Below are 56617 nucleotides of genomic sequence, written 5' to 3'. Positions count from 1 at the left end.
ATCATTATTTTGGCTATTTGCTTATTGTAGATTGCTTTAATTACATTTATAAATTTCTCCCCAAAATCCATAATCTGTAGTTGTCTTATCATGAATTGCCAATTCACATTATCGAATGCTTTCTGTGCATCCAAAACCATCAATGCCATCTGTTTTTTGGGGATGTGTTTCATAGTATTCTAATGAGTTTAATATAATTTGCATATTGTCTCTAATCTGTCTTTTGGGCAGGAACCCATTTTGATCCAAATGTATAAATTCCTTTAGGAACTTTTTAAGCCTTTCGGCCATGATTGATGCAGATATTTTATAGTCCACATTCAGCAAGGAAATCGGTCTATAGTTCTTTATTTTCTGTATTTCCATTTCTTCCTTTGGTATCAGGGTAATAAGTGCTTCCAACCATGAATGTGGTATCTTAGCTTCAGAGAAGAGTTCATTATAGAGTTCCAGCATTACATTGCCTAACAGTTCCTCCAATGTTCTATATAGTTCCGCTGGTAGCCCATCTGGTCCTGGTGTTTTGCCATTCTTTTGTTTTTTTAATTGCTTCTGTTAATTCCATCATTGTTATTTTCTCTTCTAATAGCTTTTTAAATTTCTCTGGTACTTTAGGTATCTCTGTTTTTTCCAAGAATTGTTTTATCCTATCATCTGAAACTGCTTGTTGCTTATATAAATTCCCATAATATTCCCAAGCTATTTTTTTCTTTTCTTCATTCCGGTGTTGTAAAGTCCCTTCAGCATCTTCCAGTTGTTTAATCCATCTCTTCTCTTTCTCCTTTTTAATTTTATATATCAACCATCTCCCTGGTTTGTTTGCATGTTCAAAAAAGGTTTGTTTAGCTGCTTTTATTTTCACTGTCACTTCTTCATTTTCTATTAAGTTCATTTTATGCTTGTTCAACTCCATTAATTTTTTTATCTTTTTGTTTTCTGTATCTTTCTGTAATTCTTTCTCAAGCGTCTTATATTCTTCCTCCAATTTTTCCCTAATTTGTCTTTTCTGTTTATTCTTTTCCCCCATATAAGATATAGCAAGTCCTCTCATGTACGCTTTCGCCGTATCCCAGACATTTTGAAGTGAGGTATCTTCTGTTTTGTTTTCCTTGAAGAAGAAAGTCATTTCTTTTTCCATATATTGCTGGAAGTCTTTTTCATTCAATACAGTTTGATTTAATGTCTATCTTGTTCTCTTTTTTTGTGTGTCCTTTCCATATAATTGTGACTGGGTTGTGGTCCACCCATGTGTTTGTTTCTATGTTTATATTTTGTGTACTTGTGAATAAGTCTGTTGATGTCCATATCATATCTATTCTCGACCAGGACAGGTGTCTGTTAGAATAGAATGTATATTGCTTCTTTTCCAGATATTTTTCTCTCCAAACATCTAATATATTTAATTCATCCACCATATTATGAAAAGATTTTGGAAGTGTTCTCTTTAGGGTCTTGGTTTTTTTTGTCGTATTATAATCCAGCCTGGCCTTTACGATAGCATTGAAATCTCCAATCATACATATGCTTTCGAATTCCAATTCTATTATTTTCTGGTGTAATTTTGAATAGAAATTTTCTTGGTTTTCATTTGGGGTGTAAATCGCTACCAATAAAGTTTTTTTTTACAATTCATAATTACTTCTACCATTAAAATTCGCCCTTTGAATATATAATACCACACCTCTTTTACTCTGACCTGCAAGTGAGGTATATATTTCTCCCAATTTTGGATATTCTAGTAGATTTTTATGTTGTTTCTTAATATGAATTTCTTGTAAGCAAATTATGCCCCATTTTTAATTTCCCCAATTTATTTAGTGTTCTTTTTCTTTTTATAGCCAAATTTAGTCCATTTACGTTTATCGAAATTGCTTTTATCTCTTCTGCCATGATTATTTATTTGAAGTTTTAGTTGCTCTCGTTATTCTCATCTCTCTTTGCTCGTTTGCCTCTTTTGCTCTTGTCCCTTCTCTCAACACCCTTTCCTCCTGTTCTATGCTATACTTACTACGTTGCTTCTCTGTCTCGTCTCCTTGCTGTCTGCTTACTCTTTCCCCTTTCAGCCTTTCTTCTTCTTGCTGCCCAAAGAATTGATCATAGAAAAGTTCTGCTTTCTCTAATGTGTCCAGTCTATGTCTTTGTTGTTGCCAATTTATCATTATCCTTCTCGTATTAACCACCTAAAATTTATCCCTTTTTTAATTAAGCATTTTGTCAGAAATTGATACTCCTTTCTCAGGTCTCTCACTCTTCTTGGGATCTGTTTTAACATCACTATCTCTCTTCCTTTGAATTTTATTTTAACATTTCTCAGCTTCTGTAGTATATCTGCCCTTAAAGCTTTTTTAGTAAACCTTATATGCACCTCTCTGGGGAGAGTATTTCTCATTGCATATCTAGTATGTATTCTAAATATCTCATCTATATCATTAATTATCTTTTCCTTACTTTCCTCCAATGCTTCTGCTAATATTCCCGCCATTACATCTGCTAGGTTCTCTCCCTTTTCTTCTTCAACATTTTGGAATCTTAAATAATAATCAGCTCTATCCATCTCTAAAAGCAATGATCATTTTTTTCCTGATTCCTGTCTGTTAATGTAAGTCGGTTATCAATCTCCTCTAGTCTCTTATCTGTTAATTCAATTCTTTCTTCAGCTTGTTGCAATCTTTGTTCATTTTTCTCCATCAGTTCTTTGACCTCTTTTAGGTCCTCTTCTAGTTTACCAATCCCTTCTTTGAAGTCTGTGTGTAGAGCCAGTATCATATTTTTCAATTCCATGTTGGATCTATCTTGCTGCATTGTATTGTCCAGTGACTTCTCTGCCACCGGACTCTCTGATATTAGGGCAGCTGTTTCTGGGTGTGTTGTGGTCTTCTTCATTTTCTCCAGTAGTTTGTAATCCAAATGTTGATGGGGTATTATAATCCAAATGGTCTCCCCCCCAAAAAAAGAGTACGAAAAATTTCAGTGACAAAAAAAGGTGAGAACAAGGGGAAAAGGAAAAAAAAGAGAAGGAAAAAGCCAAATATCCTTATATCTTAAAAAAAAGAAATTAATCCATACAGGTTACGCTCTTTGTTCGTTTCAAAATCTCTGTGCCTTAGTCCAGAAGAAGAGAAAATCAAAAATATGGTCTCCAAAGTAAAAAAACAATCCACCATTCCGCAAACTAAAAAACAGACTCTGTAAACTTCTTATCAGTGAGTCCAGCAGCTGTCATTCAAGGTCACTTACTCTCCCTTATTTTTTTCCTAAGCTTCAAGAGTTTTCTCAGCCAAGATATTTGATTCATTGTCTTCTTTTGCCTTCCATTGTTATCCACCGCTGCAGTTCTGGAAGAGGAGCTTCCTCCTCCCCACTTCTCCACGGCTTCAAATTCTTCTTATCTCCCCACCCCCAGTTTCCAGCATTTAAGGTTTCTCAGTCATCTCACCCAAGAAGTCCTCCAAACTTACTTTCAAGATCTTCCAAGTGGCTGCCCCGGCTTGTGATGGCTCGCAATGGCTGTCTGACAGCTGCTGGTCTGGGAAGCTTCCGTCGGCTCTCCAGGAGGTTGTGATCCCTCCTGTGCTGCCAAAACTGTGCCTCCCTTCTTCACCATCCCTACAGGATGGCTCTGATCTGTCTGAAACTCAGACAGACCCCCCCCCAAACAGTTGAAAGTGACAATCCTTCGGGAGCTTCCAAAGGATGTGTCGTCCCGCCGCTGCGCTGGCCCTACCCCCTGCATTAAATCCCAAGCCATCGTTGTTGGCTACACAAGAGTTGGTAGTTCATTTAGACATTTTCTCATGCAATTTGTTGATAGTCTTGTTCCCATGAAAATAGGCAACTTCCTCCTCCTCCTCCTCCTCCTCCTCTGATATATGGTATTGCAAATATTGCTGATTTCTTCTGAACATTTTTTCTGTGTGTATCCTCTATAAATTCATAAGATTAGAAATATCTTACACTATTCCTTAAAGGTATATACTCGCCCACATGTTCTTCCTCATATACTGCAGTCAAAATTTCAACCACCCTTCCTGAGAAAGGAAGGAGCGAGAAGGAAATGAAGGAAGTAGAAATATGTCTAGTGAATTTGAGGACATGTGTCAACACAGATTCTATCAATTTGGGATCTGTGTACTTGTGCTAGCCAGACTTTTAGAGAAAAAAGTCACAGAGTTCACACTTTGAGTGTGCTTCTCTGCAATCCTAGTATTTCCATTCCAGGTGTCAATGGGGCAAAATGACATGTGAGGTGAGGTCTTACACCATGTGTTGAGATTCTTTGGAGTCTTGGAATTTGGGTGTCAACTCTATAACGAACCTGGCTGCAGCCATTTCCTTCATTTTAAGTTGCCACATGATAGGAAGGGGGATGGAGGATTTCTTCTAGTCTAAACATTTTACTGTCCCATGGGAATCAATGTTATTTCTGTCAGTTAGATAGGGGCTGGGGCATATAGTTAGAAAGCCTGGCAAACTCTTCTATTCGGGAACATAGCTAATTGCATAGCACTGGGGTGGGAAGTTTAACTTTGTAATATTTTTAATTTTTGCAGGGAACTTCAGACTTGGTTTCACTTTTTTGTAATAATATTTTATTGGTTTCCCAAGACTTGGTTTCACTTTTGACAGTGCCAATACTATGTAACCAATAAACATGTTCTTTGAGGAACATCTCAAGCCCCGGAGTTCTGATTTATTTGGTCTTGTCTATCGGAACCTTGACATTGGCATTAATTCAGACTGGTAGTATATGTTCTGCCATATCTAAGATAGATCCATACCCAAAGTTGCCTGTTTTTCACATCCAAGTATGGGCTCTGGCAATGTCACACTTAGACAATTACTTTCCTCTAATTGTGTTAGCAAGCAATAAATAATGGAATAATCCATAGATTGCAATCATTTTTTAAAAAAAAATACTGATCAACAGAAAGGAAATACATGGTATGTATATGACAATAGTTTATTTTTTTCATATAAATTCTGAATTACACCTGATGATTTGAAAGGGTATAATTCTAGGTTAGTGTTATTGGATTGGAATATTAAATTATTCTCTTTTCCTACAGACAATTGGAAATAATAAGACAAATAATTTTATGTTTTTATTTGGTTTTTTTTAGCTGTTCTCTGTTGTTTAGAGCAGGCTTCAAAAGAATGATGTAGCATTTAGAGAAAAAAATACAAATCAGTAACCCAACACTAGAAGCAATAATGGAGAAGATCTCTACTGCAATCATATATTTTCCTTTGGTGCTCAGGTATGTTGGAACAAAGGACAACCAGACACTGCAGAAAAGCAACATACTAAAGGTGATAAACTTGGCTTCATTGAAAGCATCAGGCAATTTTCTCGCTAGAAAAGCCACCGTAAAGCTAATAATGGCAAGGAAGCCCATATAGCCCAAAACACAGTAGAACATGAAGACTGAACCTTCATTACACTGCAGAAAGATTTCTTCCACCCCTAAATTTGTGTCAGCATCTGGGAATGGGGGAGAGGTTGTCAGCCATATAGTGCAAATAATTCCTTGAATTAAGCTACAGCCCAACACGATGCATATGGCCAATCTTCTCCCCACCCATTTGGTTATCTTAGAACCAGGCTTAGTGGCCATGAAAGCCAGAACTACAATGATGGTCTTCGCCAACACACAGGAAATGGCCACAGAGAAGATAATACCAAAGGCAGTTTGACGAAGGAGACATGTCATCTTGCCAGGTTTTCCAAGGAATAATAAACAAGAAAGAAAAGAAAAGAGGAGAGCAATAAGGAGAGCATAGCTGAGATTCCGGTTGTTGGCTTTGACTATGGGAGTGTCCTTATGCTTAATAAAGATCCAAAGGACTCCAACTGTGACCGAAGAACAGAAAAGAGCAGAACTGGCCAAAATGATCCCCAAAGTTTCTTCATACATCAAAAATGTTGCAATTTTTGCTAGACACAAATCCTGGTTCACATTTGCATATTGATCTTCTGGACATTGAGAACAATCATTCATGTCTAGAAAATAAATTAACAATTTACAAATTGTGTTGAAAACTGAGCACTATATTCTTTCTTTGAAAAAAAAGAGTTGATGTATAACATGTGAAAATCAAATACATGGGTAGGCTTATGAATTGAATACATGGGTAGGCTTATGCTTTAAGACTCACTACTTGGTATCATTATTGAAATCATTCCATAAACTGAATGCTAGTCAATTTCCTATCCATCTGTCAAGTGGAAGCATTAATCTAGGCCATTAGTCTAAATCTTTTATTGCAAGATCCAATCTGGTTTGGTCCAGATGTTTTGTCTTCTGAGCTTTTGGACTCGTGTTGGAGCCCATCTTCAGAGACCTTCTCTCTAGCAGAGTGCACTTTGGGCTGTTTTGTGTGTGGTATTTATATGGTGTCTGTTATATGTCGATTTTTAGATGTTCATTTAAGTGTTGGTGGCTGGCTATTAAATTGTTGGCTGTTTGTTTGTGCTGCCAAGCCCTCACCTCCTAAGTCTTTTATTTAGCAAACCATTATTGCTGTTGTGACTTATAATTATATTTAAGTATATTTTCTAGGATAACATATACCAGAACTCACCTTCTTCTTTTGAAATCTTCCCACGTGGACATCTTAGGCAATCATAGCAACAAAATGGCTTCCCTTCTATCTTGCTCCTACTGGAACCTGAATGGCACCTGCTATTGCACAAAGATAGAGGTTGGACCTGTTTATGAAGGAAAGGAGAGAATGTTATCTTTGACAAATTTCTACTAAATTGTAATACGATGCTAAGGACTATCCTTGGACTTCATTCTCTTTCCTCATATATGGTTAAGTTTCTGTCTTACTTTATTCACAAGAAAGGATTATTTCAATTGGAGAAAGTACTAAGCCATACAACCATCCAGCATTATATAGCATTAAATAAGGATAAGATAGTTAGGTAGCTAAATTAGGTTAAGGTAGTTAGGTATGTTTGAAAGCTAGATAGACCATTATTACCTTTGATTTTTCTACAAAATCCAAAACTTTTGGCTCATCCTTCCTTTGAACATCTGGATGAGTCTTGCTGAATGGGAAAACAGACTCATTCAATATGACATGAAATATCAGTTCTTCAATACTCCCATAGCTCCATTCACAGATTTAACTTACATATTCACAGATTTAACTTACATATACATACAAGGATTCATCAGGTGGTCTCCAGATATGTGCAGAGAACACTTAGGAATCTTGGAGTATTTCAAATATTTTTACCTGAATCTAGTTTTTTATGGGATTTTGTTCTAAGACAACCTGAGGGACTACAGAAAGATATTTGTCTACAAGCCAAAATCAAACTGGACATACCTGGTTAAATCTCCTTGGCCATACAATATCATCTTCATCAATGGTGAACAACGCTTCTTGGGAACCAATAGGTTTAATCCTTCCAACTCTGACTCTCAGAAAAGATAGATTTGGGAATGTGATCCAATTCACAATATCAAAGCCAGTATCCAATTTTCCATTTTGGTTGAAAGAAATTTTTTGTCCAATAGTATTATTAAACGAGACTTGTCTCATAAATCGGTTAAGCTAAATGGGAAGAGAGAGAGAGACAGAGAGAGTGACAGAGAGACAACCAGAGATGATATAGTTCAAGGTGACAGACAAACTTGATCAAGGGAGTGAGGGAATAGCCAGAGAACAGAGGACTATGAGATCAACAAGACCTAAATATAAGTAATTGAAATGGAGAAAGAAAATGGATTTTTTCAGTGAATATAAATGGACTGAATTCCCCATCAAAAAGAATTTTTTTAATTTTTTTTTACAGAAATTAAACATATATATAATTTGTTTGCAAGAGACATATATTAAAAGACAATATTACAAACTGTTGGAATACCCCCAAATTGGGAAACTTTACCATGCATCAGCGCAGCAGAAAAAAGAGGTGTAACTGTATATATTAAAGAGACAATAGACTCTAAAATGATTTATTCAGATGAAGAAGGAAGAATTGTGATGGTAGAAATATTTCTACATCAAAAACAAACGTTGGTAGCAATATATGCACCAAATAATAACAGGAAGAATTTTATCAAAATCTCCATAGAAAAAATAACAGAAATGGGGTATCAAAATATTTGCCTAGTAGTAGATTTCAATCCAATAAAAGTAGCAAAACAGGAAAAAGTGGAAGAAAAAGATTACCAAGATTTTTTTAATATGACAGAGTAAATTGGGGTACAAGATGTCTGGAGGGAAATTAATCCAGGAAAATTACAATATACATTTTATTCAAATAGTCACAAATCCTGGTCCAGAATTGACACGATTTGGAAGTCATCTGAATTGAGGACAAGTATACAGGAGATTCCCAGTTGCAATGTATGGCAGTGAAAGCTGGACCATAAGAAAGGCTGAGCGCCAAAGAATTGAAGCCTTTGAACTCTGGTGCTGGAGAAGACTCCTGCGAGTTCCTTGGACTGCAAGGCGATCAAACCGGTCAGTCCTAGAGGAGATCAACCCTGACTGCTCTTTAGAAGGCCAGATCCTGAAGCTAAAACTCATGGCCACCTAATGAGAAGGAAGGACTCACTGGAGAAGAGCCTAATGCTGGGAAAGGTTGAGGGCAAGAGAAGAAGGGGACGACAGAGAATGAGGTGGCTGGATGGAGTCACTGAAGCAGGAGGCGTGAGCTTAAATGGACTCCAGAAGACGGTAGAGGACAGGAAGGCCTGGAGGACCCCATTGTCCATAGGGTCGCGATGGGTCGGACATGACTTCGCAACTAACAACAACAACAACAATACAGGAGATTGAGATAGAACCAAGTACATGGGCAGACCACAACCCCTTAAAAATGACATGGAGAGGAATACCAAAAAAAAAAAAATTAAGATGAACTTTGAATAAATCCATATTAAAAGAAAAAGAATTTATAGAATTAGCAACAAAAGAAATGGAGTTTTTCTTTAAAGAAAACAAAAAAGAAGATACAACACTACAAAACGTATGGGATACAGCCAAAGCATATTTTAGAGGTATAGCTATAACATACATGGCAATAAATAAATAAATAGAAATGACAACAATACATATTATTAAGGGAAGAATTTGAAAAAATTAGAATCAAAACTGCAAATGAATCCACAAAAGAAGATTCTGAAAAGAGAAATGGAAACAATAAAACATAAATTTGCTGGATTCAGAAAAATTGACATAGCAAATAAACTTTTTTGAAAATGCAAACAAAACAGGAAGATGGTTAGCTTACAAACTTAAAAAAAAACAAAAGAAGAAACTGATAAATAATCGACACCCTCTCAGGGTTGGCAGTGGAGTTTCCCAGGCTTATAGTTCTGGGTGACTTCAACCTGCCTTCCCTGGGAGGGTCGTCAGAGTTAGCTCGGGAGTTCATGGCTTCCATGACGGCCATGGACATGACCCAAGTAATTCAGGGCCCGACTCATGGGGTGGGTCACACCCTTGACCTGGTCTTTCTATCTGGACAATTGTTGGATGATTTGGGAGGGGGCTCACAAACTGCTGTCCCCCTGTCATGGTCCGATCATTATCTCCTGCGGCTGATCTTCCATTGTGCCACCCTCCGCTTCTGGGCTGTGGAACCGACCAGGTGGTTCCGTCCCAGGCGCCTAATGGACCCAGAACGGTTCCAGATAGCGCTTGGGTCCTTACCTGTCTCCCTCACTCACAGCCCGGTCGATGCCTTGGTGGATGCCTGGGAAAGGGCGGCCACTGAGGCACTCGACTGTGTTGTACCCTTGCAACCCCAGACTTGGCACAGATCCCGTTGGGCCCCATGGTTTTCTGTGGAGCTCCGGGAGATGAAGCATTGGAGACGGGGTCTAGAGAGCGGTTGGAGGTCCACCCGGTCTGAATCTGACAGATTGCGACTAAGAGCCTTTACAAGGTCTTACCTCGCTGCGATGAGGACGGTGAAGTCTAATTACTTCGCTGCCCTCATCGTGTCCACAGATAATCGCCCAGCCGCCCTGTTTAGGGTGACTCACTGTCTCCTTAATCGGGAGACGAGGGAGGAACCCTTACAGGGATGGGCTGAGGAGTTTAGTCATCATCTGGTGGATAAAATCGCTCAGATCCGGACTGGTTTGGACTCTGACTGGGCAGAGTCTGGAATGGAGGAATCAAGCGGTCTTGAGCATGTTACCTGGGCTGAGTTCGACCCTGTTTCCCCCGATGACGTGGACAGGATCATGAGGAGACTGAGTTCCACCACCTGTTTACTGGACCCGTGCCCTTCCTGGCTGGTCTATGTGGCCCGGGAGGAGACAGGAGGCTGGTTCCAAGCAGTAATATCTGTGTTGTGACTCAGGGCCAGCCTGTGGGTCCGACAGCCGGCTCCGACGTATCGGAGGACTCAGATGAGGGGGAGGAGGGAGACGAACCGGCTGATGATGGTTTGGAGGCTTTGCAGAGTTCTCAGCCGGGGACCTCTTCTCAGCTGCGTGAGCCCGAGAGTGCGGAGGATGATGACCCACAGCTGGCCCTGTTCAAGGACGCCCGACGCAGGAGGCAGTCGAGCAGGAACAAACAAAGAAAGGCTATGGGACTCCTCGGGAGGAGGCACAGGGAGACCACGCCCTGAGCTCTCTATAAAAGGAGTGTTTGGGGAGGGGCTGGTTGCTGAAAGCAACTTTTCCGCTTGAGAAGACAAGCTCTAGTGTTTTTGTTAACTGCGTAATTAAATCTTGGCAGATGCCTTTTAGCCTTGGACGCTCTCCAGTCTCTTCTTTCTGATAAGGGGTTTGCCTTACTACAAGGCCAGAAGGGCTGGTTCAGAACAGTTTGCTTTCAGCCTCCCACCCCTTACAACTACGATGGAGCAGCTTCTTGCCGAGAATACTCAGCTCACCCAGCAACTCACTTTGCTGGCAGCTCAAGTGGGGCAACTACAAGCCCAGGTACATGCTGCACCCCCACCCAGGAGGAAATGTCAGATAGCTATGCCGGATAAATTTGCTGGCAATCCAGAACTGTTTCCTGCCTTCCTGGGACAATGCCAGCTTTTTATCAGCGTGAGAGCAGCTGATTTCCCCACTGACCGAGATAAGGTGGGATTCGTGTTGAGCCTTCTGTCGGGAGATGCAGCTCGTTGGGGCACGCCTCTGTTGGCACAGCCTAGCCCTTTGTTGGATAACTTTGGGGGGTTTTGTGACCATATGCGCCTCATGTATGAGGACCCAATTAAGGCGCAGACGGCCACCCGACGCCTGAAAGCTTTGAGGCAGGGTCAGCGCCCCCTACAGGCCTACATCAGCGATTTCCGGCTGCTTAGCCAGGATTCCGCCTGGAATGAGGCTGCGCTCGTGGATGCCTTCCAGGATGGCTTGTCAGAGGAGATGTTGGATGAGCTGGCCCGCGTGGACATTCCCTCAGACCTGAATGGGCTGATCCATCTTTGTCTGCGGATCGATGCCCGGCTGCAGCAGCGAAAGAGTCGCCGTGCCACCCCACAGACCCCTGCCGCTCCTGTTGTGCGTGAGCCCCCAGTCCAGAGGGAGGAGCCAATGGAGCTGGGTGCCGCCAGGTCCCGTCTATCGGAGACGGAAATGGACAGACGACGATCGGGGGGGTTGTGTTTTTACTGTGGGGACCCTGGACATTTGGCTGCTTCTTGCCCGAAGAAGCGTCAGCGGGCGTCAGTGACCAAGCCTGCCCCGAGAAAGTCCCCTGCTTTGCTGTCGGGAAACGGCCCGAGCCCGATCTAGACGGTGTGAAAGATCGGGCGACCCACAACGACCACGCCGAGCGACGCCGTTCCGACGGTGCCTGTGAACCTCCACGGCATTTGATTCTGGAGGCACGTCTGATCCTCCCTGGCAAGCCAGAGGGGATTCCGGTCCATGCCTTAATTGACTCTGGGGCTACCACTAACTTTATGGATTCGGCCTTTGTGGCCAAATGGGCTGTTCCCCAGTGTCCAGTGGATCCGCCCATGCTTGTGGAGACCATTGATGGTCGAGTGCTCCTGTCCGGGCCTATTACGGCCACCACACAACCCGTGTGTATGGCCATCAGTACCCATGTGGAGGCCATTCAGTTCTACGTCACTTCGGATCTGCACTTCCCCGTGGTCTTGGGACTGGCGTGGCTCCGGGCGCATGATCCACAGATCTATTGGTCTCAGAACTTGGTCACCTTCCCAAGTTTGCAGTGCGTGGACCACACCCGCCATATCTGTGCCGGCCAGGTGGAGGGTTCCCCAGGGGTTTCCTTGCCTCCCGAACTGTCCGACTTTGCTGACGTGTTCAGCGAGTCAGAGGCGGACCAATTACCCCCGCACACGCCCTACGACTGCTCCATTGACCTAGTCCCTGATGCGCCTCTCCCAGTGGGGCGTTTGTACTCCATGTCGGAGCCCGAGTTGGCTGCATTGCGGGACTTCCTGACAAAGAATTTGGCTCGTGGTTTCATCCGGCCCTCGTCCTCGCCAGTGTCTGCGCCCGTGCTCTTCGTCAAAAAGAAGTCGGGCGAGTTATGGCTTTGCTGTGACTACCGGAAACTCAACGCCATCACGGTGCGTAACCGCTACCCGCTGCCCCTCATCCCCGAGCTCTTGGACCGACTCCGGGAGGCTAAGATCTTCACGAAACTGGACCTGCGTGGAGCTTACAACCTCGTCAGGGTTCGGCCGGGTGATGAGTGGAAGACGGCGTTTGGTACTCGCTATGGACATTTCGAGTACACGGTGATGCCGTTTGGCTTGACCAACGCCCCCGCTGTGTTTCAGCATTTTATGAACGATATCTTTCGGGATCTGTTGGACCAGTTTGTCGTGATTTACCTGGACGACATCCTGATTTACTCCCCGTCGCGTGAAGCGCATCATCAGCATCTCCGTCAGGTCCTGCAGCGCCTCCGGGAACATCGGCTGTTTGCCAAGTTGGAGAAGTGCCAGTTCTACCAGGTGACCATCGATTTCCTGGGTCACCGCATTTCTCCTGAGGGCATCGCCATGGAGCCAAGTAAAGTCGAGTCGTTGCAGAGTTGGCAACCCCCGCGTCGCGTGAAGGACGTTCAGCGACTCCTTGGATTTGCCAACTACTATCGGACATTCATCCCTGGCTTTGCTGCCTTGACAGCCCCCCTCACCCGGCTCCTGCAGAAGAAGACTCGGTTCCAGTGGAACGCCCCCGAACAACAGGCGTTCCAGGCTTTGAAGGACGCCTTCATGAAGGAGCCCATCTTGAAACATCCCGACCCGCAACGGCCGTTTGTCGTGGAGGCGGACGCCTCTGACATTGCCATTGGGGCCGTGTTACTCCAGGCGACGACGCCCAGCGGTACCCTTTTCCCTTGCGCGTATCACTCTCGGAAATTGAACCCCTCGGAGCGCAACTATACCATCTGGGAGAAGGAGCTGCTGGCCATCAAGGCGGCGTTCGAGGCTTGGAGGCATCATCTGGAGGGGGCGCGGCATCAGATCGAGGTCCGGACGGACCACAAGAATCTGGAAAGCCTGCAGACCGCTCGGAATTTGAATCAACGCCAGATCCGGTGGTCCCTCTTCTTTGCGAGGTTTGACTTCCGGGTGCGGTACATACCAAGCGGGCACAACCAGAGAGCGGATGCTCTGTCCAGAAAGCCCGAATACACCCGAGCGGAAGACAAGCTTCCGCCCAGGACAGTGATCCCCGTCGAGTCTTTTGCTGCGGTGCGGGAGCCGGTGGATATACGGGCTCGGATCCGGGAGGCGCAGCAGCAGGAGGCGTGGGTGGCTCAGCGGAAGGAAGAGGTGGGGCCAGATTCGCCTTGGTCGGTCGCGGATGGACTCCTGTATTATCGTGACCGGCTCTATGTTCCAGGAGGGCCACTCAGGGGACTCGTCCTCAGCCAGTGTCATGATAACCCGGCTGCGGGGCATTTTGGCCTGTTCAAGACTCTGAACTTGGTCTCCCGTACTTTCTGGTGGCCCCGAGTCCGACACGATGTCCAGTCTTATGTCACCTCCTGCATTCCTTGCAGGCAGGCCAAGTCAGCGACAGGGGCCCCGCCTGGTTTACTGCAGCCCTTGCCAACACCCAAGAGACCCTGGGGGGCTGTGTCCATGGACTTTCTGACGGATCTACCCCCATCCTCCGGCTTCACGACAGTGTTTGTGGTGGTGGACATGCTGACCAAGATGGCGCACTTCATCCCTTGTCGCGGCTTACCGTCAGCTCGCGCCACTAGTCGCATGTTCATCCAACAGGTGTTCCGGCTGCACGGCCTTCCCGATAGAGTCGTCTCCGATAGGGGGGCCCAGTTTACAGCCCGCTTCTGGCAGGAGTTGATGCGGGCGTTGGACATTAAGGTTTGCCTCTCGTCCGCGCATCATCCACAAACCGACGGGGGTACCGAGAAGGTCATCGGCATCTTAGAGCAGTATCTGCGCTGCTACGTTAACCTGCAGCAGGACAATTGGGTGGACTATTTGGCCATAGCCGAGTTTGCCTTTAACAACTCGCAGCACACCTCCACGCAGATGACACCATTCTTGGCCAACGTGGGTTATCACCCCCGGTTTTTCCCCCTTTCTCCCGTGGACTCATCGGAGCCGGCAGCGAACGAATTTATGGCGGAGTTACAGGCGATCCATCGGTTGGTGCGACGGCAGCTGGAGAAGGCCAAGGCCGACTACAAGAGGTTCGCCGATCGGTCGAGAAGGGATACGCCTCCACTATCGGTGGGGGATCGGGTCTGGCTGTCCACCAGGAACCTACCATCCACTCGGCCGGCGAGGAAGCTGGACCACCGTTACCTTGGACCGTTCCCAGTCGAGGCCGTCATCAATCCGGTCGCCTATCGTTTAACTCTGCCACGTTCCCTGCGCGTGCACCCCGTCTTCCATCGGTCCTTGTTGGTCCCCGAACAACCGGCCTGTCCACTTCGCCAAGCGGAACCTCCCCCATCAGGAACTCGTGATGGAGGCAGCACCCCCGAGTACGAGGTCGCCAGCATCAGGGATTCCCGCTGGCTGAAAGGTCGCTTCCAGTACCTGATCGAGTGGAAAGGGTACGGGCCGGAGGACTTCACATGGGAAGACGCGACCGCCGTTCATGCCCCTGCGTTGGTGACTGCTTTTCACGAACAGTTCCCATCCCGACCGCATCCGGATCGGCAGACCTGGGGGAAGGGCCCTGCGGTGCGGGATAGTGTTGTGACTCAGGGCCAGCCTGTGGGTCCGACAGCCGGCTCCGACGTATCGGAGGACTCAGATGAGGGGGAGGAGGGAGACGAACCGGCTGATGATGGTTTGGAGGCTTTGCAGAGTTCTCAGCCGGGGACCTCTTCTCAGCTGCGTGAGCCCGAGAGTGCGGAGGATGATGACCCACAGCTGGCCCTGTTCAAGGACGCCCGACGCAGGAGGCAGTCGAGCAGGAACAAACAAAGAAAGGCTATGGGACTCCTCGGGAGGAGTCACAGGGAGACCACGCCCTGAGCTCTCTATAAAAGGAGTGTTTGGGGAGGGGCTGGTTGCTGAAAGCAACTTTTCCGCTTGAGAAGACAAGCTCTAGTGTTTTTGTTAACTGCGTAATTAAATCTTGGCAGATGCCTTTTAGCCTTGGACGCTCTCCAGTCTCTTCTTTCTGATAAGGGGTTTGCCTTACTACAAGGCCAGAAGGGCTGGTTCAGAACAATCTGCTTCCTTGAAGGAGGGTACCTTTCCCACTGCTTTGAAGGAGGTGGTGGTGAGGCCGCTCCTCAAGAAGCCTGCCCTGGATCCGGCTGTTTTAAATAACTATCGTCCGGTCTCCAACCTTCACTTTTTGGCGAAGGTTGTTGAGAGTGTGGTGGCGCATCAGTTCCCTCTGTTCCTGGAGGAAACGGATTATCTTGACCCGTACCAATCGGGTTTCAGGCCCGGGTACAGCACGGAGACGGCATTGGTCGCACTGGTGAATGATCTCTGGCGGGCTCGGGACAGGGGATGTTCCTCTGTCCTAGTCCTTTTAGATCTCTCAGCGGCTTTCGATACCATCAACCATGGTATCCTACTGCGGCGTCTCAGGGGGTTAGGAGTGGGAGGCACTGTTCTACGGTGGTTCTCCTCCTACCTCCTGGGCCGCTCGCAGTTGGTGTTGACGGGAGGGCAGAGGTCCGCCCCAAGGTCTCTCGTTTGTGGAGTCCCCCAGGGGTCGGTTCTCTTTCCCCTCCTGTTCAACATCTATATGAAACCGCTGGGCGACCTCATTTGTGGTTTCGGGGTGGGGTATCATCAGTACGCTGATGATACCCAACTTTTTCTCTCCACCCCGAACCAACCCAGTGATGCACTCGACATGATGTCCCGTTGCCTGGAAGCGGTCCGGGTTTGGATGGGGAGAAACAGGCTTAGTCTCAATCCTGCCAAGACTGAGTGGCTGTACATACCGGCATCTCGGATAAACCAGATTGTTCCACCACTAATGATGGGGGGGTGAGGTGTTACCCCCCGTAGATAGGGCTCACAACTTGGGCGTCCTCTTGGATTCACGGCTCAATTTTGAAGACCATATAGGAGCCGTGACCAGGGGGGCTTTTGCCCAGCTTCGTCTGGTGCACCAGTTGCGGCCCTATCTGGACCGAGATGCCCTATGCACAGTCACCCATGCGCTCGTGATCTCCCAGCTAGACTACTGCAACGCTCTCTACATGGGGCTGCCCTTGAGGACCACTTGGAGGCTTCAACTGGTGCAGAATGCAGCTGCGCGAGTTGTTATGGGAGTTTCCCAATACTCCCATGTAACACCTCTTCTCCGTGAGCTGCATTGGCTTCCGGTTGCCCTCTGGGTGAAATTCAAGGTGCTGGTAATGACCTATAAAGCTCTCAATGGCTTGGGTCCGGATTATCTAAGGGAACACCTGCTGCTGGCATCAACTTCCCATTGTCCCGTGCGCTCCCACAGGGAGGGCCTTCTTAGGGTACTGCCGGTCAAGGAATGCCAGCGGGTTATCCCCAGGGGAAGGGCATTCTCTGTGGGCGCACCGGCCCTTTGGAACCATCTTCCCACAGAGCTTAGGACTGCCCCCGACCTTCACTCATTTCACAGGGATTTGAAAACTTGGCTTTTTGAGCTGTCTGGCCCAGACTGAGGGGTTTTAATTATTTATTAATGGGGTTTTAGTTTAAATTCAGGGACTTAATTTAATTTTAGTTTTAATCGATTTTAACTTTGTATGTATGTATTTTTAATTTTTCCCTGTAAACCGCCCTGAGTCCCACGGGAATAGGGCGGTATACAAGTTTAAATAATAAATAAATAAATAAATAAATAAATAAATAAATAAATAAATAAATAAATAAATAAATTTAGTAGATGGAAAAGGTTGCCTACAATTTAAGAATGAAGAAATAAAAAATAATTAAAGAATACTATAAGAAACTGTATGATATAGAAGAAATTCCAAGGGAGAAAATGATTCAATATCTTCCAAAAATTTCAGAAACTTTTAAAACTATGCTAGAGGAAAAAATAACAATGATGGAGATAACAGAGGCTATAAGAAGACAAAAAAAGAGAAAACACCAGGGCCAGATGGACTACTGGTGGAGCTATATAAATCTTTACAAGATATATTAAGTGAACTGTTGAAGGATGTGTGCAATGAACTTATGTTGGAGGCTAAACTCCCAAATACATAGACAGAAGCAAATATTACCTTAATACCAAAAGAAAATTCAGACTTGACACAGATAAAAAATTATAGACCGATATTATTATTAAATGTGGATTATAAAATTTTTACTTCAATAATAGCAGACAGACTGAAAAGATTTTTAACTGAATTTATACATTCAGACCAAAATGTTTTTTTAACCAAAGAGACAAATTAAAAATAATTTAAGAGTGATAATGGCTATATTGGAATATTATGAATTACATCCAGGGAAACAATTGGCAATAGTATTTATAGATGCCCAAAAGGCATTTGATAATGTTTCCTGGTAATTTATGATTCAGCAATTAAAAATAATGGACTTTGGACAAAACTTTATAAATATGATTAAAAACAATATGCAATAAACATTGAAAGTGGGTAAAAGAATGGATAATTCTTAGAAACAAAAAGTGGTTATATTTGGAGGGGTATGATTTATAATTGGGATGGCATGCTTTCTTATGGTACTGGAAAAATAAAATTCATAAGTACTTTCAAAATCACTATATAAGAAATGCATTATTAACAACATGGGAAAAATAAAATGTAAAATATATCTGAAAATTCCAGGGTGGCTTTCAACAAAGGAAGCATTTGTACACCCAAATTCAGTTGATTTTGGAAAAAAAATCCAGACATATAGAGATATTCTAAACTCTGAAGGGAATTTAAAATCTAAACAAGAAATGGTGGGCACATTTACAAATGCAAGTTAGATATGATAAAGATGTTAAACTGTATAGGTTTTACAAGGAGCAAACTTTGTTTGATAAGATATTATTAACTTCTGATGAGAAACTAATTAAGAAAATGTATAATTTTCTATTAACTTTGAAAATGGAAAGCAAATAAGTTAAAGAAACAATGATAAGATGGCCAAAAAGTTTTGGCTACAATATAGAATTAGAGAAATGGCAAAATTTGTGGGAAAGAAATTATAAATTGACAATGTCAACCTCTTATAAATTTATATAAAATATTTTAGAGATGGCACTTGCCGCCAGCAAGACTAGCAAAAATGTCAGATAGATGTTGAAAATGCAAACATAAGTCAGGCACTTATTAGCATGTTTGGTGGACATGTGCCAAAGCAAAGAGTTATTGGAAAAAGATACATGCTTGGCTAGAAAAGATGTTGAGAGAATACATAGATTTTAAACCTGAACTTTTAAAATTAGGTATAATGCCAGAAAAGACTGATAAACAAAACATGTATTTGACTTTGCACATTACAACAGCAGCAAGAATTATATTTGTGCAGTATTGGAAAAATGAAGAAATATCATCATTTAGGTTTCGGATTTGGATGGCTTGAAGATTTACTTTCCACAGCTTTTGTTCCAGATGTTCCAGTTTGGCTTCAGGTCCTCTACTTCTGTATTCCACCATTGATGAATAAAAGTAATGCAAAGCATGTGCCACCACATGGATGGCATTGTAGATGCTGTAGCTTTGGGCAGTCATATCCATTTCAAGCACAGATGTAGGAAGAGATAACACTTTCTCCTTTCCAGTGCAGGGAATTACATTTTCATGTTCATTCATAACTGAGATGGAGAAGGAACATTCAAAGGCACTTTCCCAGAAGAGCTTGATAAAAGTGTCTTCTTTTTCCAACATAGGGTTCCTCATCTGAACAAATTGCTGGAATCCTAACACCTCCTCTGAGTGAATTGCAAAAGACAGAGCACCATGGAGGAAGACTAGGTCACTATTCCTTAGAAAGGGAAGGGAGGTGAAATCCATCTCAGCAGTCATCACCCAGATTTTACCCTTTCTCCATAATGATGCATCTTCAGTTTTCAAATTAGTGGAAAGAAGTCTCAGAACTATAATTCCATAAATTTCACCATGAACCAGTACTACATTAACTGTGCTTTTCATAACCACCGTGTACATTTGAAGTTCCATTTCCACCAGTTCAAGAATGGTATTTGAATATTCAATGACAGGAAATGTTTCAATGAAATCTAAACAGATCCCTCTCTGGGCAAACATGGGAACCAGATCTTGTACAAACTTATCACCACTATTATTATTCACAGACAAGATCCCAATCCATGTCCATTGGAAATGCAACAGTAATTGAAAGATTCCTTTATATTGATGGTCCATACTTGGGAACATTTGTTGATAGAGAATAGCCTCTTTTTCTGTACTACTATCAGTGGAGGAACCATATATTAACTTCAAAAAAAAAAAGAAAAGAAAAGAAAAGAGAAATAACAGGAAATAGACAGAGCACTTATTCTTTTGTGTTTTCTTTTTAAAAAATAGTGTGTAGTGATATTATTTAGCCATTTAAAATATGATAGAGATATTTCTATAAATTCCTGTTTGGCTTTCCAATTTTACAGTACAACACACAATAGAAGAATGTCTCTTAGAGTACATTAGATGCTATGGATGTGAAATTCCTATTAGAATCAATCCAGTTTCTCCAATTCTATTGTCCCAATTGCCATCTTTTTCTATAACATACAGTATATTCCCTGAATTCATCCCCCATTTCTTTCTTTTCCTTCACTGGAAATCGTGAATTAGTAGATACCCCCATAAGATACTTATTTGCTTTTTATTGTTCTCAGAATGTTCTATATTTTTAATAATTGCTTTTCTTAAATCAAGCATTGATAGTGAATTAATCCTTGGGAAGGCATAGCACACTTGTTGATCTTCAGGTCTTTCAATAAATAAAAGGTCGAAAGGCTTAAGGCTATAACCTTAGACTCTTTAGTATGCTATAGCAGAATTCTCTTGTCATCAGTTTTGTTAAGATAAATCTCTTTATAACAAAAATAATTTCTTTATTCCTATGGCATAAACACACCCATTACAATAAGGAAACAATTCATTGATAGTTATTTATTTGGTCTGGGCTCCATCAAAGCTCATACCTGTGGCATCTTGTAGAGGGAAAGGATGGTAGCCATGTGTAAACACACATCAGCAGTAGGTCCTCCAATGACTGCTGTTGGTTTGTGCTGTGTTTCACAGTTGTAGTTAGGGATGAACTGGCTCTTTGTAGAGAAAAGCTCCAGTGAGGCACGATAAGTCCAACTTGTCATGAAGTAGGTATTATATATCTGTAAACCAAGAGTGTGATTGGGTAAAATATGAGAATTTCTGTTGATTTCCTTGATGGCAAATTCTAAGGCCAAGATGTGCTGGTAGATTGGAGTCATGATCCTGAAAAGGAAAATACATTTTGTTTTTTTTTACTGTGCATTCAACTGAAATGAAAGGACTTAATATGTAGGAGGATGTGATAAAATAGCATTGTGATTATTTTGAATTGAATGTGAAGTGTCATAACTGAGATTTTGCCTTTGAAAAACACTGGTTATGAAAATGGTATTCATCCCAACAAACTTCCAATATTCATCACTCTGGGTAATTATTTCAGAAATTAGAAGTCACTTATTATTGATTTTCAAAAGGATGCTGATTCATTTTACAGGAGTAGAGTCACTCCATTTTCTTCAACACCTCCAAAACAGATTCTATTGTTGATAGTCATTTGGGTATCTAATATAGCGTGATGGCTGTATAGCAAATAGGGAAGCAGAAGATGATTTAGCTCACTGTGTTATTGTTGTTAGTTGCAAAGTCATCTCCAACCCATCGCGATCCCATGGACAATGGGGTCCTCCAGGCCTTCCTGTCCTCTACCGCCTTCTGGAATCCAATTAAGCTCACGCCTACTGCTTCAGTGACTCCATCTAGCCACTTCATTCTCTGTCATCCCCTTCTTCTATTGCCCTCAATCTTTCCTAGCATTAGGCGCTTCTTCAGTGAGTCCTTCCTTCTCATTAGGTGGCCAAAGTATTTGAGTTTCAACTTATAGGATCTGGCCTTCTAAAGAGCAGTCAGGGTTGATCTCCTCTAGGACTGACCGGTTTGATCACCTTGCAGTCTAAGGGACTCGCAGGAGTCTTCTCCAGCACCATAGTTCAAAGGCCTCAATTCTTTGGCGCTCAGCCTTTCTTATGGTCCAACTTTCACAGCCATACATTGCAACTGGGTAGACCATCGCCTTGACTATACGCACTTTTGTTGACAGGGTAATGTCTCTGCTTTTTAATGTGCTGTCTAGATTTGCCATGGCTTTCCTCCCCAGGAGCAAGCGTCTTTTAATTTCTTGGCTACAGTCCCCGTCTGCAGTGATCTTGGAGCCCAGGAAAATAAAATCTGTCACTACCTCCATCTCTTCCCCATCTATTTGCCAGGAATTGAGAGGGCCGGATGCCATGCAGATTTTTAAAGAAATCTATCAAAAACTTGAATTTGAATCTAAATTTATCTGGAAAAACTTGGGTGTTTTAAAAATTGGGTAGGCAAAGAGTATTCTATTGTAATAATAGTTTTATTCGTTTGTCAAAATATAAAATACAAAGAGAAATTCAAAAAAAGTAATAAATTGTTCATCACAATGATGTCATGCACAATACCAGTAAAAACTAGCAAATTTTTTAATGCTCAAATGAAGGTAAAGTAAAAAATTATGATAATCATTGAAAAGGTAGATTTTTTTTAAAACACATGAACATTTCAGACTTCAGTAATTTATTATCTAAAAACTTGGTTGATCAACAAAGAATTCAAAGGAGAACATGATACCTTCTTTTCTGTGTATAAATTATTTTAAGATGTGGACTCTCAGGAAGTCCTATAAAAAAACCCCTCAATCAAAGCATGCATATCAAATAGAAACATACTCTACATTTTCTTGGACAACTGTCTTTAGCCCATAAGCTATCAACAATTGCAGCTAGTCTGAAATATGCTATTGAACTGGTTGCCCATTATTGTACAATATATATATTATTAAAAGGATATAATAAATGGGAAAAAAAGACTGGGAGGATCAAGATCCAGCAAAGAAAACATGATGTCAGTAATTCCAAGTAAGGCTAACATGAATATTATAAGACTTCCAAGTTCAAATTAACTTGTTTTCTCTGTATAAAATCTTACACAGTATCCTGAAAGAGATCCTTAGAGGGAGGTTTGCTGAAGTCTATCATTGTGTGGAAGACATAGATCTGAGAGAGCATGTTCATAACAATGAGGTCTCCTGACTGATATTGCTTGTGAAGAAATGGCAGAGGGTCACTGGTGCTGCATTTAGCCCTGCCGATCCTGCACACCACTTGTGGTAAAGGTACAATAACCAATACTGCAAATATCATCACCTTTAAGAACAACATTTCTTTGTAAGCCAATTTCCCTGCTCCAACATTCTCTTTCATTAAATATAATTCTATTTGAGCTAATGGCTCAGCCATCCCCCAGGATTTAGAGGTGAAGTTGAAATAATTACATAAAGCTGGGAAACTTTGAACAAAACATGTTTTTGCCCTCTTAGCAGAGATTATCTTTAGCATAGTAGCAAAAGATACAGATGTTTGTAAAAACTAAGAGCAAGAGAAGAATCTTAACTAATAAGAACTTCATAAAGTTTTACTTCAGTTTGTAGAAGGACAGACATAGTGTTCATGTCTTCCAATTGCTAAGACAAAAATAGCTTAATATTAATTTACAGATTATATCATAGTCAACATAAAGTGAAAGGGCTCCAAACCCATTTTGGAAGCACTTTGTCCCTTCTGAGAATGATTCTCTGTTAATGTCAATTACATTACATTTAAATTCAATTAAATTTAAATTAAATTAATCAATATTAAATTAATCAATATTGTGTGAAAGCCCTAATAAGCAGGCATATACATAGAATAAAGGCTACTGCTAAGCTTGTAAACCACCCTGAGTCTTCGGAGAAGGGCGGGATATAAATGGAATTAAAATAAAAAAAATAAAAAAAATAAGCAGGCATATACATAGAATGAAGGCTGTTGCTAAGCACATTGATTTGTGCTTCTTAGATTGTAAGCCGCCCTGAGTCTTTGGAGAAGGGCGGGATATAAATGGCATTAAAAAAATTACATTTAAAGTATGACACAAGACCTAGAGAACTGTTGAACAGAGTTAAAAACAGGAATGCCCTTCCACTTAAAAACTCTCTATTTGGAGCAAAATTCCAATCAAAATTGGCATCCCAAATTTTGAAATTGATTTAGATATCAGATTATTGCTTAATAGATGCAAAACTGTTGTAGGACACATTAGTCCATCCCATCATTGTTGGTTGCACAAGGTTGGTAGTTTATTTCATTTTCTTTTGCAATTTTTTAGGAATCTTCTTCCCATTAAAAGCAGCTTCATCTTCCTCCTTCTGTTCGGTATATGGTTTTTTTTGGAATAGTTGATATTGTTTGTCTTCATCTCATCTTGAAGCTTCTCACACTTCCCTACAGAAGGGAGTCAAAATGGGACAGTTAATGACAAGGGAGAATATTTCTCCTCAATATTTATCTTTTGAATCATGAAAACACAAGTATTTGTTTCATGTTCTCAAAGACAAGTTGACACAATTCTAGCTATCTATTTGGTTAGATTCCCTTTTAGACTTTTTTCCCCAACAGTTCAGGCATTGTTTAGGACACACCCCTAAGCAAGAGCTTACTTGTTTATTTATATATGAAATTTGTATGATGTCCATCTCTCTACCAAGTGACTCTGGGCAGCACGTTTAGCAAAACTCATCCATTTCCCAGGTAAACTGTTAAAAGGTACACAATGCAAAAGAGTAGATGTATGCAACGAGATGGAATTGTTTAAGCATGTGCAACATGACAAGGCAGATAGAAAAAGCATGGAATTTGCACTGTGACAGAACATACATACATACATACATACATACATACATACATACATACATACATACATAATTTTTATTTGGTCACCCATCTCAGATTGTGGTGCCATGGAACTAAGGGTAAAAAAATGGACAATTATGATTAAAAAACTTTTACATTATAAAAGAAAAAAACTTAAAAAAATAATTAAAAAGAAATATATTAGGTGAAGAATTAGGTATTAATTACCCTGGAGCCCTGTCAATACTTCAGAAATTGCCTGAGGTCCCCAAGCCTGAGGAAATAACTAAGTCTTGAGGGATTTTTGGATAGTTAAAAAGGGCTGAGGGCAGCTAACTTTGGGGGATCCCTTCCATACACCCAACTTAACTAATGCCACCCCCAACTCTCATCCCAAAGAGAATTATTACTCAGTGGGAAAACCTCTACAATCAGAAAAGTAAGGAAGAGATGTTTTCCTTTAGAACTGGCTGAGGGAAAGAAGAAGGGACTCCATAGCCCAGAGTAGTTCTGCTACTCTACTGCTACTTTCTCTCTCCCCCACTCCTCGGCCTAACCACCACCACCCCTTCTAAATTTCCATAGTCCCAATAAGCATCTCAGGTAAAGAGGTTGCCGAAATGTAATTCAGAGACTCCACTTTCTCAGAGTCTTGCGGAAGAACAGGGTAGAACAACAACGGCTAATGACCTCTTTTACCACTCTACTATAGAGAGCATCCTCTCGTACTGTATTGTGGTTTGGTATGCTGGTCTGACAGCCGTGGATAGGAAAGTATTACAGAGGGTGGTGAGCACAGCACAAGACATTGTGGGCTGTCCCCTGACACCACTGGATGACATCGCCAGGGCTTGCTGCCTTGGAAGAGTGAGGAAGATTCTCAGGGATGACTCACACCCTAGACGGTATCTCTTTACTCTTTACCGGATGGTAGGAGATATAGGAATATAGCCAGCCATACCAACAGGCTGAAGAACAGCTTCTATCCATGGGCTGTTAGGCTTTTAAATGGGACATAATTCTATACTTTTATGTACGAGGCCGGTGTGTTGTGCAATTAGCTTACATGGTGTAACAAGGGTTTGTTGTCACTGTGAGTTGTGGTGGTGGTGGGCACGAAGGGAGGCTCAGCCAATCTCAATGTATACATGGTTGTACTTCGACAATAAAAAATAAAAATAAAAGGACTGCAGAGGCAGCCAAAGGGACTCGCGTGCGGCCAGATGTAAGTAGAGTCTAAGAATTAAGAGAAGTGTTACAAGCTGGCGGCAACACACACACACACACACCGCCCGCCCCCCCAGAAGCAACCAGCGCGGCGAACAGAACCGGGCCGCTCATAATTGTTTAACGAAGCCGCCGGCCTCTCCTCCACCCTCACTTCGTCCCTTCAGCCGCTTGCGCGGTGCTCTCCGGCCGCGGTGACCGCACAAGCCGTCGGCAGCAAAGGCAGCCCAGCTTCCAAGTCCTCCGACTTTTTTTGTGCTCAATCCAGCCTGCGAGACAAAGAAGGGGCCAAGGCTCATCCTCCGGTTCGCTTCTCTGGCTTCCAGGCGCCAAGCCGTGTCGGCACCAGGTCTATGAGCGTGATAAATGCCCGAAATGCGGGAAGACGCGGCCGGCGCGGCCATCTGCAGTGGCTTCTTCGAGAGAGAAAGCCACCCGCTTCTCCACAAAAGAGGAAATAACCGAGAAGGTCTGAGTCGGTCATCACTCCATGTAAGTAGTAATAATAATAATAATAATAATAATAATAATAATAATAATAATAATAATAATAATAATAAGTTGGAAGGGACCTTGGAGGTCATCTAGTCCAACCCCCTGCTCAGGCAGGAAACCTTATACCATTTCAGGCAAAGTGCCGTCAAAAAGCCAATATTTGAAAACCATTCAGCTGAGGGGATAAAACAAATCCAAGCTTCTTTTCTACGGGGAATCTTGTGGGTTTTTTTATTTTTATTTTTATTTTTTACTTTTCCTGAGTACTGTGCAGTATCGGTGGTCAGCATTAGCACATAAATCTGGACGTGGATCGTTTTCTGTCCAGTTATTTAGGAGATAAAAGAATGTGCCTCCCCCCCCCAATACTATAAAAAACAAAAGAAAACAAAAAAATAGAATAGAGGTCAGTTTCTTGAATCTGAGTAGAGTACAGAACAGAACAGAACAGAATAGCACAGTTGGAAGGGACCTTGGAGGTCTTCTAGTCCAACCCCCTGCTCAGGCAGGAAACCTGAGGTGGATTTTTAGTGGTTCAATAGTTCCTTAGAATGAACCATGGCAGAATTATCTTCTGATGTTACTATCCATCCAATAATTTTCCATAAGAGTCCATCATATTAAGAAGCAAATTAAACTAAAAAAGTTACACTGTAATTAATAAGGGAAATTTAATTGTGGTAAAGGGGAAGTTTGATTCATTTGTGAATCAATTAAATAAGCTTTGTAATAAGCTAGGTAATATATTTCTTACTAAGAATAGGTTTCTGACTTTTGTGCCCAGGTAAACTCTTTGTAAGGGACGCGGTGGCTCAGTGGGTTAAGACGCTGAGCTTGTCGATCAGAAGGTCGGCAGTTTGGCGGGTCGAATCCCCAGTGCCGCGTAACAGAGTGAGCGCCTGTTACTCGTCCCAGCTTCTGCCAACCTAGCAGTTCGAAAGTACGTAAAAAATGCAAGTAGAAAAATAGGGACCACTACAGTGGGAAGGTAACAGCGTTCCGTGCGCCTTTGGCGTCTAGTCATGCCGGCCACATGACCATGGAGATGTCCTTAGACAAGCGCTGGCTCTTCAGCTTTGAAACGGAGATGAGCACCGGCCCCTAGAGTCGGAAATGACTAGCACGCATGTGCGGGGGAACCTTTACCTTTACTTTAAACTCTTTGGAGTAATAGAATGTTTGTTATTCAAGAAATTTTGTCTTCTGCATGAACTGAGAGTACATCTGGGGTCTCAAAATGGCTTTTCATGTACCTAAGATTGATCTTTTGCTAGGTCTGTTTCACAGTCACTGTTTCTTCTTATTGTATTTTTTTGTGTAGGTAGGAATCAGAATGGAGACTGAGAATCTCACCTCTGTTAGGGAGTTCCTTTTGTTGGGCCTTTCTGCTCACCACAAAACCCGGATGATACTCTTTGCCACAATCCTCCTCATTTATTCTCTTACCCTTTTGGGGAATCTGGCAGTCATCATGCTGGTTCAGTGCAACTCCAACCTCCACACTCCGATGTACTTCTTTCTGAGTCACTTCTCTTTCCTGGAGATCTGTTACACCACCAGCACTGTGCCCCAAATGTTGGCTCATCTCCTATCAGGTAGTGGAACCATCTCCTTTATCCGTTGTGCAATCCAGGTGTATATAAGCACAACCTTCGGTGGCACAGAATGCTTTCTGCTGGCTGTCATGGCCTATGACCGCTACTTGGCTATCTGTCATCCCTTGACTTATGCTATAACTATGGACAAGAGGCATCGATGGATGCTAACTACTGTTTCCTGGGCAATTTGTTTCCTAATTGCAGCTATCAATATAACGTTGACTTTTCAGCACACTTTCTGCGGCTCCAACCAAATCAACCACTTTTTCTGTGAGCTGCCTTTAGTAGTAAAACTTGCATGTGGTGACACCAATGTAACAGAAATCATTCTGTTTTGGACATCGGTCCTGGTTATCCTTGGTCCCCTTATAGTTGTCTTGACCTCCTACGCACTTATCCTGCTCATGGTGTTCCAGGTGAGGTCAACTGCTAGTTGGCACAAGGCTTTCTCTACATGTGCCTCCCATTTGGCAGTGGTCACCTTCTTCTATGGCACCCTCATCTCTATGTATCTGAAACAAAAGTCTGAGTCAGCTTCCAATTATAACAAGCAAATTGCTGTCTTTTATACTGTGGTCACTCCCTTAATAAACCCTATCATTTACACCCTATGGAATAAGGATATCCACAAGGCAGTGGCCAAAATTCTACAAAGGTGGCCCTAAAGGCAAAACAAAACAAGACAAAGAGATCCCTAATGACTAATTGATCTAGTTCAATCATCTTTTAACCTGGTGTCCTTCAGATGTCTCAAAACCTAAACTGCTCAAAACTCCAAAAAAAAGTGTATGATTTCTCCAAATTGAGCATAACTCCCATGTCCTTCACAAAAGGATATACCAGTATCTTCTCAGTTTTGGCCTTATTGGACTGGATCACTCTGAACAAAGGTTATACTGCCTTCTACCTTAATACATCATAGTCCTGCATGTAACTGGGGAACCTAGGTATAGTATTTTGTAATGATAATGTTTGCCCTTGTTCCTACAACAGGTTTAATTATGTTTCTCATTCTGCTGAATCTGGTGGCTTGTGCTTCTGGAAGCAGAGACCTAGGGATTGGTTCAATAGATATTAAGGATTCCGAATCTTCTACTACTTTCTGGTAGCTAGTATCCAGTGGTGGGATTCAGCCAGTTCGCACCACTTTGGCAGAACTGGTAGCTAATTATTTGTTGCCCAGGCTCAGAATGGACTTACGGAAGTGGCATTGAACCAGTTGTTCACATATTTGAAGCCCACCATTGCTAGTATCCCATTAGCCCTAGTTTCAGCAGAAATTCATGGCTTTTTCTCTACTGAGCAGGAAATAGGTATGAGAGAGCCACACTTTAGAATGTGTGGCCATGTGCTGTGAAGTCTTAACTGTGGGTTTTGTAATGAATGAATTGCTTTTCCAGGTGCTGCTTTTCTTCTAGAGCAGGGGTGTCAAACTTAGAACGTCAGATGATGTGTCGTGACATGATGTGTTGTGATGTATCGCAACTTTTCCCCCATTGCCGGCAAGGGGGTGGGCGCGGTTTTGGCATGACGCATCCGGCTCATGGGCCAGCAGTTTGACACCCCTGTTCTAGAAGGCTAGGTGGTAAAAAATATTCACAGGACTGCTTTCATAGATTCTCATAACAGAATTGATTGGGTAAAGCTACTTTAATGCTATGCACAATTAATTGTTCTGAGTTAAATTCACTAACGGGTTTAATTATCCCCTTTTGGATGTTCCCACAAGAATCTACACTTCCATTGACCTGATTAACCATGCTGTAAAACACATCCTTAATATAGGTTATTTAAAAAATAGCGCAGTGCGGTATATTGTTTTAAATTAAATTCAAAAATAGACCAACTGTAATACTTATAAAGATAAGCCAGAATTCTAGGAGCCAAAATCACTCTCAGAATTCAGCTTATCCACAGATGGGATCATCCATAACCATACATGGTGATACTTCTTAAAAATATCCATAATTTCCACATGTATTTGCATATAAATAAGATAAGCAGACCCTCAAATTTTGAATCAAAATACCATAAAAATTGAGCCATTTTATCTGTAGGTGGCCCATTTGTCTTGTATAGTGTCTATACTATAATTCAACATTGTGCAATGATAGGTAAAGGTAAAGGTTCCCCCGCACATGTGTGCTAGTTGTTTCCGACTCTAGGGGCCGGTGCTCATCTCCGTTTCAAAGCCAAAGAGCCAGTACTTGTCCGAGGATGTCTCCATGGTCATGTGGCCGGCATGACTAGACGCCAAAGGCGCATGGAACGCTGTTACCTTCCCACCGTAGTGGTCCCTATTTTTCTACTTGCATTTTTACGTGCTTTCGAACTGCTAGGTTGGCAGAAGCTGGGACAAGTAACAGGCGCTCATTCTGCTATGTGGCACTCCCGGATTCGACCCGCCAAACTGCCGACCTTCTGATCGACAAGCTGGGCATCCTAATCCACTGAGCCACCACGTCCCTTTATGTGCAATGATAGTCAATGCTTAAAGAAGCTAAATCCTGCATTAGATTGTCAAAGGAAATTTTGACAAATTTTAATAAATACACTTCATTTTAAAAGATGGAGTAGGAGCCCTTAAAGCAATAAAAAACAAGAAGTAACCAACCCATAATTTCAACATTGCAACGCCTACTTTTCCCAATACTGAAAAACCATTAAATCTCTTTTTAAAATTCTTTTATAGCTTTTTTTAAAAATAAAACAAAATTGGGTAAGATAAAAATACATACTTTGCCAAAAGGAAAAAATACATAGAAAGTTATTTTAAAAAATAAAAAATACAAAGGAAAAAGAAAAAAGGTGTAGCATTTTAGCAGTAATTAAAATTCTATTAGATAATTTAGTTATCTAATGCAGTTATTATTCATATATATATATATGAATATACATATACGTGTGTGTGTGTGTGTGTGTGTGTGTGTGTGTGTGTAAGTTTTTTTCCTGGTCAGACCGGTCTGATTGATGCACCTTAGGTTTTTGAACTGCTATATTGCAGTTCTATTATGATTTCTTTTGCCTTGCAGCTCCAACCTAGGAGCATTAAGCAGGGCTCAAGTTGCTATTGCGATCCATTATGTATTTGAATTTCTTTTTGCTGACAAAGAATTTATTTATAAATTCTACTACCACACACTTTATTTATAAATTCCACTACCACACACTTCTCCCTTGAAGAACGAAGCTGAAGCCACCAGCCTGAGGATGACGGATGAGATTTCGTTGAAACGTTGCTCTTATACCTTCAATTCTATGTGGGGAAAAACCCGAATAACCAAAGATTTACATACAAACACCCGCGAAAACCTCAGAAAACACACACACACACACACACACACACACACACACACATATGTATATATAATCATTTTAACTTTGGGCATTTTGTTTAAATGAGCCCCATATTTCATTATATTTGTCGATATACTATACCTATAGCCAGTCCACTTATAGATGATAAGTGCAACCAGGCCCTTAAGTGAAGAGGCATACCTTTATCTTACCAATGCTATAATGTCAGTTATTTGGCCGTAATAAGGACACAGAAAATCCATTTTCATTGCCCATTTATCAAATTCCAAATACAAGATATGTAGGTCAAAGGTATATTATTGTCTGAAAATTTTAGCTTTTTGTCACACAATTATATTTATATAATCTACTACTTTCTCCCTGCAAGACGATCAAACCGGTCAGTCGTAGAAGAGATCAATCCTGACTGCTCTTTAGAAGGCCAGATCCTGAAGCTAAAACTCAAATACTTTGGCCACCTAATGAGAAGGAAGGACTCACTGGAGAAGAGCCTCATGCTGGGAAAGGGCAAGAGAAGAAGGGGACGACAGAGAACGAGGTGGCTGGATGGAGTCACTGAAGCAGTAGGTGTGAGCTTAAATGGACTCCAGAAGATGGTAGAAGACAGGAAGGCCTGGAGGAATGTTGTCCATAGGGTCGCGATGGGTCGGACACGACTTCGCAGCTAACAACAACAACAACAACTTTCTCCCAAAACTTGGTAAGTGCAAGACAATGTAAAAATGTGTGTTTTAAAGAACCAATATCCTTCTTTATCTCCAACAAAATGTTGTTTTTAAAAATCCTTTTCTATACATATATAACATAGTGCAATAAATTCTAAATGGTTTTGTTCTATAAATCATAATTTGAGGTCCAGTGACTCTCTTGCTAGAGAAGTTCAGTCTCCCATTGTCTGGCCATTATAAGAATCTCAAATTATTTATTCCGCTATTTTTTTAGGATCTTCATATCATACTGAATTATTGATAACAAATATCTACAAAAATGAATAGTAGGGTTTTTTTTTAAAAAAAAGATGTAAAGGATTTAACAAATTCTAATATCTAATATCTTCTGCCAACCTAGCAGTTCGAAAGCACATAAAAATGCAAGTAGAAAAACAGGGACCACTCCGGTGGGAAGGTAACAGCGTTCCGGGCGCCTTTGGCGTCTAGTCATGCCGGCCACATGACCACGGAGACGTCCTCGGACAAGCGCTGGCTCTTCGGCTTTGAAACGGAGATGAGCACCGGCCCCTAGAGTCGGAAATGACTAGCACGCACGTGCGGGGGAACCTTTACCTTTACCTTTTTAATATCTCAAGAGTCTGAAAGCTAAAAATACTGCTGGTCCAATGTTGTTAGCAAATAATGTAACTGTAAATATGACCACTAGGTTACATCTGGTAGATAATTTTGGTCTCTTTAACACAGACTCTGTTAAAAATTAGTTATCGTCGTCTTTCCATCCAATTTTCCCACGGTGGCATAGTGGTTAGAATGCAATACTGCAGGCTACTTCTGCCGGCTGCCAGCAGTTTGGCAGTTTCTCACCAGCTCGGGGTTGATTCAGCCTTCCATCCTTCCAAGGTCGGTAAAATGAGGACCCGGATTGTTGGGGGCAATGTGCTGACCATGTAAACCGCTTAGAGAGGGCTGTAAAGCACTGTGAAGCGGTACATAAGTCTTAAGTGCTATTGCTTTTCCATATCACATCATCTTTTTAATCTCTCTTGGGAAAAAATAATCTTCAATTCATAATTCAAAATCTCCACGTGATTTTGAAAGGACCTCAGAACTGGTCTGTGTATCTGGAGACAAGGTATCGCCACTGAGAAGATCCAGTTTTTCTGATACTTCTTTAATCTGGGAGTGTGACAACTTGGTGAAAAGACTGTAAGAGCCCAAACGTTTCATGCAGTAGAAAAAGACTCATCAGGATTGGTTTAGAAGTACCCAAGTAGAGGATGGGTTTAGAGGCATGACAGTCTATCCTTTTGTATTCACATACAATGTCCAAATATCCTTTGCTAAGCTGCTTAAAGTGGATGCCATTACGTATGAATGGTGAAGAGTGGTCAGGGGATGTTATATATAATGTTTTTAAATATTTCATTGAGATTAGTCCTGAAGGAAGAGATTCCAATATTGCGTCTATCTGAAAAATTCTAGGTAACAATATATAGCCCTTGTTTCTGAATTGCTCAGTGGTTATTTCTCCCAAAAGTTTTGGTTTGAACACTCAGAGTTCCCAGCCACATCTGCCAGGGATCTCTGCAGTCACATAACTTCTCTCTCTTCTAAAATCTCCTGTCTCTCATCCAAACCTTTATTTGTAGAGGCTGAGGGAAGGGCTGTGGTAGAAGCACATGTAAGCGTCACAGAGCAAGCGGCGGGCATAAGAGGGCAAAGATTTGGGATTCAAGCCCTGCAGAGCTTCAGGGGACATTTCCAAGTAATCCGCTACCTCGGAACAGGGTGTGACACGTGGGATGTTAAAGCCATTCAATCCACCTTGGGAAACAAAAGACAGGCATAAGGACTGAGGGTATGCATGGGAAGAATCAGAAGAGGAAAGTAAATCAACTTAATGTTAGAATTCCAATCTTTGACCAGTGAGATTTTAGCAATGGGAAATGCTTTCAGTAAACAGCAGCATCTCTGAAGATGTCTCCCAGTACTAATTTTTCCGACATTGGAGCGGACATTTTTCCAAACCAAGCTAAAATTCCCATCCAGTACCCATGTTTGCTTTTGCTGGAAGACCATTGTAAAATGTTTATCCAAGCAACAAAGCATCTGGTCTAGATTTCAGGCAGCGGATAACATGGCTTCTGTTCTAATGGATACTTGAATCAAATGTTTCAAGTTCTCTAATGTAAGAGAAAAGTATAGATTCCATTGAGCAAATCTCAGTGCCTGGTGATTATAAGAAGGGATTCAAGAAATTTTCTTGGTTCCAGTGTGAAAGTAGCTTGCTACTGCCACCTTCTGATAGATCGACTGATTGTTAATTTATTATTTTTTAATCCAACACAGTATTTCTTAATCTTGGCAATTTGAATCTACACATCTTCAAATTGCCAACAATGAAAAACATTGGACTCTAGCCAAGGGCCATGCTGATTTTCTAGAGGTCCATATCCAAGTACAAACCAGGTCTGATCAAAGTCAGCTTTTCCAGATGAGCCAAAGTTAATTAGGGGCTGCCAGCTGTTATGGCTCACTTCAGTTTATTTTAGATAAATTTTAACTGAGCCCAGGTTAATAGAGTTTCCATTTCTTACTTTTTAAAATCTCACTTGTGTGCAGAAATAACCTTGGCTATAAGCAATCATAGTATAGGCGTGAGATTGATTCAACCAAACTGCAAACTGGAAGAGTTGATTGATTTGTGGAATTGGATACTTTTCAAGTCAATCTGAACAATACTTTGACCCATGCGCACAGAAGATTTTTTTCTGAATCCCTTCAAAAAAACAACAACAAATCAAACCAACCTGAGGATTCAGTTTCGACATTCAGACAGATTTTTTCCCCCTTTAAGTCAGTTGAATCTAATGAATTCAACAAATCAGAGGGAAGATTCTCGTCCGATTTTACAAGCTAAACATAACATTGATAAAAGCAAACCTTTGGCTTTCTTTGGAAAAGATGTTTTGAAACAACTCACCCTCACGGTCAGCCATACTATCAAAGAAAAGCCACTGGTGGGCATCTGGGCCGTGGCGGGTAAAACCCACATAATGACTTGTTTCAATGCAGAGAACTGCAAAGAGCTGCATTTTCTGACGGGGGACGGTCTCTGGAAAAGAGCCAAAGTGGGAAAGCTCCTCAGGCAGATACAGTGGACGGGGCTGGTGGTACCGTCGAGCCCGGTGCTTGTGAACCTATAGAGTAATGGCCAAAGAACATCACAAGATTTTAAACAAAGCTACCTTGAGCCTTTCCAATTGGGCAAGCCTATAGATGTAATATTTAGTAACACCAGGACGCTGAGCTTGTCGATCAGAAGGTCGGCAGTTTGGCGGGTTGAATCCCGAGTGCCGCATGACAGAGTGAGCGCCTGTTACTCGTCCCAGCTTCTGCCAACCTAGCAGTTCGAAAGCACGTAAAAAATGCAAGTAGAAAAATAGGGATCACTCTGGTGGGAAGGTAACAGCGTTCTGTGCGCCTTTGGCGTCTAGTCATGCCGGCCACATGACCACGGAGACGTCCTCGGACAAGCGCTGGCTCTTTGCCTTTGAAATGGAGATGAGCACCGGCCCCTAGAGTCGGAAACGACTAGCACGCATGTGCAGGGGAACCTTTACCTTTACCTTTTAAACTCAGCTCTTTTTGCAAAGGGGTTTCTTGATTACATCATTACTTTTTTTTTAAAGGTCCACTATAAACAAAACTAGAAGCTTGTATCTCCTATCTCAGAAGGCATCAAATCCTAAACCTTTGCTTAGTGTAGGAATCTAAATTCTGGAAAGCCCAACCTTACTAGACATATGGTTGTCTAATCTCCATTTGACCACATCCAATAAAGGAGAGGAACCATATCACTGAGTAATTGTTTACACTGTCCAATTTCTCTTCTAAAGCATCTTCTATATAAGCATCTTCTAACACAGGGGTGTCAAACTCAATTTCATTGAGGGCCGCATCAGCATTGCGGTTGCCCTCGGGGGCCAGGTGGGTATGGCCTGGGTGGGCGTGGCCTACTGGGTGGGCGTGGCTAGAGTGCGTATGGCCTATTGGGTGGGCGTGGCCAGTTCTATATCGTTCACATCAAGGGTGCCTATGGGGGCCTGGGCAGGAGTGGGACAGATCTGAGGGTCTCTGGCAGAAGGAGGGTCTCTGGGCCAGGGCCAAGGCAATGGGGGCCGTTCCCTCACTGTTTCCAGGATGGCTTCACGGGCCACATGAAACCACTTCGCGGGCCGGATCCACCCCCCGGGCCTTGTGTTTGACATGTCTGTTCTAACAGATTAACTACTCTCTGCTTTCTCCTTTAATCCAAATCCTTCTCTCTGGAAGAAGATAGGGCAGGTATTCTATTCAACGAGTTCTCACATATTAGAAGAGGATTATATCCTTCCTCATTCACCTTTTTAAAGACTATACATACCTGGATGGATAAGCCACTTAGAGTAGGGGTCTCCAATTCCCAGGCCGCGGCCCACTAGCAGGCCATGGAATATTTGAAACTAGGCCGCAGGAGAAATGGGCAAGCATGCGCATGAAGCTCCAAACTTGCAAGCAGAATGTGCTTGCGCTCGCGTGCAAGGCTCCATTCATGCAAGTGGAGTTTTGTGTGCAAAAATCCTCCGCTCGTATGAGTGGAGCTTTATGCGCGAGTGCAAGAGCCTGGTACTTGCAAATTTGGAGCTTCGTACGCATTGCTACGATGCCTGCTAGCTTCATCCCCTTGTCAAAGAAAAGGGAGGGAATGGAATGGAATGCCAAGAAGCCGTTGATGGACTATGAGAGCCTGCACCATGCCAAGGTCATTGCTGTAGATGCTCAATGGAGAAGTGAACTGTTCCAATAACAAAAAGAAATAGTACTCTTGGACAATGTGAACACCTAAGGGGTGAGGGCATGCGGATCTATCTTTTAACTAAGCAAGCTTTCACGTGGGAAAACTCAGAGCTGGTTTTGCTTCTTTAGTTCTGAGATGCTGTACCCAATAAAGTTTTTGCCTGCTGGGACTTAATTGCCTTCAGGATTTCTTTTGTTGGGTTTTCTAGTAGGATTGATGACTGGGCCACAGAAGTGGTGGGTGGGCAAGTGAGCGAACGTGTGTGTGCACATCCCCACTCTGCATCAAGGATCTTAACTAGAAAAATCTGTAGCATCCTTTGGCTATATATTCTTTATCAGACAAGCATAGCTAAAAGGAGTATCGTGGAATAGAAAGCTATTGTAAAGATACCTGCTGATTGCAAACCTTGCAGAACTGTTTGATGTGTCTGATGCCAAAACTAGGATCCTGGTAGCAATCTGGACACTCCATCACAGCCAGTCCTTGGCATACAGAACACTCACGGGGAGCTGCAATGGGAAAATCAGAGATGTTGGTTAGAAGTGGTATCCGAAGCAGAACATCCAGATTCAGTCACAGTTTTGTTCTATATGATATTAATCTTGTGAACCTTTTTATGTATTCAAGATGGACAGTGATTATTATTTGTAGGTATTTATATTTAAGGGCATATGTTGTATATAGCATGTTGTATATAACATGTTTATATGTGTACACTTTTGAGACCAGGCAACAGAATTTCATTTTTAATGTGTTAGTGTGCCCATAGTAAAAAAAATGACAATAAAGGTTATCTTAAAAGTGACATGCTGGCTGTGGATTATGGGAAATGACATTCAATTCTCGGTAATTGATTGCCAAGTTGGGAAATAAAAGAGAGATACAAATTTTGTTTGCCCCATAAAGAGGAAGGCATTTGGCACAAACATTTCTTTCCTTCTCCAGGCCTAGAAAACTGGGGAAAAAAATCAGTTGGTGACTTGAAAGCCACCAAAAGACAAAAGGAAATGGTGGTTACAGCAAGAAGGGAATTAATTTATGGTCCTCCATTGTTCTAAGATGTGATGAAGGCCACAGGTTTAGGTAGAAAGAAGGCAAACTAGGAAATTGTGGAAGATAAAAGCTCAATGGAGAGGAAGATGGGGTTTTCAAAGGGAATGTCCAACTTCCCCATGATTACTTACTTGATTGGTCATTAGGTTTACAACCCACCGTTCTTTAGGATCTCAAGGCAGCATCCACAGCATTCCTTCTTCCTTTTCTCACAACCACCTCAATAGATTGAGCAAGACTGATCCAAAGTAACCCAACAAATTTCCATAGTTTAGAAGGGCGTTTCAGCTTTGGTCTTTCTGGCCCCTGTCCACCATTTTAACTATTACACCACTACATGAAACCAACTGCTATGAGTAAATAGTAGAAGAAAGTAGTTACTTCAGTTTGGGAGCTTCCACAAAATGTTGAGTTGGCATAATAGGCAAAGAGATTAAGGAAGGTAAAGTTGATGGAGATATGCAGAAATCTTTACCTAAGCCAAAGAGGCTGAAGTCCAGAACTAGGAGATTTTTGTAAATGGCTCAGGCAAACACCTCCCAATTTCACTGAACTATCACAAGCAAGGGGAGATAATGCACAATCATATTTCCAAGATTCTGTTGTAGTTGTTGTTGTTATTATCATCATAGTCTATGTTAATACAAAGTAGCTTTAGCTTTCCTGTGATTTTCTGGTCTAGTCTATCTCACTGGACTGACATAAACAAATAGGAGGCTAAACTCAACCAGGTTTTGCCCTTAACCTTGTTCTAGATTCTCAGATGATGTATAGCCACAACAGGATTGAAGTTGTAGGACAGAGATATGTGCTTTTCTCTCTCATCCCTTACTTTCTTCCAGGAGATCTGTGAGGTCAAGTTCCAGGCTGGGTTGGATGGTTCGAAAAGCTTTGAAGTTCTTCCCATTCCGAGGCATCTGAAGGATAAGGCATGAAGGGGCCTGCCAAGAAGAATGGAAGCACCCGGATGAGATTGGGAGGAAGAATAGATGTTAGGTCGCTGAGCTTGTCGATCGGAAGGTTGGCAGTTTGGCGGGTTGAATCCCGAGTGCCGCGTAAGAGAGTGAGCGCCTGTTACTCGTCCCAGCTTCTGCCAACCTAGCAGTTCAAAAGCACGTAAAAATGCAAGTAGAAAAATAGGGACCACTATGGTGGGAAGGTAACAGCGTTCCATGCGCCTCTGGCGTCTAGTCATGCCGGCCACATGACCACAGAGACGTCCTTGGACAAGCGCTGGCTCTTTGGCTTTGAAACGGAGATGAGCACCGGCCCCTAGAGCTGGAAACAACTAGCACGCATGTGCGGGGGAACCTTTACCTTTACATTTTTATAGATGATGAGCCCGCACTTTGGACACTCAACTCAAAAAGGCAAATCTCAGTTTTTTCAAATCCACTTCATGAAACGACAACAGTTTGTTTAGTGAGCATTCTCAAAGTTACAATGGCACTGAAAAAAGTGATTTATGACTGTTTTTGACTGCATCCCCATGGTCACATAATCAAAGGGTTCAGACTCTTGGCAACTAACTCGTATTTTTGACGGTCTTGCAATCCCCTTTTTTGACTTTCTGACAAGCAAAGTCAATGGGAAACCAGATTCATTTAACAACCTTGTCACTATCTTAACAACTTACAGTGATTCACTTAACAACTTTGGCATGATAGGTCATAAAATGTGGCAAAATTTACTTTACAAATGTCTCGCTTAGCAACAGAAATTTTGGGCTTAATTGTGGTTATAAGTTGAGGACCACCTCTACTGCATATACTGTAGAGTAAGTGCCTTGGACAAGGATACTCAAGGCAGTCCTGCTTTAAAAATTAACTTGAGTTAATTTTTGTTCTCTCAGCAATGATGAATGTGCTGATAAGTTTATATCCCCAAGATATAACCATGGATTTTTTTTAAAAAAATAATTTCTTCACATTGTGTTTCTTGGATTAAAGGAGAAAAAGAGCACCAATTACAATTAAAACATAATTTAAAGAATTGGGAACGGCCAAATGAGAAATTATAATTGATTCCATTTTACTTACAGCTACAGTTAACTAAAATAGGGATATATTACTTATATGCACATAGTACAATATTACTTTAAAATTACTTTTCTTTTTTAAAACAAAAAAACAAAAAACAAAACCCTTTTGTGCGTTCCAAATAGGGCCATTCCACAGCATTTACTTATTTATTATATTTACAAAATCCCAAAGGACTTTGGGAATGAACCCAAGCATCACATGGAGACTTGGCAAAATCTTATCCTGGCATCTTGGCCCAAGGTAGGAACATCTAATACAGGTAGTCCTCGACTTACGACCACAATTGAGCCCAAAATTTCTGTGGCTATGTCAGACAGTGGTTCAGTGAATTTTGCCCCATTTTACAATATTTCTTGCCCCAGTTGTTAAGTGAATCCCTGCAGTTAAGTTAGTAACATGGCTGTTAAATGAATCTGCCTTCCCCATTGCTTGTCAGAAGGGCAACTGTTATAAATATGAATCAGTTGCCAAGCATCCCAATTTTAATCACGGGACCATGGGGGGGGGTTTGCTGCAACAGTCATAAGTGTGTAAAACTGTTTATAAGTTACTTTTTCCAGTGATGTTGTAACTTTGAACGATCACTAAATGAACTGTTGTAAGTCGAGGACTCTGTAGTAAAGATGGTGGCTACAATAATTGATCTAAATTACTTTGATCGCACAACCAACGTCTTGTTGATGTGCCTGACCTTAGATCAACTTTCTGTACCCCAGGGGGTCCTTCAAATGTCATACAAATTATCTTGCTGAAAACAGTATCTGAGGTCACATCTTCCTATCCTTCTGGTCCTGCATCTCACCTCTGTGAATTTGAGATCCACGGTCATCAGTGATCCCTCCAGAAGTTCTTGAACTGTTGGGACCACGTGAGTTGGGTGACCCTCAGTAAATATCTGGTAGAAAATGCAACCATGAGGGTCCTGGCCAGCTGAGCTAGGTTGAAAGGGGAAAAAAAGAGAATTAGATTCTATTTGGGGGATACTATTTGGTCTGGAATATACTGTGAGAAAATCTCTAAATGTAGGGAAAATGTAAGCAACAGTCTACCCTGGATTACTTTCTTTGTCAAAGTTTCTATCCCTCAGGGTTGCAAAACTATTCTAAGGAGTACAGAGATACTGCCTAGCAAAACAGAACAATCAAAATAAGGTCAAATAGAAATTTAGGGGTGGTTTGTGGTCACAGTAACTTCATTGCTCTATAACTAAAAAATATTATATATTATGATTATCCTGTACCTATACTAGCTAATCAAACACACACACACAAATATCTGTGACTTCTAATTTTAAATTACCTTGGTGTAAAATGTCATGAATGTTCAGCAGAGGCCTATACATATTATTTCCAAAATGCCCCACTTTGAGTTTGAAACAGTTGTTAAACGTATGAAATGGACTGCTTTGTGAATTGTTTTGAAGTGTTTCAAGCTTCCTCCGAGTAATTGAAATCGCCTCATTTTGAACATAAAACATAAAACAGACATAAATGTTTTGACCCTCAAAATGGGGCATCTTGAATCCGAGACAGTCTGGTGTTCTGCACACCACAAATGTACAGCATGAGACTATGAAATAGAAAGCAGCTCATCCTTCTCACCGGATCTGAAAGAGAGGCTCCATCTTTAGCACTCGGAAGAGCAGGGTGAGAAACTCTTCTGGGTCTGCCAAGAGAAAGAGGCAAAGATGGAGAGGCAATCTTGTCTGCCTCTTTGTACACCCAATTCAGACAGACCTGCCTTCCCTTGAGCAAAGAAAGGAAGAGTAGAATAGAAATAAAATAACACACACACCCTTCCAATTATGTCCCCATTTTTCCTCTGAAGCTCAATAGCGTTGGGAACCATCTCAGGTAGCAAGGAGACCTCTTCATATTGCTTAATTGCCCCAACTTCCAGAAGATCATTAAATGATGATAGGTAGATGGAAAGAGGTGGGACACTGCTGATGTTCAAGAGAGGATCCCAGAGATGTGCTCACTACCAGTTTATGACAGAACACAATATTCCACAAAATGAAAAGATGCATCAACATGGTTCTGTATGGTCCAGAATTAATAATATGCTAGAAGACTAGACCAGTTTTACACTAAATTATATTGATCTCTCCCCCTCCACCCCTGCCCTCCTGTCTCTTCCCTTCTCCATCTTTCACAATTGCCCAGATGACTCCTTCACCTTACTATGCAACTCCTCCCCACACACACATTCAGACATGCACAGGCCCAAACCTTTTTCTTCACTGGTGAAGCCAGAGGAGTGCCCAGCTGTTTCCAAAGCTTTCCGCAAGGCCATGATTTTGGTGGCACACACGTAACCATTCCTATCAGGTGAAAAGGAAAAAAAAAACACATACACACAAATGCGCTCAAAAGGGTTATAAAGTCACCAAGTTTGCTTTTTTCAAGGGATGGCAAGAGAGTGATAGATAAGGAGTTGTCAGTCTTTCCATAAAATACATGAGAGCTACAAATAGTTCCTGTCATGATCATAATGGAGCTTGCCCGTCATGGGATTAAATCATGATAATCTTAAAATAGGACCACACCCAATTTGTGAGCGAACCAATTTTATGATTATTTTTTTTTGCATGATCATTAAGCAAAAGCCATGGTCGTTAAGCGAAGCAATGGTTCACTATGGGCCGGTTTTGTTAAAAATCAGAAGTAAATGCTGGTTTTCAGCAAAAAAAACAAAAAAAAAACCCATTGTAAAATGCAGTCATGTGACCACGGGATGCTGCAAATATAGGTAAATGTGTGCTGCCTGACGAACATCTGACATGTGACAGCATGGAGGGCGGACAGCTATTAGAACTTTGGAACGGAGTTGTAAGTACCTCCATGGAGGTCTCTTGCAACTTCGAATAATCGTTAAGCGATGGTCGTTAAGTTGAGAACTATCTGTACAAATTTCGTGCTGGATCTCATGTATGGCTAAACTACAGTGATTTGGTTTTGATTTGTTTACCCCTATTATGGGTTTGCAAACTGCACTGCAGCTTGATTGGGAGATAAGGCTAAGCCAGAACAAACCAACCATATTCTGGGATAATGGAAGTGTGAGAGTCCAGCCTGTGAGAATAGCCTGAGGATTCCCTAGCCAGAGAATTCAGTTCCTTAGAAAGGCCTTTATTTCTGAAAACTACCAGCCTTGTGAATGTTCATGTGATTCACCGATTAAAAGCCTGGGTGGATCCATCAGCCAAAAACCTCTTCCTGGAAAATCGTCTCCTTCCTTCTCCTTCCCCCCTTTCTCCCAGAGTAACCCTGAGAATTCTTAAAGGCATCCACCCCACTATTAACTGGATTCAACCCTGCCACTAAGAGACATGAAATAAAGTGAAAACGGAGCAGGAAGTGGTGATGTTTCCCTTATTATCCTAATGGGATTGAAATGCCACTTTAAATTGCAGTAGCAATTTGTTGAACAGAATAACAGAGTTGGAAGGAACCTTGGAGGTCATCTAGTCCAACCCCCCTGCTCAGGCAGGAAACCCTATACCATTTCAGACAAATGACTGTCCAATCTCTTCTTAAAAACTTCCAGTGTTGGAGCATTCACAACTTCTGGAGGCAAGTCGTTCCATTGATTAATTCTTCTAACTGTGAGGAAATTACTCATTATTATTATTATTATTATTATTATTATTATTATTATTATTATTATTATTATTATTATTAATTTAATTTGTATACCGCCCTTCTCCCGAAGGACTCAGGGCGGTGAACAGGGCAATACATAAAAAACAAGATACAAAAATTAAAAATTATTAAAAAGTAATTAAACAGTGCCCATAATAAATTAATACAGATTAAAATTAAAATCCGTTTATAAAATTCCCACCCCGTCCCATCAGGCCAGGCCAGCTTGTTCAAAGAGATGGGTTTTAAGATCGCGCTGGAAGGAGCGTAGATCGGGCGCCATCCGGAGCTCGACCGGAAGATGGTTCCATAAATCCGGTGCACCCACAGAGAACGCCCTCCCCCTGGGGGCCACCAGTCGGCATTCTTTGACCGGTGGCACCCTGAGGAGGCCCTCTCTGTGGGAGTGTACTGGGCGGAGGGATGTTGACGCCGGCCGCGTCAACTTAGTTCTAGGTTGCTTGATTAGTTTCCATCCATTGCTTCTTGTCCTACCTTCAGGTGCTTTGGAGAATAGGTTGACACCCACCCACCCCTTTTTTATGGCAATCCCTTAGATCAGACATGTCAAACTTGTGACATCACGTGACATTGCGTGATGTATCGGGACTGTTTAGCCATTGCTGGCAATGGGGTGGGCGTGGCTTCCATGTGACGCATCTGGCCTGCAGGCCAGCAGTTTGACACCCCTGCCTTAGATATTGGAACACTGCTATCATGTCACCCCTAGTCCTTCTTTTCATTAAAGATGCAACTATGTGTTTTATCTTGCTCAGTTATCAGAATTTGTGGAAAGGATCCCCCAAATCTTTTCTTCACCGGTGAAGCCCAAGGAGTGCTCAGGTATTTCCAAAACTTTCCATAAGGCCATGATTACCAATAACAATAGCTACTAGCTACTGTTATGTGCTGGATTTTCAGAATTTGCATGTGATCAAATAATCTATTTCAGGGAGAGTGAAAGAAACAAGATGATTCACCCTCTTGGGAAATCCCCCTCTTGCAGGAATCCACCCCTACATTCTCACACCATACCACACAAGAAATGTTTGGCAATCTTAGAAGTGAGCAGTCCTTGGTGCTCTCTGAGCTTTCTTGTTTTCTTGGAGAAGTTTCATTACCCTAACTAGGTAACATCATCAGTGCTAGTAAGGAGTGCTATTTTCTGTCAGTTTATATTCTGGTGTCTTGCGCGTCTGAGTGGGCGCTCTTAGGGATTCTTCAGTTGGACTGTTTACTAATGAAGATTCTCAGGGATGACTCACACCCTGGACGGTATCTCTTTACTCTCCTACCATCCGGTAGGAGATATAGGAGTATAGCCAGCCGTACCAACAGGCTGAAAAATAGCTTTTATCCGTGGGCTGTTAGGCTTTTAAATGGGACATAATCTCTGTGAACTTATGCAGAATTGACTTGGGAGGCCGGTGTGTGGTGTAGTTGGTTCACATGGTGTGGTGGGATGGAGGGTTTGTTGTCACTGTGTGTTGGGGGGAGAGAGCACGGGGGGAGGCTCAGCTAATCTCAATGTGTACATGTTGTCCTTTAACAATAAAGGTTTATTTATTTATTTAATGGCTTTTTGGCAGTTTCTTGATTGGGGTATTGCTTACTTGATTGCTGGTCTGAAGTTGACCTTGGAGTTAATCTATGCTGATCTGAGTGCCCAGAATTCCTGAACCAGCCTTGCTGACTCAGGAATTCTGGGAGTTGAAGTGCACAAGTTCATAAAAGAGCCAGGTTCCCTATCCCTGGCTGGGTTTTGCATAGTCTCTAGATGTTGTTAATGTCTATGTGTCTATTGATGACTGATTGTGTCAGAATGCCAGGCTTCTTGAAGTTCCTAGCTGTTCTCTGGCTTACTGAATATGTATACATCAAAAAGAGCAACTGGACCCTTTTTAAAGAATAAACTTAAACTCACTTTCGCAAAGGGTTGACAATCTCTGTTCTCAAGAGATCTCGCGTCTTGGTGTAAGATTCCCCATCGTTCTTGTCTGTTGGGCGCAGCAGCATGGAATCCAACACAGAAGTAAAGGAGAACATACTGTAAGCAGGGGAGAAAAATGGGATTGTTGGTGTTTTTCCCCCCAGCTTTGCAGAGGAGATGAAGGTCTAGTGGGTTACAAATTGGGATAAGGGGAAACTGGGGAATAGAATAGGAAAATGGGACAATACAGGTAGTCTTCAATTTTTCGACCACAAACTGAACCCAAAATTTATGTTGCTAAGTGAGAAAGATGTTAAGTGAGTTTTGCCCCATTTTATGACTTTTCTTGCCACGTTTGCTAAGTGGAACCCTGCAGTTGTTAAATTAGTAACACGCTTGTTAAACGAATCTGGCTTCCCCATTGACTTTTACTTGTCAGAAGGTCACAAAAGGGGATCGCATGACTCCAGGATATTGCAACTATCATAAATGTGAGTCAGTCGTCAAGCATCTGAATGTAAATCACATGACTATGGAAATGCTATGATGGTTGTAAGTGTGAAAAATGGTCGTAAGTCACTGTTTTCAGTGCTGTTGTAACTTCAAATGGTCACCAAAGGAACTTTTGTGAGTTGAGGACTACCCGTGTTGTTTTTCAGTGAGGTATTTTGCAGATAATCTAGCCAGAACTCACTGAACAATGAAAGAAATAGATACAATATTGATACTTCATTCATATGGTTGTACATATTAATAGGGGAAGTCTTCTCTAAACAAGACCCCTCTAGGTCATGTTTGACTTTTTGACTGGACTACTTACTTACCAGTGGGCTCCGTAATCATGTTACATTATTCTCTAGGAGGCACCAGGGAGAAGTCATGTAAAGCCCTGAATGTGAGAGCTTGACATAATGCAACATGTGTCTCTTTGTGCTTTGAGAGCTTAAGGGAAGGTGGACAGCATACACCTTTCTGATAGCCTCCGTGGGTCAAGTGAAAACTTGGACTTGAGCTCCCTTCAACCAAATCCAAGACCTTAGTCACCACATGATTGTGGCTCTCCACATCATTTATCCTTAATCCTATTCTTGCATGAAAAGGAACACAATCTGCCAATGTTTTTCTCAATTTCCCAAGTTTTGGTAAGCCTTCCCAGATTCAACTAATTGTAGGTCACAGACATTTCAGGCCCAAAGAGGAAATCAAAGGCAGGGTCTTGCCAATTTAGAACAATACATCTCTCTGGTGGTAGAGCCAGTCTTACCAGAACAAAGTAGCATCGAGGTAGCAAGAGTTGCAATGACCTTGGATCCCCTTCTTCCACCCTGAGAGAAGTTCCAAACCTTGATTGCCCAATGGTGGTGGTGGAGTATCTTCTTCTACCTTGACACTGGCATAGACCCGAAAGTCTAAGAGAAAAGAGCAAAGGACAGAACTAATAACCATGCAAACACCCTGCTTGCATGGTTGCTCCTTCATCCTTTCTAGGAATCCCAAGATTCCCCATCAGGACTAAAATAGGCTAAAATAGGAATCAGTAAGTCCTCTCCCATCTCTTCATTATGATAAGATCAACATCCTTACACTGGGAATAGTGAAATAATCAAGAGTGTCAAGACAACTTCTACCTCCAACACAGACATGTATAACAGAGGTTGGGTGTTCCTCCAAAGCAATTTAGTGTTGGAAACCAATGAGATGAGACTTTCCACTTAAAAAAAACCCCAGAACATAAGCAAAGCCAACCGACCAACCAAAAGATCTGTATTAAAATATAAGCAATTATTTCAGTGATTTAGTTTTTCCTGTATCCTTCCATTTACCAGGTCATTCACTTCAATGGAAGAAAAAAGCAACAAGAAGGAGATGGGGATTCGAAAGGTCCTGTACCCCAATCCCTGAAGAAGACCTAATGTAATAACTTGGTTCTCCAGTCTATACTCATACCTTTTTATGTCCTAATTTGAGAATTATTGATTAAACTGAAAGTTTAATCAGCAGTTCCAGAGGAGAACTGATAACCCTTTGGAAGTTGCTACAATTCTACATCCTCCATTCCCAGCCAATCTATCCAACATCTATGGGATGGTGGATGCTTCATAGTCCAGGCATCTTCAAACTTAATAACTTTAAGACTTGTGGTTGAAGCCATGCTGGCTGCACAATTCTGGGAGTTGAAGTCCACAAGTCTTAAAGTTGCCAAGTTTGGAGACTTGTCTTTAGCCTAATGACTTCTGCAAGAACCCTTGTTGCTGAGGATAAAAGGAAGTGGTAACTTTCCAATCTTCAAGCCTGCTTTGCTCTCAGTCTCTCAAGCCAACAGTTCTCAAACTTGGCAACTTTTAAGATGTATGGACATCAGCTCCCAGAATTCCATACCTCAGCGTGTGGGCTGGGGAATTCTGAGAGTTGAAATCTACATATCTTACTTTTGCTAAGTTTGAGAAATGCTGTTTTAAACCATAGGGTAGCCAGGAAATCTGAAACCAATTCCCAGAATTCCATTCCCCTATGTAGTTAGTATTTCATAATTCCAGGAGTTGAACTCCAGATATCTTACTGTTGCCAAGCTTGAGAAACACTGCTCTAAGCCATACCTAGGGAGTTGCATCGCAAAACAGGATTTTCGGGACTCTGCAAGGTGTCAAAACGCGAGTCAGGATGGCAGTGGCGCAGCTTGACAAAGAGGGCTTTGTTTGTTTGGCAATAGAAATAGCGGATCCCTCTATATTCTCCATCTGTACAGCCAGTTGGTAGTGGTTCCTCCTAGAAAAAGTAAAAAGAGGTGAGTTTATACATCCCCAATTGCCTTCAACCTTTTCCCTCTGTCCTGTGATTTATGACATCTTTCAGTTCTGTTTATTAACATATCTTACTGTTAGTAAACAGAAATTCTCAAGTTTAGCAACAGGAATTCTAGCCCCAACTAGGATTGTAAGTGGAAGACACTTGCAAAGAACACCTTGTTGGCCTAAAGTGGAAAGGAGGATTCAGTTGACCCTATGTCCATAATATGTTAAAATATGCAGTGTTGGAAGATGTATGGACTTCAACTTCTCCAACCAGCAAGAGGTCAACACGTTTTCAAATTTCTAAGGCTGAGAAACACATTATTATTCTCTAGCAGAATGTCATAAATAGGACTGGTTTTGATTTAGTGCTCCATTTTGATTAGCATCAAGGAATTAGCAGGCATCTAACGTATCTGAGAAATAACGCTCTGAAGGTGATGTGGAATGACTGCATATCTACGGAAATGCAATGTAAGAATGATATGTGCAAATGTGCCTCTTCTTGTCTATGGAGATTCTTAATTATCCAGATCATAGTTGTCCTAAAGATGTTTTTTCCAAAAGGCAACTGGACTTTTTTTTCCCCTTGAAAACGTTTCACTTCTCATCTAAGTAACTTCTTCAGTTCTGAACTGAAGAAGCTTCTTGGATGAGAAGTGAAATGTTTTCAAGGGAAAAAAACAACAAGAAAGTCCAGTTGCCTTTTGGAAAAGCAACCTCGGCTGTGCCTCTCTTCTTCCACTTTCTCACCAGCTCCAAGCCAGCAACTGTCTCATCTACATCTGGTAGGTCTCCGATCCAACGTATCACACCATAGATGGGTGGATTATAAACCTCCACCATGGAATTGATTTCTAAGAGATGGTAGTCATATTCGCTGCTGTCCTTGTCCTCCTCAGATTCTTCTGCCTCACTTTTCTTCTTCTTTCTCTCAAAAACTTGTGCTTCTTCTTCCTTGAGGTTCTCCAGATTTGACGAAGGGGCTGAAGGTGGAGAGTTCTGGGATAAACACTCATTCCTTGGTGGAGGATATCTGATGGAGGAAGGGGATGGGCAGTCTTCATATTCATCTGAGGTTGGGGTGGAGGAGTTGCTGTTCAAGACCTCTTGACTTTTATCAACTTCTACTTGAATGGGGGGAGAGGAAGAGAGAGAGAGAGAGAGAGAGAGAGAACACTAGATATTTTAACCACAATCTCATGCCAATATACAGGTAATCCTCAAGATACCACAATTGACCCCAAAATTTATGTTGCTAAGTGAAACATTTGTCAAGTGAGCTTGCCCCATTTTACAAACTTTCTTGCCACAATTGTTAAGTGAATCACTACAGTTGTTAAGTTAATAACACGGTTGTTAAGTGAATCTAGATTCCCCATTGACTTTGCTTTCAGAAGGCCTCAAAAGGCAATCACGAGATTCAGGACACTGCAACCGTCATAAATATGAACCAGTTGCCAAGCATCTGAATTTTTGATCACACTCACTGTTGTAAGTGTGAAAAACGGCCATAAGTCACTTTTTTCAGTGCCACTGTAACTTTGAATGGTTACTAACTGAACCGTTCCCAGTGTGCAATTTGGAGCTCGGACCCACAACTTATCCTTCTAACAATCTGAATTAAAATGAAAAGCTCAACAGTTCCAGAGCAAGTTTTAATAAAATCTCACAAAGAAAAGAATGTGGGAGAGCCTCCTTGGTTATTTAACCTATTTATGAACAGATATATAAGGAATGCTTGTCCCTTAATCAACGATGTGCTGGTTGAGGAGACAAATCATATGGAGGCAAACAAGGCTGTATTGTTGGTTGAAAACCCAAATGATTTGCAGAGAATGTTCAATAGATTGTAACATGCAGTGGTTTTAAAAAATAATGCATCACTATCCAAGATGTCTATGTTTGACAGGGAAAATAATAATAATAACAACAACAACAACAACAACAACAACAACAATAATAATAATAATAATAATAATAATAATAATAATAATAATAATAATATAAAAATCATCATCAAGTTGTTAGGGACCTTGTACATCATCTAGTCCAACCCCCTGTTCAAGCAGAAAACCATATACCATTTCAGACAAATGGCTGGCCAGTCTCTTCTTAAAAACTTCCAGTGTTGGAGCATTCACCGCTTCTGGAGGCAGGTGGTTCCACTGGTTAATTGTTCTCACTGTCAGGAAGTTTCTTCTTAGTTCTAGATTGCTTCTCTCCTTGACTCGTTTCCATCCGTTGCTTCTTATCTTGCCTTCAGATGCTTTGGAGAATAGCTTGACTTCCTCTTCTTTGTGACAGCGCCTGAAATATTGGAACACTGCTATCTTGTCCCCCTCATCCTGCTCTTCATTAAACTAGACATACCTAATTCCAGCAACCATTCCTTATATGTTTTAGCCTCCAGTCCCCTAATCATCTTTGTTGCTCTTCTCTGTACTCTTTCTAGAGTCTCGACATCTTTTTTACATCGTGGTGACCAAAACTGGATGCAGTATTCCAAGTATGGCCTTACCAAGGTATTAATACTTTACATAATCTTGATTCTATCCCTGTTAATGCAGCCTAGCACTGTGTTGGCTTTTTTGGCAGCTGCAGCACACTGCTGGCTCATATTTAAGTGATTGTCCACTAGGATTCCAAGATCCCTCTCGCAGTTACTACTATTGAGCAAGGTACCACCTATACTATACCTGTACATTTGGTTTTTCTTGCCTAAATGTAGACCTTTACTTTTTTCACCATTGAATTTCATTTTGTTAGATAGCGTCCAGTGTTCAAGTCTGTCCAGATCCTCCTGTATCTTAAGCCTATTTTCTGAAGTGTTGGCTATTCCTGCCAGCTTGGTGTCATCTGCAAATTTGATGAGTTCCCCATCTATCCCCTCGTCCAAATCGTTGATGAAGATGTTGAAGAGCACTGGGCCCAGAACAGAGCCCTGGGGCACCCCACCACACACTTCCCTCCATGTAGATGTAGTTCCATTGAGGACCACACGCTGAGTATGGCCGGTCAGCCAGCTACGAATCTATCTGGTGGTGATGCTATCTAACCCACATTTTTCTATCTTATCAAGTAGTAGGTTGTGATCTACTTTATCAAATGCCTTACTGAAGTCCAAGTAAATTATATCCACAGAATTGCTCTGGTCCACTAGTTTTGTCACTTGGTCAAAGAATGCAATAAGTTTTGTCTGGCATGATCTGTTTTTGACAAACCCATGTTGGCTTTTAGTAATGACTTTGTTTGCCTCTAGGTGTTCACTGATTTGTTATTTGATTATCTTTTCCAGAACCTTCCCAGGTATTGAGGTCAGGCTGATAGGCCTGTAGTTTTCTGGATCTATATTTTTCTTCTTTTGAAGATAGGAACTACATCAGCACTTTTCCAGTCCTCTGGTAGTTCCCCAGAATCTTTGAAAAATGAACCATGATCAAAGTTCGTTCAGAAAACACACAGGATCAATTTTTGGCAGAATGTGAAAAATACATGAATATTCCCAAACCTTGATTAGGATAAATCTTACCTTTATGCACCTTGGAAATGGGGAGCAAGATCCCATATTTGGGTGATGGAAAATGACAGAGAGGTTTGCCCTTGAAGTAACCATCCCAGGATCCCACAGGCTCATCCTACCGAAAGATTTAGAAGTGGTCAAGAAGATAGATGGAATAGCAATACCTTAGGGTTTTTCAACCTTGGCAACTTGAAAAGTGTGGACTTCAACTCCCATAATTCCCCAGCAACCCAAAGACTTTGGATGTAAAGTTTAGAGCAAACCAAACCTTCTTTGCAGTTCTCTATAAAGATGCTGCATCTTTTCTTGGGTTCACATGGTAGCTCCGTAATCATGAATGAAGAGACATTTAAGTTAAGGAAGTCTAACCAAGCACGTCCAGGAAAAGACACAGCTGGCAGATACATCTTGTGTGCTCACATTAAACCATCTTTTGGGCTTCAGATCCCTAATTGTGACCTTCCATTTCTCTCTTTCCATTTTTCTCAGCTTTTTATTTTTTTGCTGAAAATCTTTCTTGGTTTGATGTAGAGGGATCTAAATCCAAAAATCATAACCTCTTTATTTTTCAATGCTGACCTTTTTTTCCTTCTAAATAGGAAAAAAAAGGCTTCAATGGTATTACATTTCAGCAACTTGTAACTCTAACTACAACAACAAAAAATATATTCATTCCTTTCTATGCTATATATACTGCTTTTTAAACCTACTTTTATTCTGTAAGGAGCCCAGAGTTAACTGAGTTAATTAACACAGTAATCAATATATATCTTAAAATAAAAACAATATATGCATAATTGCATGAATCAACAATATATTTCAATGAGTTACACAGACATGCATTCACAACACAAAATGTTTGGAAGAAAAAAAACCCATTACATTTAACAAAGTCTACAAAGTACTAACATGACTTTATATCTGAAAAGCTATTGATAAAATTTAGCATGACAAACGTTTTCCATTTTCGCCCAAATTTCCACTGGTGGAGGAAACAAAGCAGCCAACGTTTCCCCCCACTGTTTCAACATTTTTAGAAATGTGACTTTCCTATATAAAAAAATACCAAGTATTGAAAAAAGTTGTATGAAAAGAGTGTATATTAAAAATAAGTATTGAAAAAAGGTGTCAAATTAACATTTGGGAGATTCTCTGAAACTGAAATTCTCTGAAACTGACGAGTACTTACCAGAAATATTCCCACAAACACTCCGGCTTCAAATTTCCCTGGAAGATGGTTGCAGTATACCACACTGCCAGTAGGGGTGTTGTTTTCCATCTTGAAAAAGACCCGGTCTCCAACTGTTAGCCCTGGGGTCGACAAGGGATCTCCTGTTGTAAGCTGGACTCTTGTACATTCCCGGATGCCTCCTCTTCGAGGTGCTGATGGACTACCTTCCACCGATTTGTCAGGCTCAATCCGGCTGACGGGTACAAAGACGCCACAGTTCTCACGGCAGGAGAAGAACTTCTGGCCTTTGAAGGAGCCATCTGTAAAACCCTTCCCGGCGGCTGAGCCCTATAAAAGAGGACAATGGCTCTTCCAGAAAGATTCTCTATTCCTCATCTCACTCTCCATCCCTCTAGCCTCCAAACAACCCTGGTGGGAGTATATTTAGCTGAGAAACTGCGCATCTCCCAAGGCCAGGGGTAGGCAACCTTGGCTCTTTTATGACTCATGGACTTCAACTCCCAGAAGTCCTGAGCCAGCCACGCTGGCTCAAGAATTCTAGGAGTTGAAGTCCATGAGTCATAAAAGAACCAAGGTTGCCTACCCCTGCCCAAGGCTAACCACTGAATTCTGGTGGTCCAATGAGGATAAGAGCCTTTTTGATCCATGTGAGCCCAAATTCTCAGCCAGTGTTTCTTGATCTCAGCAAGCTTAAGATGTGTGGACAATTTCCTAGTGGCTGGGGAATTCTGGGAGTTAAGAGTCCACACACCTGCCACAAAGAAGAGGTGGTCAACCTATTCTCCAAAGCACTTGAAGGCAGGACAAGAAGCAATGGGTGGAAACTAATCAAGGAGAGAAGCAACCTAGAACTAAGGAGAAATTTCCTGACAGTGGGAACAATTAACCAGTGGAACAACTTGCCTCCAGAAGCTGTGAATGCTCCAACCTCCAACATGGAGGTTTTTAAGTAGACAAGTGGACAGCCATTTGTCTGAAATGGTATAGGGTTTCCTGCTTGAACAGGGGATTGGACTAGAAGACCTCCAAGATCCCTTCCAACTCTGTTATTCTCTTATTCTGTATTACTCACCACCAGCTCCACCCCAAAGATGATGCTGGTATCTTGCTTGCTCTTGTCTATGGGTCCTCGGTATCGGATAATGCCTGGAACTTTCTGCCCGGAAGCAGAGGTGATCTGGACCCTCACTCGGTCACCCTTCCCCAGGGCACTGAGTTTATTCATCAACCGTCCCTGCTTAAAGAGTGCCAGACGTTCATCTCCGTTGGTCACAGCTTCCAGCAAACCAGACTGGGCTCCGCTCAGTTCTCTGGCCATCAGTGGTGATACCCGGACCAACTTTTCTGCATCCAAGACCTTGGCCCAAAATGTTCCATCAGGGGAGACCCCGCGGGCATCTTCCTGGCTTAGTAAAGTACCCCTGGATATCTTGACTTCTCCACCTGCTCTAGCTTCCCCTGTGAAATCTTTCATAGCTATGTAGAGTCGCCGTGGCTTCATTGCCTTTGTGTGGTGATAATGACAAAGGAGAGATACCCCAATCACCTGCCAGGGGAAAAAAGAAAGGAAGTGAAGCCGTCCAAGTATCAATAGAAGAGAACTGTCAAGCTCAAAGAAATTTCATGCTTCTGCTATTTCCGTTTTCTGGCTTGCCTACAGACCCAGGGGGAGAGGGGAAAGAATGGAATGTGCATTGCAGGTGCTGAGCTGCTAAGCCTGAGAACCAAGGTCATTCAAAATTTTGTTTCCTGAGAACTGAAGACATTATCTCATAATAATTTTCTGACTTATAACTGTACCTGCACCAATAAAGGAAGGGAGGTTTCTATACTTTTAATATAGCAATTGAGGCGTGAAATAACCGGAGCTGGTTTTCCTTTCAACTGTGCCAAAACGATTTACCCAATAAAGTTTTGCATTAGAGATTTGATAGTCTCAGCTGTGCTTAGTTTGCTGGGATCATTAGTCGGAACCTTGACAAGAACATCTGCAGGTTGAAGTATGGGGTCCTGGGTGTTTTCTGAGCTTGGTTGTTTTCTTGCAGACGTTTCATTATCCAGCTAGGTAACATCATCAGTGCTAGAAGTTCTACTCCAGGGGTGTCAAACTCAATTTCATTGAAGGCCGCATCAGCATTGCGGTTGCCCTCAGGGGGCCAGGTGGGTATGGCCAAGGTGGGTGTGGCCTACTGGGTGGGCGTGGCTAGAGTGCGTATGGCCTACTGGGTGGGCGTGGCCAGCTCTACATCGTTCACATCAAGGGTGCCTATGGGGGTCTGGGCCGGAGTGGGACAGATCTGAGGGTCTCTGGCAGAAGGAGGGTCTCTGGGCCAGGGCTAAGGCAGTGGGGGCCGTTCCCTCACTGTTTCCAGGATGGCTTCGTGGGCCACATGAAACCACTTCGCGGGCCGGATCTGGCCCCCGGGCCTTGTGTTTGACATGTCTGTTCTACTCCCTTCTTACACTGATGATGTTAGTTGCGTAATGAAATGTCTGCAAGAAAAGAACCAAGCTCAGAGAGCCCCAAAGTCCCTACAATTTAGATTAATTTACTTAGTTTGCATCTACAGTTTGTTTTTTTTTTAAAAAAAACCCCTCTCTTAGGTTCTTTTCTTGGCAACACTCAAATGCTGTCATCACAAAAGGCCAAAAAATCAGCCACAATGAACATCAAAATCAGGCTGATTAAGGATGCAACTGAGACAGATTTGCAACTAGCTTAGGGATTTGCCTCTTGTAGCCCTGATCTCTTTAATATGCTACTGTGCTTCCAATGTTATGATAAAACCTATTGCTCGTTTTTCACACCAGTCTAAGTGAATTCCCTTCTGGAATCCTAAATGTCATTACTTTTCACAGATGATAAAAATGTCACTTCCCAAAGTAGCCAGGTTTCAGAGCTTGTACTATTAGGAAATAGATGAATTTAGACAACCATTGTTCAATCTGTTTAGAAAACCATGTGCTATATGTACATTTGTCTCTTATTTATTAGGTTTTTAATCTATATTATTCCGTTTTTTTTTAAAAAAGGGAAAACTAGACAAAAACAAAAAAACAAAACCCACACCCCGCTAAAGAATTAAGCCCAATCTATTAGTTTTCTCCTGCCTCACTTTCCCTTTGCAGAATGTGCCAATTTCAAAACGGAGCCTTGTAAATTCTGTCTTTGAAGAGCTGCTTATTTAAGCCATATCTCTAAAACAGACATGTGAGCGACGTATCGGGACTTTTTTTGCCATTGCCGGCAATGGGGTGGGCGCGCTTTCCACGTAACGCATCCGGCCGACGGGCCGGCAGTTTGACACCCCTGCTCTAAAGTGTCGTGATTGTATTTTCATTCTAGGTCAAACTGCTTTTAAAAGAAGAGAAGACTTTGCTGAACTGGTCCTCTGACAATCCTGGAAATTGACCTCTTTAAAACCGGCCCCATGCAGTTTAATGTTCAGATGGCAGAATTAAGGCCGCCTTGGAAAGTGCCGAATTGCAATCTCCGCATCCTTCCCCACGTTATAGCAGACCAGGATCCGCGGGCCTATAGATCGTAAGAACGCAAGCAAGCAAGCAAGCAAGAGACACAGCCATAAACTCCCCGATGCTCCCCCTTCGTCCGACCTTAACGGGAAAACTCACCTGGAATCGCAGCGGATTAAAACTTTCTTGAACTTACTACACGGAGGGAAAACGATCACCTTAAAAGCCGCCCCGACGAGAAAAGCGAAGTTCAGGAAGTTGCTGAAAGTTTTTTAAATGGGCGGAAGTCGGGAACCAATGAAAAGCCAGGTGAAGGGAAAGGGAGCCAATCAAAACGGAGAAATTGTGTGTCTGTGTGAGTGTGTGTGTTTGTGTGTGTGGTTGGGGAAGAGATCAAAACAACAGGAGTTCCCCGGCTTTACTTTCCACCCCCTCCCCCCCCATTGAATCATTTTG

At 42.1% G+C, this 56617-nt stretch overlaps 2 protein-coding genes across 2 annotated transcripts; one reads left to right on the top strand and one right to left on the bottom strand.

Annotated features, from left to right (window-relative positions):
* Nucleotides 1-27417: 27417 nt before the first annotated feature.
* LOC310649385 (olfactory receptor 5AP2-like) lies at nucleotides 27418-28752 on the top strand (the record flags this gene model as incomplete). Its single annotated transcript, XM_083377784.1, has 1 exon — nucleotides 27418-28752. The coding sequence occupies one exon, from the start codon at nucleotides 27418-27420 to the stop codon at nucleotides 28345-28347; it is 930 nt and encodes a 309-aa protein (XP_083233910.1). The 3' UTR covers nucleotides 28348-28752.
* Nucleotides 28753-31685: 2933 nt separating this feature from the next.
* Nucleotides 31686-56416, bottom strand: LOC310649314 (ubiquitin carboxyl-terminal hydrolase CYLD-like). The gene is made up of 15 exons (XM_083377658.1): nucleotides 56321-56416; nucleotides 53760-54233; nucleotides 52685-53014; nucleotides 51505-51610; nucleotides 48726-49102; nucleotides 47781-47949; nucleotides 46448-46592; nucleotides 45178-45300; nucleotides 41841-41932; nucleotides 41211-41274; nucleotides 40412-40544; nucleotides 38400-38508; nucleotides 36905-37023; nucleotides 34655-34871; nucleotides 31686-33495 (listed from the first exon to the last, which is right to left on the bottom strand). Exons 2-15 carry the CDS (start codon nucleotides 54186-54188, stop codon nucleotides 33311-33313), a joined length of 2598 nt encoding a protein of 865 aa, XP_083233784.1. The 5' UTR covers nucleotides 54189-54233; nucleotides 56321-56416; the 3' UTR covers nucleotides 31686-33310.
* Between the last annotated feature and the right edge of the window lie 201 nt (nucleotides 56417-56617).

Source organism: Vipera ursinii (genome assembly GCF_947247035.1).
Source record: "Vipera ursinii genome assembly, chromosome: Z".
NCBI lineage: Eukaryota > Metazoa > Chordata > Lepidosauria > Squamata > Viperidae > Vipera > Vipera ursinii.
This window is presented reverse-complemented; position numbering and strand designations above follow the sequence as displayed.

Bases quoted from the DNA above. Each gene is read 5' to 3' on its own strand.
- LOC310649314 (XM_083377658.1), bottom strand. From the start codon at position 54,188: ATGAAGCCACGGCGACTCTACATAGCTATGAAAGATTTCACAGGGGAA. The intron at 46,593-47,780 runs GTATGGCTTAGA...CTTTTCTCTTAG, and splicing joins TTTGCGATGCAACTCCCTAG to ACTTTCGGGTCTATGCCAGT. The intron at 38,509-40,411 runs GTGAGATGCAGG...TCTTCTTGGCAG, and splicing joins TGGATCTCAAATTCACAGAG to GCCCCTTCATGCCTTATCCT.